This window comes from Cebidichthys violaceus, unplaced genomic scaffold, assembly GCF_023349555.1.
Source record: "Cebidichthys violaceus isolate CVI_PGR_0920_01 unplaced genomic scaffold, fCebVio1.0.p SCAF_44, whole genome shotgun sequence".
NCBI lineage: Eukaryota > Metazoa > Chordata > Actinopteri > Perciformes > Stichaeidae > Cebidichthys > Cebidichthys violaceus.
This window is the reverse complement of record NW_027176639.1, coordinates 529,065-601,153: the sequence shown is the minus strand read 5'-3', so window position 1 is coordinate 601,153 and position 72,089 is coordinate 529,065. Positions and strand designations below refer to the sequence as shown.

The window sequence follows — 72,089 nt, the reverse complement described above, 5'->3', positions numbered from 1 at the left end:
GGGACGGACAGTATTTCCGGGGGGTTCCCGGTGTGGTCAGCAGAAATCCGGTTAGCGGACATCCAGGCCAAGACTTCCTCTTGTGTGTCATGTAGCAATTTGAGACGCGAGAATGGAGTTGGGAGACGACGTCTACGACCGCAAATAGACGAGCTAATAAAAAGCTAAATTGTTTGGAGACGATAGCGGATGGGTTTAGAGATTGCATTTTTGGGCCGACGCCACACGGACTGTTTACACCGCATGCAACCAAAAAGCCTGCTCAAAGGTGATTGGTCAATACTACTTGGAAACCACCAAAGTCTTGTCTCGCTGCCTACAGTTTATTCGTTTACCCCGCCAAATCCATCAAAATGGAAATCTATACAAACTATAGATCATACTCCTAAAACGTGATGATGGTGAAAGGATCTACAGCATTCTACACGATGAAGCTCATCTATACCACCAACTATATGGACCCTGTGTTTTTTTATGTGTGTGTGTGTGTGTGTGTGTGTGTGTGTGTGTGTGTATAGTTGTTTTTGCATATTGTGTATGACCTTTCACAAAACCGATTGATTTAGAGCCGTAATGTTGACTTCTCCCCCACTGAGACAAAAGCAGTCTGTTTGATGGGGAGGTGGTCACACACACACACACACACACACACACACACACACACACACACTGTGCTCCGAGGTCAAATAACTTGCAATATTTCACTTGTCGGGAACATATTCGGTGTTTAGGATTCAGAATCGGTCAACCCCAAAAAACCACACCACACACCCAATGTTATCATATCAGAAGGGGTGAAATATGAATGATTAACTCTTATAGGTTCAGAGGTTTTGAATCTTAATACAATAATCACATGTTCATGGCTGTAGTTGTCCCTCCTGTCTATACTGGCTGTGGACAGTTCAACATAAAGCCATCTCTCTCTGTGGACATGTTGCATATCTCCAGAACTGTTCCTCTGACCTTTTCTGCTCTTGGCGCGGTTGAATCGCTTTAATCGATTATAATTTTTCACGCTTTATTGATGTTATTTCCTAGAAGCTCATGAGCACATGTCTGCGAGACGCAAGATTTAAACTTGTGCTTTGTGTGCAAATCGACTAATCGATTCGCGGACAACACCGCGTGATCGACGGGGACGTTTCTCGGGTCGAGGACACCCCCCCCCCCCCCGAAACTCACTCTTCTTCACTTTCCTGGATCAGACGAGGGGGGGGTGAGCGGTTCTCGACAAGCAATCCGCCTGCTGCAAGATTGCATTCGAACTGTCAGCTAAGGCTAATATGAGGCTTTAGAACTCTGACTCGTGCAAACTGATGGTCACAGTACAACGTTCGTCACACGACTCACGTGATTTGCTTGTCACGCGAGTCGTTAATCGATCGATTCGTAAACCCAGCCCGGTGGTTCTGTTGCCTAAACTTAACTTCAGAAGTTTATTTTGAAAGGACGCCGTGCATGTAACTAGTTGTTATGTGAGAATACTTTAAAACTCTTTCCAAAAGCACTTTTAACGTGACATTCTGATGAGCCGTCGTGTTCCGGTCGGGGTCAGCGTTGACTGGGGGTCGCCCCCCCCCCCCCCTGTCTGTCTAATGCGCTCTCGGTTGTTTATCAGGGGCTGAGTGTGAGTGAGGTGGTGCTTGACCCCGCTGTCCTCACCCCTTGGCCGAGTGGAGGACGGGGGGGGGGGGGGGGGGTGTTGGGGGTGAGCACCTCCAATGTGTGTCACGGCATGTTGAGGAATGCAGTCAAGTCTTCCCCACATGCCGTCTCTCTTTTAAAGAATTGAAATGACGTAGAAGTTTTGTCCTCAGGTCTCACAGGACTGTGTCGATATATAAGTCCAGGAAGTCCTCCTACCCAAACTTCTTTCACATAACTTCTCTGTCTTTCTGTCGCCTCTCAATTGCCCCCCCCCCCCCCACCTCTCCCCAGGATAAATCATTGCTAATCGCTCCCTGCATCCATTTCTCCATGTTTTGCCTCTTTTGCCTCCACCTCCACCCCCTCCTCCACCCGTCATGAACGTCAGTTTGCTCTGCATGCTCCCGATATGCATGTGGCATACTAAGCAGATGACAGAAGAGCAGCGAGGGTAGCGCATTCCACTCGCTGCTGGTTTTATGTGTGGGTGTGTGTTCCTTAATGGCGAGGGGTCTCCCTCTGCAGCCGTGCCTCCGCAGTTGTCTGAGTGTGTATGTGTGTGTGTGTGTGTGTGTGTGTGTGTGTGTGTGTGTGTGTGTGTGTGTGTGTGTGTGTGGGTGTCTCTCAGCCCACAGCAGTGTGGGAGGAATAGAAATGATAGAAGGGTGGGTGGAAGAGCAGAGAAAGAGGAGGGGAGGGAGCAGGGAGGAGGAAGAGGGGGATGACAGAGAGAACGAGTGGGAAGGGAATCTAGCGACGATCTGTAGCGGCTTGGTCGTTTGAAAAGCCGTAAAGCTTTGCCGCTTCGTCTCTCTCTCTCTCTCTCTCTCTGCGCGACACACACACACACACACACACACACACACACACAGACACACACATTCAACAGCTGATGACAATGTGTACTGAAGGAAGCTTTCACATGCAGCGCTGAGGATTACTTGTCTCTTCCTTCATGGAGCAGCAAACTTTGACCGTTGATTCTGAAACGGCCGCTGATCCAGTGAGTAAACGAGCTGTGTGTGCACGTGTGTGTGTGTGTGTGTGTGTGTGTGTGTGTGTGTGTGTTTGCTCTCCTTATATATGATGCAGCCTATATTTGAGTGATGTCTCCCTTGCTTCTGTCACATGTAGCATGCAGGCTGTGTCACACAATCATGACCGAGGAGACGATGTCACATAAAGAACGAACACAAATGGGTTTCTCGTCAGCTCGAATTTGAAATCCTGATCAAACTCTTGCTGCAGATCGTGAAGCGGTTGTATGTGTGAACCTCCGACGACCTCCGCTCAATGCCAACGGTTCTCCTTGTCTGTAGCTTTTGTGTAAAATGTCAATTCGTGCTTATCATTCAGCGCATTCTTATTTACGGATTAAACGAAGTAAATGCTCTAAAAACTTTCGGCGCAAGGCCCTGTCTGTGGAGTGACGGATCATGTGACCCGTGTGGGCCAATCACCTGGGTCTGTTGCTCTGTTGAGTTAAAGGGAAACCTGTTGATTCGTAGGTTCAGTCTAACTGCAGACGCGTATGAGATCGTGTTCTGTGGATCTTTAAGGAGCGTTACGTTAATGGAAATGTTACCATTCCACATAGAGCTCACAGTACACCAAATATGATGTTGTAACAGGTCAGTAGTTGTGTATATGAAAGTGTGTGTGTGTGTGTGTGTGTGTGTGTGTGTGTGTGTGTGTGTGTGTGTGTGTGTGTGTGTGTGTGTGTGTGTGTGTGTGTGTGTGTGTGTGTGTGTGTGCGTGTGTGTATACATATGCTATTAAGAGTGAGGGGTTTTGACACTCGGGTGGAAAGCAGCACAGGACAGTATTTCACTAAACACAGCAGTGAGAAAAGAGCTGCCTGCAAGCTCTCTGAACCCCCCCCCCCCCCCCCCCCCCCCCCTTTCACACACACACACACACACACACACATAACAATTCATTCATATAACCAAAAAAGTGAAAAGCACACAATGAGATGTTCAAAGATAAGAACCTGAACACACATATTTATTCTTCTGTGTGTGTGTGTGTGTGTGTGTGTGTGTGTGTGTGTGTGTGTGTGTGTGTGTGTGTGTGTGTGTGTGTGTGTGTGTGTGTGTGTGTGCGTGCGTGCGTGCGTGCGTGTGCGTGTGTGTGTGTGTGTGCTCCTCGTGATACCCCCTGGGAGCAGAGTGTGTTAGGAGAGGAAAATCAGATGATGAGACAGAATCAACGTTGTTCCTGTACATGAAGCACCTCAGGACGCCGGGATTCACATCAGTCGCTTTCAGATACACACAAGTGCTTCTCTTTTATCTTCATCTGAGTGCCAGATGGGCGCAGTTTACCGCGTCTGCACAATCGGAACGGCGTCATGTGAGAAGTCAGTTGCAGGACTGGGTCAGGACTGGGTAGTAAATTGACTCAAAGGTGTAGGAAGATTTAAGAGGAACCGCTCGCCGGTTTGAGGCTGCAGGTCGCCGTAGCTGTTAATTGAATATCCCGTCTTTCAGTCGGTCTGTTGTAGAAGGTCGACTTGTCCCTCTCTACACTTGCAATGAGCCATCGTGGTTTGTACGATTTTCAGAACCTCTTATACCCTTTTTTTTTTTTTCCCTGCATATATTTAACAGTGTTTTACTCTCCGCCCCTTCAGCTATCGACGCTCTTACGCACAGCGTGGATCGATGATGAGCCTGATCGGCTAACTCATCATCGATTCGCTGTCTCACATTGAACGGCGGCAGTAACAGACATTGATCTAAAGAAGCCTGTGAGCGTCGCTCTGTATGCGGTGCCTCGCCTGCATCGGGACAGAAGAGGGCAGTGTGAGTTTTTGTTGAATTTCTGTGTTCACAGCAGAGAAGCAGAGAAGCAGACGGGTGGTAAACTCCTCTCTGCAGAACAAATGGTTTGACAGTGAGTTAATGCAAGCCCTTCATGTATTGTGGCTCAACTGTAGGTGAAACCATTAAACCAGCTGTACTGTTGCTGTTCCCCGTTTCTCTCGAGCACTTCATTTATGCACTTGAGATATATATATATATATATATACGAACAGTCCCGTCAGTTTCCTTACAAGAAAACCGTCACTTTCACACAGTGGGAGGTGTTTTGCGGTCATCGTTTCAAACTGCAAAATGAGCTACTTTATTTAGTGTGTCAGCATTTTAAAAAGGCATCAACAAAGACAAAGAGCAGTCACAAGTTAGAAATAATAACCAACAAAGATATCACTGTGACAAACAAAGACTGCAGCCTAATATCACCCACTTCAGCCTGCAAACAATAATTCCAACGTATGCTTGTGGGTAGTAAACACATGCATATTTCAGCTGTGTAAATATAAGTGGTCTGCTTTTAAACTTTGTGTGTCTGTTTCTGTGTGCAGCCCTGTCGTGTTACTGTCATCTGCTATCTGCAGAGAGAGAGAGAGAGAGAGAGAGAGAGAGAGAGAGAGAGAGAGAGAGAGAGAGAGAGAGAGAGACGACAAATCTCTCCTCCTTTCTTCTTCTCTCACCTCTTCCTCTCCTCGTCAGGATGTGGATTTAGCCAGTTTAAACTTTGTCTCATCCTGTGTTTCTCTCTCTTCCTCCGCTGACGGATGTGTTTTGGACTGAAGCTGAGCTCAGGTTGCTCCTGTATGCTCTCGTAGTTCTCCCCCGGTTCACTCGCTCTTCAGGTGTACTACGTTTAAGTTGAAAAGTTTTAAAAAGTAGAGGTGCTAGAAGCTCTGGTAATTAGGACTCTGGCAGCCCGAGTGTGTGTGTGTGTGTGTGATGTGTGTGTACAATGTTAGTGGGGGGTGTGTGTTAGTGCTGGAGCCATCCCTGATGTTGCTATGATACCAGGACCGTTGACATTAGCTTCAACAGTACGGCGCTGCGTTTTGACTGTAGTGGACACATAATGTTTACAGAGGGTGCAGCTGAGCCACATGAGGCAAGAAACCCTAAATAAACCTGTGCAAAAAAAAAACCCAACAACAACAACAACCAAAGACAGATTTCAATAAACTGGACCGTTTCATATGCAGTTTAGATTCACTGCAGCTGTAGAGTCTGGCCGTCATACAAGTCCAGTTCACGGAGGGACGACAAGTGCAATCACTGTTTGTTGGAATTCGGTGGTTTGTAAGGACGATGATGCGTATGTTCATGTATAAAACTAATGTTTTAGTTTTCCTCTAAAAACGTACAGACACTGTACAGTTCACACCGGTAAGTCGTCGCAGATGGAGACATCAAAAAGACTGCAGAGGGACAGGAGGAGGTGTATAAGGAACTTAAAACAGGAAATTAGCGGGAGCTAGGTGTAGGCTCAAGGCGTTATTAAGCACAAATTCAATTGCAGCCTTTGTTTGTGTGTGTGTGTGTGTGTGTGTGTGAGAGAGAGAGAGAGAGAGAGAGAGTAGAGAGAGAGAGAGAGAGAGAGAGAGAGAAGAGAGAGAGAGAGAGAGAGAGAGAGAGAGAGAGTGCCTTTGTTTACTCCAGTTGACCTTTTAACAAACCTGCAGAAAATATCCTCCGTTTATTTAAAGCGGAGCGCTAGAAGGTAAACTCTCTTCCTCCTCTTCGCTCTTTGTGCGTCCTCCTCTCCTCTCCTCTCCTCTCCTCTCTGCCTATAACACATGAATCACAGACTATTCATTTCCTAAATCACTAGGAAACATCCAACGCAGTGGAGTTTGACACAAACCTGCCTGAATGTGATTTGTGGAGTGTGGAGAGGTAAGGACTTTGCTGCAGCGTGATTGGCAGTCCGACCTTTTTTCCTCCCTCCCCTTCTTTGCAACGGCTGGCTGATGGGGCGTGTCACTATGGAAACAGAGCCGAGTATGCCTGTGTGTGTGTGTGTGTGTGTGTGTGTGTGTGTGTGTGTGTGTGTGTGTGTGTGTGCGTGTGTGCGTGTGTGCGTGTGTGCGTGTGTGCGCGCGACTAGAATGGAACTTCCTAGTCAGTCTGTCAGCTTAGTGTGTGGAGGAGTGTGTGAGAAAAAGGAGACGTATATGATGGAGTAAGAGAGAAACAGTTTGGTGTGAAGGAGATACATTATATCTACTTAACGCAACTTTAGCAGATAGTTAAGGCTAATTCTTAGGTGTGTGTGTGTGTGTGTGTGTGTGTGTGTGTGTGTGTGTGTGAGACAGATGTGCTGAGGCATGGCTCCATACAAGCCAGCTGTCTGCATGAATTTCCTGCCCTATAGGTAGCCGCCGAAGAAGCTCCGTGCGAGCGTGAGCGCGCCTGTTTCCACGTGTGTGTGTGTGTGTGTGTGTGTGTGTGTGTGGTTCAGACATGTAGATTAGAGCAGTCGGTGGGTTTCCTCCTGTGTGAGAGGAGAGCAGGATGAGCCTGAGGAAGAGGCTCTCCTTCAAGCGAGTCTGGAACTTCAATACAGTGAGTAGTATCCACGCACACACACACACACACACACACACACACACACACTCGCTGTACGAGAGAGAGTGCAGAACTTTTTCTTGGAAGAAGAGACTCACTTACTCATTTATTTACGTCCGTGGAAGCAAACTTTATTCATGCTCGATTCAAAAATATTCAAACGTTTATAAGCCAAAGTTGTTATTAATAACAAACCAAAGGTCTGGCTGTTCTGCTGCCAAAGTGCCACGAGTGGGAAAAAAAAAAAAACAAATCTGTAGTTTCTGCACAGTCGATGACAAAAAAGGAATCGGTGCATACCGGTGTCGTTCTGCTCACTACAAGTGAGAAAGACAAGGAGAGATGGAGGGAAGAGAGGACTGTCGCCTACAGCGAAGGAGATGAAAAGAGGACTCCATTACCTTCAGACCATTTCAGAGGGAAACACGGGGATGGGAGGACAAGTTGAAAGGGATGAAGACAAAGTAGAGGAGAGGACAGGAGCTCCTGGGAAAAGAAACACGACCAAAGTCAAAATGAACAAGTCACCCGGGTCTGGTGACGGACGTGGTGGCAGGCTGGGAAAGTGTGTGTGTGTGTGTGTGTGTGTGTGTGTGTGTGTGTGTGTGTGTGTGTGTGTGTGTGTGTGTGTGTGTGTGTGTAAAGGTAAAGTGAGACAGAAAAGACTTAACGAGAGAAAGCTCCAGGCTGTTTCCTTTCTCTCAAAAGCCAGATGTGTTTTTCGGGCCAGAGCGGGAGATAGAAACGAGGAGGAACAGAAGTGGAGACGGGGCCGGAAGGTTGAGACGAATGGAGGCAAAGGACGACGGCGTAAAAAGACAGACAATGGAAAGGTGTGCTGGCTGATTTCTCGTGAATTCGGCATGTAGACTGGCAGCGTGTGCGTGTCTCCTCAGACGTGGTTGTTTGGTCAGATTGTATTGTGTTAAAAGTCTTGCACCCTCTTCTGTCTGTGTGCACTAAAAGGCAACTGAGCCAAGTCAAACAGACATTTATCACTGGCTCAGCCTCTGAGTCACATCTCCTGTGTGGCTCTATTGTAGGAAAACAAACATGATCCGCATTCCTTCCTTCACAAAGACTGTGGATATTGATTCCCGAATGCATCGCAGGGATTTTCGGGGCTTTATTACAGAATTCCAGAGACGGTCACAGAGGATTTTTGCGCTTTTGAATGAGGAAAGAAGTTGACGTTGATGAGATGGCGATCGCATAGCTTCCATTGATCGCTGTGTGTTTGTGTATTGCGATTTAGACTTCACGCCTGCAAGAGCCTCATTTGACTTCTTTTCGGGATCGTTACCCTAATCGGCTCGTTGTCCTCAGCCCGTCCTCTCCGAGTTAAACTGCGCTGAAGCTAAGCGGTTTCATGGATGCCGGTCCTGGCAGGGGGACTCTGGTCCTCTCAATGGCAGCCACTATTCACCTCATATTCAAAAGTAAACACACAGGCACGCACACATTGAGCCTGCTGGCGCAACAGCTTCCTCCTCAGCTGTGTGTGTCTCTGTGTGTGTGGCTCTGTGTGTGTGTGTGTGTGTGTGTAGGGAAAATCTGTGTGAATTCTAAGTCACCTTTTAAGGACAGCATGTGTGCGTCAGTTGTTCAGTTATAGGTGTGGTCTCCTTGTAGCTGCGCCAGTGTTTACAGGTAGACCAGTAAATGGACGATATGTTCAGCGCCCGGTCCATATTTCAGTCTCTTCGGGCATCTTTCACACACACACACACACACACACACACACACACACACACACACACACACACACACACACACGTAAAGATCTCATTCCTTACCAAAGGGTGGCAGTTGCAGCTCCTGTGTTGGAGCCAGGAGTAGGTTCCTGTGGTACAAACAGTGTTGTCTTTGTGTGTGTGTGTGTGTCTGTGTGTGTGTGTGTGTGTGTGTGTGTGTGTGTGTGTGTGTGTGTGTGTGTGTGTGTGTCTGTGTGTGTGTGTGCATATCTTAACTTTGACAGTTTCTCCCACAGATCTTTAAACTGGCTGCTCTGCGTCTCATCCTGTAAAACAGAACAGTCCTTTTCCAGGAATCACTTATGCACACGCACACTCACACACGCACACACACACACACACACACACACACACACACACACACACACACACACACACAGACGGGGAACGCAAGATTGTTTAAGGAGACTTTATGGCTTTTAACATATTAATATTATGATAAGAAGGAGAATGAACGGCTGTAAATTGTAACTGTGTTTAGCCAGAGTTTGAACCCACCGTCCAGGCTTCATAACAGATGATGTAAGCCACCCTCTCCCACTAGTCACAGCTAATAAAGCACTCGGGACCTGTACGCACAGTGACCAACCACTCCCTGCACACACACACACACACACACACACACACACACACACTTAAAACCAACGATGCAAAAGCCAGGCATGTAGCTACAAGGTGGCATGTTATGTACAGGGAGCTGAAAGCAGGAGGATGTTGGTGCACAAACATGTTGTGACCTGTGGACAAAATAATTATTATAATTATGTTTTTGCACATAATGCATCGGGTCCTTCTAATGCTGCCGATCAACAAAGTCATAATGCAACACTACAAATCCCACCGGCACCGCTGCTATCAGCAGCAGCGATGAAGGGGAAATAGGCCGTGTGTGTGTGTGTGTGTGTGTGTGTGTGTGTGTGTGTGTGTGTGTGTGTGTGTGTGTGTGTGTGTTGTGAAGACATGTGATATTCAGCCGTCTTATCTTTTGTTGAAGTGGCTGTGAGAGTGTGTTCATTGTATAACCGTCCACAACACTTCCACTGTATCGCTGTTCCGAGCACAGCGCTTCTCAGTGCGACAAACTATTCTCGTGAAGTTATTTTTATTTATTTTTTTTTATTTTTTATTCCGAGATTCAAAGATAAGTTACTGGACCAGTTATTAGGGCGGTGGATACGATGTTACCAACACGTGTCGACTACACTTTGGTCTATTTACATATTGATTAATACCAACTATTAATGATCCGATGTTTAAGTCATTAAACAAAGAAAAAAGGCATTTCGTGGTTCTCTCAAATATGACAGTTTGATCGACTAAACTAGTTATTGATGAATCAAAAATAATCCGATTATTTGATACCTAAAAATATGTGTTACTTGCTGTCATATTTTCAAGGATCTGTTTAAATGTCAAACAAATAATTGATTACAGGGGTCTTCAACATTTTTCAAAATTGTCTAATCAACCAAAGATTTCGTGGACCCCCTGCAGTACCTCCACGGACCCCCTGGGGGTCGCGGACCCCCCCCCCCCCCGTTGAAGACCTCCGACTGATTAGAAGAAACCAGTCGCTACGGCTCGGCCACCGCGCGGCGCATCCTTGAGGTTTCTGCTCGCCACATGTGTGGAAACCGCAATCGGTCTTGTGGTGCTGCGTCACTTTGTTTTTCTGCTGATCTTAACAGCTGCATGATATATGGGACATAACATCCCATTAATATCTGCAAACAATCAGCATCAGCAGGAGACAACCGCAGGCGATCTTCAATCCCTGCTGCCAGTAACGCTGAAATAATGTAGAGCTCAGAAAGTTTGAAAGCAATGGAGGCTAAAAGACACTTGGTGACATACTGAGGGGGTGTATGCAGTGTTTTATATCACCATTGTCTATTGTCAAGCCATTCCTCCAGCTTCTCTATGGATAGGGGCTTGGGGAGAGACGCTTCAGGAGGAAAAGTCTGGAAAACCCAGTCTCTCCCTGTGGGCTGTCAGGAATGACCAGGATCTGCCAGGAGAGGAGGGGGAGCACCACTGGAATGACTGAGGAGGGGATGAAGGAGGGAGAGAGGCTGTTATGGGGGACAAAGGAAGAAAGAGAGGGGGGGGGGGGGGGCGGGGGAGACTGGATGGGAGGAAAAGAACAAACAAAAGGAGGAAGTTTGAAATGGGTTAGAGGTGCGGGGTGGAAAAGAGAGGAGAGGGGACACGGGGCCTCGGTGAGGGGCCGAACCACTCCACCGCAGAGTGGGTCTGGAAGTGATCACATTGGAGCTCAATGGGGATGGGGGGGATGAACACGCACACACACACACACACACACACACACACACACGTGCACACACACGTGCACACGCATGCACGAATGCAGAAGAATGCACCCTACATACAGGAGACAGCTCCAACAGATGTCGACCACATGCATACATAGCCTACACCCATATAAAATACGAAGCACGTCTTAACACACACACACACACACACACACACACACACACACACACACACACACACACACACATCAGAGTCAGAATTTCAGACGCTGTTGAAACGCGGGTTAGGGTGAAATGTGTGGGAGTCTAATCAGCGGGAGTATCGGGTGACCAGTTTCCACTGGTGAGGTTTCTCCGTCACTCGTTTTTTCCCTCCTGTCCTGTGCGATGGTTTCACCCACAATCAACCGCCATAAAGTCACATCGAATCTGTTTTCACACGCCAGCGCCAACCTCAACTCTTCCAAGGACGGTTTGAAATAGCTAATCCCGGTGATTACGTCGGCTGCGCCATCTGGTGAGGACAAGGTTGGCGCGAGCGAGCGAGCGGATGAATCGAACCGAGGGCATATGCTGCACCAAGCGGGTCAACTCCATCGGATTTGATTAGTTAGGTTCTAGTGGCAAAATCCGAGAGCCCATTTGCATACACTGTGGTAACCTGGTAACTGAAAAAAAATCTGCATATTTATGAACCACGGATGGATGGTTCTTGGTGTCTTATCACTACTCTCCCTCACTCAACTCTTCATGCATGTGTTCTTGTAGAAACTGCATTAGAAGTACTCAGTATATATATACTGATGTACAGTGTATATATATATACGCACACATTGCAGAGAATTTGAGTTTTTCCAGCCCTAACCCTAATTAATCAGGTTACTGCAGTAAGCCCACAGTAACCGCCAGCTTACTTTCATGTAAATTCTGTGAGTGACGTATCTACCGCTATGGTTGATACTGAAGGGATTTACTCAAGGTATTAGTTTTAATCCCTCTGTATTAATCTGATTTCAGTGAAATAAATAGTGAGCCGTGTGGACACACATTTCTAACTGATGACCTGAAGATAACCTCGTAGAAACATCAAGTCATGCAGGAGACTCCCATGAGTCTGTGCTGAGCAATCATGAGATCATTGAAGCTTCCAAATGCAAATGTGATGAGGTTGTATAAAAACCTACCAAGGCTTAGAATGTAGGTTTGGGGACCATTTCAGATTTCTACAGGTGAATTAAGGAAGAGGCTGAGTTTGTATAACTGCTCCCGAATCACCAGCCAGGAAACAACTTGACCAGTTCTCAATAGACGAGACCAAGATAATTCAGAGTCTAACAAGGCCCGAGATCAAGACCATTCAGAGTCTAACAAGGCACAAGACCAAGACAATTCAGAGTCTAACAAGGCCCGAGATCAAGACAATGAGACCAAGACCATTCAGAGTCTAACAAGGCCCGAGACCAAGACGATTCAGACTCTAGCAAGACCCGAGACCAAGACGATTCAGAGTCTAACAAGACCCGAGACCAAGACGATTCAGAGTCTAACATGGCACGTTTACTGGCCTACATTATTACAATATATTGTAGAATATTGAATCGTGACATCTGTATCATATGTATTGTATGGCCAGGTTCTAGCCGGCACGCAGCCCGATAATGTACAGTATAAATAATGCATGAGCACGATTAGTGGACAGATTAACAGCATCAACCGCTTCTTACAGATTATTTACCCAGAGAGCTCAGGGAGATCGAGACAGAACACTTCCTGCCTTTGCTTCTCACCCTTTACTTCTGTCTCTCTGTTGTCTTTTCCTCTCCGTTTGCTCTTTCTGAGTCACAACGAGTCTCAACTATGTTCCAGAGTTAGCTACTTTACTGATGTCTCTGTCGGATGACCTCATCACCGCTCAGCATGTCTGTAAGAAAGAAAAAAAAAACACTTTATTGTGTGCGGTGTGTTTTTCTGATGTGACTCTGAAGCGAGTTTAAGCTGAAAATGTGATTTTGGATATGCAAGCAAACATCACACTTCACCGTGAATTTGGGGGCAGGTAGGCCTAAAGTTCACCTTTACACACACTTACACACATACACACACACACACACACACACACACAGTAAGCCCCACCTCTCTGAGGAGGCTTTCTTGCAAAGCAAGCACAGCCAGTTCACAGATGATTCCACCCACGCAGGAGACAATGAGTGTGTGGGTGCGCCGCTAACCCGACTGTGTCATGATTTTTGAAAGCGTGCGATAATGAGCCAGGTCCTGTGAGAAACACTGTCAGTCTGTGTCTGCATGCGGCCCCGGAGTGCTGCGTGTTCGGACAGCTGCCTTTTGGCGCTCCTGAGCTGCGTGGGGCTTGTTTGAACATGTCTCCTCCGTGTGATGACGGAATCTCCTAATCCATGTCTCTCTGTGCTTCTTTACAGTCCACTGCAGTCTCCGATGGAGGTGAGTAGATACGTCTCTGCAGCATCTGACACTCTCAATACCTGTTGTCACAATCTACGACTTCTCTAATTGGCTCATCTGATTGGTTTCCCCCTCATCCTTAAGTTGTTGTGATCTACTTTAAGTAGCATTTAATGGGATGAGCTAAAAGGCTTTTTTTTGTGTTGGGCCAGTTGTCCTGTTCTAAAGTGAAGCGATACGACCACGTTCACAGCGATCGGCTCATTAATATCCGATCGCTTTTACTAAATTCGCAGAAACGACACGCGGTCCGGTTGGACCTGATCAACGTCTGCCCCGCCTCCTGCGCCGCAGAGTTTGACAGTTTGCGATCTAAACATAGTCCCATGTTTAAAAAAAAAAAAAAAAGCTGCACAACAACAACGACTTTGTGGCAAATCACTGACTTGAGATACAACAACATGGTGCTGTTCAGTTGGTAACAAAACAATCTATATTCTGATGAATTCTGTAGGGTCAGTGGTGTTCGTTAGGCGCTGCTGTGTTGGACCTGGTTCGAGGTAAACTGTAACAAAAGGTCTCCCATGTAGGAGACTTCTATTGGCGCTTCAGCGCCTCACAAATGCACACGGAAGACTCAATTTATGGCAGATGGGAGATGAGAGGGAGGGAGAGGAGGCGAGAAACAAGACCGGAGAGGCGTCGAACGCATGGCGGACATGTTTCCAGCCAGCTCCGGTGTGGGAAGTGTTTACGGTTTCGAAAGAGAGGATGTGTTGTTCGTGCTCTCAGGCATGTGATGTTCAGGAGCCTGATGGTAAAGGGACCAGTGGTCGTTAAGTAAGTTAAGCACAATACCAGGATGCTCCGAGCTTTAGCTCAGTATCTCATAATCAAAGATGAACTCTCTTATACCGTGTGAGAGGGAGCTGATCGCTGTATCGGCTACGCATCACTAATTATATTACAGTTTATATATATATATATATATATTATTTTAACAGTGAGTCATTCTGAATAAGGAGTACTTTTCGTACCTCAAGTATGTTGTGGTGCTATTTGTTTCAGCAGGACTTTTGCTTGCGTTGCTGCTCCAGCTCCAGTAAAAGGTCTTGACTACTTCCGGCCTCACAGTGAAAGTCCTCTGATGCCGCTGACATTTACTGCGCCGCTTCACTTTGACCCTCTCCAATCGCTGTTGTTTGGATCGTCATGAATACGAGCTCTTCTGAAGCTCGTGTCCCACAATGGTAGAGCTGCACACCGTCTTTTAACACAGCTGGGGATGCACCAGTCCGATATTGATATCGGATATCAGGGCAGTAGTGACTCGCGTCGATGTGTCTGTGACATTAGGGCCGATCTATTCAATTGAATTCTATGTTTACGTCTCGTTAGACGCAGTCATGCGTCAGCGGCAGACAGCGTAGCAGGACAACAAACGTGTCAGCTGGTTACAGGTGTTTACTGTGACTCCAGGAAACTGCTCACAATAGTACGCTGTGTGTTTTCAGTGAAAACAAATGAATAAATACAAAAGACTCAAATAATAATAACTTCAAAAGCATTATAAGCCCTATTTTAACATTTTTGCGTTGTGCCTTTCTGCAAAACCAATATCAGAAATTGATTGGTTCTGATTGGTTTCATAAAAAGTCAAGAAAATAATAAAATAGGTTGACAGTCAGTTTTTGTGTGTGTGTGTGTGTGTGTGTGTGTGTGTGTGTGTGTGTGTGTGTGTGTAGCTGCATGAGGCCTGCAGGTCTCATTAGTCTCAGTAGTGGCCCTCCTTTAACAAGCTCCTCATCAATACTGCAATGTGTGTGTGTGTGTGTGTGTGCGCGTGTGTGCGTGTGTGTGTGCACACATAATTGCACTTGTGCTCTGCCGTTTTTTAGTTCCGTCCTCCCTCGGCTCTGAATTATTTATCATCTGAAGGCCTGTGTGTGCTTGGATCACTTACCTACCTGGAAGCTCACAGCGGAGTGTGTGTGTGTGTGTGTGTGTGTGTGTGTGTGTGTGTGTGTGTGTGTGTGTGTGTGTGTGTCTCCGTCGTGACCTGACTCTCTCTGTGGTCTATCAGGTTGCTCGTCACCACCTACAGCCTCTCTCTCTCTTTCCTTCTTCTCTCCGTTTCCCCTCTCTCTCTCTCTCTCTCTCTCTCTCTCTCTCTCTCTCTCTCTCTCTCTCTCTCTCGCTTCCTTCCTTCCTTGTGATGTTGTCGGCTGTGCATCTGTGTGTGTGTGTGTGTGTGTGTGTGTGTGTGTGTGCGTGTTCCCCGTCTCGGACCGTGCGTTCAACCTGGCGTGTCGCTTGACGTTTGGGAGGGGCCCCCGATAGTGTAGAGTATGGATGGAGGGGCTTGGTTACCCCTCAGGAATCGCTACCTGCCCCGCTGGCACCACACTGGCTCCTACCAGCTCTACCCAGGTGAGGATTCAGCTTCCAGCGCTTCTCCTGCGACCAAAGAACACATCGAATTTCAGGCGCGAGAAGCGAAGAAATTAAGCGTATTTGAGGCTTTGATGTTGTGTATCAGTTAGTTTAGTTACTGAACATTTGATTGAAGGATTGCCAATCACAGCGGCAACACGACGCAGAACTGTTTCATTCGAACGACCAGCTGCAGGGTTCACCTGTCTGGTCCTGATGGTGTCAAGTATTGTACCTTTGCTCTGCTGTTTACTTTCTCCATGAAGTAACTGTGATTCACACAGGGATAGCATTTTGCTTAGCAAAGTATACCATGAAATATAGATAGAAAACGATCTTAAGTATTCACTTATCTTTACTTAAAGCCCCATAAACAGTGGTTTCAAATCTTAAGTATGTCTCTATAACATTAAATATGAATGTTTTCAAGTTTCCAGGGCCTTTAAAATCTTACTAAAGAACATATGTATTTAATTGCAGTAATGAAAGTGGCAGAAATGTTCATTTCTTACAGTGAAAATGTACATTTCTGTTTTGAAGAGGAAGATTTAGGGACGTTTCAACTCTTGGCCGTGATGTGAAATGGTGTCTGACACGACCTTCCTGTTCTTACTGGATTATAGACATATATATATATATATATATATATATATATATATATATATATATATATATATATATACTTATAGACATGAGTGATTCAAAGAGTGGAGCGATGTATTTCTGTCTCCCGCTCACAGCAGCAGATTAGTCCTAGGAGCTTGTTTACGAGCCGTTTGAATGGGAGTGAATGAGCCCAACAGTATGAAAACTGTCATTGATACCTTTTTTTATCTCTTTTTTTTATTTTTTTTTATAAAAATTAAAAATGGTACAAAAGCGGCTATCACACGGGGAATTATGTATTAATAGCCAAGTTATGTTTGAAATCACACAGCAGGACTAGCCGTGAGCAGCGTACTGGTCTCTCAGTTTATTTACAAGATGCGCGTCGCCTCGGCCCACCTGACCCGTGACGCCTTCCCTCTGGCTGTTCTTGTTTTCGTTTTTTATCTCAACTGAGCGACCCACTTCCACTTCTTCAGGCCTGCAGCTCTGGTATTCTGCTTATTCTCAGCTTCGCTCTGTGCCTTCTGCTTCAGAAGTCCGTCTAAACATTAGAAACACAGACGCACTGAGGTCTTATGGTGGGGGGAAAAAAATAATCAATTCTTCCATGGATTAAACACCCATGCGTTAATATTAGTTTTTTTGACTTTCTACGTATTTGTATTGTGATGTCGTGTTGTTTGACACTACTCTCTTTTCCACAGCTACACTTTATGTGATTTTGTGTGTATTTCTTTATATGAGATGCATCGAAAAACAAGTTTTGTAATCGTTACACCCTGAATCAAATCAAACTGGGAGCTCCCCGGAAGTCGCCTCTACAACCTTTTTTTTTTTCGTGTCGTGTGTGTGTGTGTGTGTGTGTGTGTGTGTGTGTGTGTGTGTGTGTGTGTGTGTGTGTGTGTGTGTGTGTGTGTGTTGCACAGAACTCAACAGCGTGGAGCTGCAGGGCTGCAGCAGCGACAACAGCCTGAACAGCAATGCCAGCCTGCCCAGCGTTCAGAGTCACCGGCGCCACACTGAGAGGAGGGTGGCCAGCTGGGCCGTCTGCTTCGAGAGGCTGCTGCAGGACCCCGTGGGAGTCCGCTACTTCTCGGTACTATCGCAGCGCAACAGGCTTTGGTGCTCGTGCATCCGCATGACTGGTATTTTTGTAAGCGATGTCTAATTTGTCGATCCGCATTTTAACGCTTGCGATGCAGGAGTTCCTAAAGAAAGAGTTCAGCGAGGAGAATATCCTGTTCTGGCAGGCTTGTGAGTTCTTCAGCCACGTCCCTGAGAATGACAAGAAGCAGGTAACGGACACGCAAGGCGTTGTTTGATCGCACACACGCCTTCATTTACACCCCAATAATGAGGGGAGATGTCATGTGTTCATCCTCCTTCTGCAGCTCTCTCAGCGTGCCAGAGAGATCTACAACAGCTTCCTGTCCAGCAAGGCCACAACACCGGTCAACATAGACAGTCAAGCCCAGCTCGCCGACGACATACTCAACGCCCCCCGACCTGACATGTTTAAGGAGCAGCAACTGCAGGTAGAGCATCCGCCAAACGCAAACTCAAGGAACTCGTTTATTGAAAATCTGGAGGCGATTAGCGGCCGACGCCGACCTCCGATCTTCCTCGTGAAGAGGAAAGTGAGACTTTCCCTAAAGTCAAATGTATTATTACTCATAGAACTGAATCCAAACAGGCCTCTATTGAAAACACAGCATAAGCTTGACTAGTCATCAGTCATCTTTGCCTGCCTTCTGGCACCATTCATGTGAATGGCTTCTTACACGTGCGTGGAGGGGGTTGACAAGCTCTATCAATTTCAGCAGCTCAGCTCAGATGTGTACACACACACACACACACACACACACACACACACACACACACACACACACACACACACACACACACACACACACACACAAACACAGACTCGTACATCAAAGCCAGAAGATGAGATTTTCCACAATGCCCTTGGATTCATCAAGATCCTGTGCCACCATTGAAGAAGCACATAAATTCTCCCCAGAGGACACGACTCATTTTTGTAACCTCGGGGATTTTAGGACTTGCCGTGATCGTGAACAACCTCAAGGGGCTGCTGGTGGGATATGAGACCTTTACTTCATTTCCTTCCTGCGTGTTCCCTTGCCCACTGATTACTCCTTTCCTTTCCCTTTTCGCCCCCCCGCCCCCCTTTTTCTAGATCTTCAACCTGATGAAGTTCGACAGCTACACGCGGTTCCTCAAGTCTCTGCTGTACCAGGAGTGCATGCTGGCAGAAGTGGAGGGGAGGCCCCTGCCCGACCCTTACCACGTCCCCAGCAGCCCCACCTCCAAACACAGCACCACCGGCTCCGACCGCTCCAACCTCTCCACACCCAAGAAGGTAACGCAACACGGAGACTTCCTCTTGGCCGCATCTGGTCTCGGTTTAATGTGGGGATGCACTGAAATATTGGGATCTACATAGAAACATCTATAATCTCACATATATGAGGGTGAAGATCACAGAACTGCTTTTTAGATGTTTTACAGTTCTGTGAAGTGACCCATCTAAAACCAATAACCCAAGCTAAGCTGTTTCTGTGTGTGTTCTTTAATGGGGTTGCATTCAGCCCCTCTTCACTGACTTTGTGTGTGTCTTATAGGAGGACAAAAAAACCAAGTCGGGCAAGTCTTTGAATGAGGACAGCCGGGATGATTCAGGAGACCGGAGGAAAGGCATCTTCTTCTCCTGGTCCCGCAACAGGAGCTTCGGCAAAGGCCCGAAGAAACGAGAGCTGACCGACTTCAACTACAGTCAGTAGCTGAAGATGTTGTTGATTTAAAAGCGGTTGTGTTCTAATCAGTAGACACTACTGATGAGCGTGTCTTTTTTTTTTTTTCAGATTTCTCTGGCAGCAATGGTCGCCGTGAGTCCCAGGGTTCGCTGTCTTCGGGAGCCAGTCTGGAGCTGGGGACGTCGGGGTTAGGGAGGAACGAGGTCGGTCGGGTGAAGAACTAGTTCAGACGTTGCATTAGTGTCACACCGTCTGTTGTGTTTCCTCCTCTCACCCTCCCTGCACCGTGTCGCTGCTTGCTTGCTTCAGGGTGACGTTTCCCGCGGCGCGGTGTCAGCGTCGACAGAGAGCGGAGGGGGCAGCGCCCCCTTGAGGCAGTGTAACATAAGTTTGCCGGACGGCTCGTGTTGCTCCGTGCCTCTGAGGGCCGGAGTGTCCATCAGGGACCTGCTGCTGGGCCTCTGTGAGAAGCTCTGCATCAACCTGGCAGCTATAGACCTCTTCCTGGTCGGAGGGGAGAAGGTACAACACAAGTGGATGTGGGGCTGTCCTGAATACCTGTTATTGTGGGCTTCAAAGCTCTTTATACAAATGATCAAAACCCACAACAAAGCACACTAAACAGCACCAATCAATATCTTTACATAAGCAATAGAGGACTATATGTTCTGTAGTGATGAACCCACAGAATTAAACGGACTCTGTAGTTCTACGGAGTGCCTTTGCATCCTTTAGATGAGTTTTATGGCCCACAAATGTACCGTTTTCATTCGGCCTCATTGCTCGAAAGGCAATAGATTCATAATATGTTAGTCATATCAACTTTATAAGGTCACAATGTGACAAACGTCTTTGATGGACCAGGCCCAAAAAATAATATTAAAGCAGTTTTAAACTACCCAAGACAGAGAGAGAGCAGAGAGATGTTTCGTTGTTTTATTTATCGGTCAGTAATCATATTTTAGGGTTTGTCAAGTAGCTGCACATCTTTCACGATGACTCTCTCTTTATCGTCTGTCTCACTCCTCTCTCAGCCACTTGTTTTAGACCAAGACTGTATGACATTGTGCTCCCGGGACCTCCGACTAGAAAAACGCACTCTCTTCAGGTACAGTAATAAGAAGCACACATCACAAGCTTTCAAACGTGTCAAACCAGTAAAAATGAGAGCAAGTCTTGAAACCATCGCTACCATTTACGCTGCTGCTACAGCATCCTACAGAAAACCTGAATTTCGTTGTTTTTTTTTCTTTCCAGGCTCGACTTGGTCCCTATTAACCGCTCGGTGGGCCTAAAAGCAAAGCCCACCAAGCCGGTGACCGAGGTCCTCAGGCCTGTGGTGGCCAAATACGGCCTGCACCTCGCTGACCTGGTGGCACGCATTGTAAGTCAGCAAACGGAAAGAAATAAACAGACAAGACGGCGTGTGTGTGAAGGCGTCAAACTCATATCACGTGTGTGTGTGTGTGTGTGTGTGTGTGTGTGTGTGTGTGTGTGTGTGTGTGTGTGTGTGTGTGATGCAGAGTGGGGAGTTGGAGCCGTTAGATCTAGGTCTTCCTATATCTAACCTGGATGGGCTGCGAGTGGTATTAGATATTGCAGACAACACACCTGGAAAGGGTAAGTAACACACACACACACACACACACACACAGTTGCTGTGGATAAATAATTGAGTCTCTCATCGACAGCGTTCTGAAGATACAGTTCAGTATAGTGCCGTCTCAATGGTGCCTCCTGTATGCTTCCCTTTCTCCTCCTTCCTTCAGCAGACAAACAGAAAGCAGCTCCCTCTAAGGGCCTCGCCCCGGCCTCCACGAGCAGAAACCAATCGACAACAGTAAGATCTCCTCCAGCGTCTTCTTTTCCCCATTTTCTTCCCGCTCTGGAATGTTCCATAACCAAACCAGAATGTCTCCACCTCCTGGTTGATGATGTCACGCTACTAAGTGTCTCTCTCTTCGCTGTCCACAATCCACCCATTGTCTTGTTTGCAACGTTTGTTTAAAAAAAAAAAAAAAGTGTGCGCAGGTGTATGATGTGTGTGTGTGTGTGTGTGTGTCTCTGTCCGCGTTGGGGCTGGATTCATGTGCGCTGTTGCCCCCGTCACACCCTCTCAAAGTTGCTAATGTTCCGTCGTTGTGGTCTGCCTGTGGCCGAGTGCATCCGTCAACCTTTCTCTCTGGTTTGCTGGTTCTCTTCCTTCCTTAACAAACCCGGTGGACAGGTGATAGCAGCCCAACCCCCTTTTTTTGGCGGAGCGTTTTGCCGGATCTCACGACCTCAAAGACTCCCTCCCTCTCTCTCTCTCTCTCTCTCTCTCTCTCTCTCTCTCTCTCTCTCTCTCTCTCTCTCTCTCTCTCGCTCGCTCGCTCTCTCTCTCTCTCTCTCTCTCTCTCTCTCTCTCTCTCTCGCTCTCTCTCTCGCTCTCTCTCTCTCTCTCTCTCTCTCTCTCTCTCTCTCTCTCTCTCTCGCTCTCTCTCTCTCTCTGTGTGTGCGCGGCTGCAAAGGACCTAGTTGGTGGTGGCATTAGCACTTCAGAATGCATTGTGGGTTTTTCTTCAACCTGATCGATAACCACCTGTGATTCTCGGTTAAAGGATCTTTCGTTTCCCGCTTGAAGGGCAGTAGTGTGGCTTTGCGTCGTAGAACGTTGGTCCCTTTGGTGTTCCGGTGTGTTCTGCTGTTACCCCTACATGCTGGCAATGCTTAGCGCACACACGAGTGCTAAGCATTGTGGTTGTCTGAATGGAACATCCCACCTGTCTGTAGATTAGACGTTTTCATAGATGTCTGTTTCACTAGAAGTACACTTTGTCATTGATTGATTTATTACATAAAACCAAACAAACCTCATCATTACTGTCATCCTACTCCCCCCCCCCCCCCCCCCCCCCCATCAAATTCTCATTTTACACCCATTTGTCACCCTCCTCGCCATCAGTGGCGCTGGTCCCCCCTCCCCCCACGTGTTGTCGTTGCTTGTGCCCATACTTGCACCGTGATGACTTAACAGGGCTCCGCTCTCATTGTGGTTCCCCCAGGGGGAGAACAGGCCGTCAGGGAAAGCCGGTTCAGCCCACCCCCACGGGGAAAACGGCAAGACTGGGCCAAGCCCTGACACGAGCAGCAAGCCCTTACCCAACCACTCTGTCTCTCTCCATAAGGCACCGGAGAAACGAACGCAGAAAAAGATTAATATAGACGAAGCTGAAGGTAAAGACTGAACGACCTCCCTCTTCTCTTGTCTTGTGTTTCTGTAGCTTGGTTGCTGTGATCACACTAACCCTTTGGCCTGTCTGCAGTATTGCAGAAGCGGCACCAAATGCTTTCAAAGCTAGCTAGCTACATGTAGCACAGTCACCTCTGCTCACACTGAATGTAGCTTTGACTGATTAATACAAACCCTCTGCTGCATGTTTCTGACTTACAACGGACGACTTTTACTGTTCTTTTTCATGATGCTACTTTGGTGATTATTCATTTATATGTGTGTGTGTGTGTGTGTGTGTGTATGTGCACATGCGTGTACACCTGTCTCTGTTGTGTGTGTGTGTGTGTGTGTGTGTCTGCAGAGTTCTTCGACCTAATATCCAAAGCTCAGAGCAACCGAGCAGATGACCAGCGAGGTCTGCTAAACAAAAGCGAACTGCAGCTCCCGGACTTTCTGCGCCTGTCGCCAGCGGCCACCAACCGGGCCGGACCTCCTCCCCACGTCTCTGAGCCCAGCTGCTCCACGCCGTATTCCCGAAACCCCAACAACGGCAGCTTGCCTAGCAGCGGTCACCGGGGCAATAAGGTGAACGTCAACGACAGGGGAGGCGCCCACTTGCTCAATGCCAGCCGTCAGTCCCAGAGCTTGGACTCTGCACTGGGAACTGAGAGTGGAGGGGGCAGGAAAGCCAGACCCCCTCCTCCGTTTCCTGGCACCATCTCCCCCATCCACCCGTCCCAGGGTGCACAGCGTGGTCTCCTCCAGGACTCTTGCAGGGGAGAATCGGTCCAGATGCTGGAGGAGGACACGCTGTCTGATCTGACTCTTGTGGGAGAGGGGGACATCGACAGCCCCAGCCTCAACTACGTCACTCCCTCAGCCCTACAGTGCAAAGCCCACCCCCACCCCCGACCCCAACAACAAGCACAGGGCGGTCAGCCTAGCTCAGGTACTCCCCCCCCCGGTGTGAACTCTAAAAACTGTTGAACTTTCACCTCTTCCTTCACCTGACCGTAAGCAGGACTGGAGTTCCCAATAAAGTCAGTTTTGAAGTTCATTGTCGGTCACAGAATGCATCCAGATCTCCTCCCTTTATTCCATGACTTACTTTCCTGCCGTCTAATCAAAACGACAGAGCACTTAATTCCAGAATTGGAAAAACACAGTAAGAAAGGCGAAAGATTGTGAAGAGTTTTTAAATTTAGTCACAGAGTGGAACACGGCCTTGACGTTAACCAGGTCTCACACACATGAAGAGAGGACGTCCATGGATGCATTAGGCTTGAACAGAACTTGTCCAGACATTTCCCTGCGTGGTTTGAATCTGTGTGAAACTTTTGAGCGCAGTGTAAATTACTTTCTAGAGACTTCAGCTCGATGACCAGTGCCAACACCCCCCCCCCCCTCTCCCCCCATCCAGTGTACAGAATCTAACAAAGCACTTTAGCCAATTACAAACAAGACTTGACACATCTTTACAGATTTTTAAAAATCATTTTCTTCCTGCCTTTTTTTTCTTCTTCATATCACTTTCAAAATGTCCGTTTCGCGCTGCAGGTGGTTGAGGTTCATTTACGTATTTGCCGTCAATCACCAGCTGTTCTGCTGCACTTCTAAATGACCCATATATATATATATATATATATGTATATATATATTGTTTCCAACGTGTATGACGTGCTTTTTGAACACACTGCGTGCCGAAATACGTCGGGCCAGACCCCCGTGAATACAAACATACGCCGCGGCACCGTTGAAAGCACACGTTTGCTCAGCTGTTTCTCTATCGACTGCAGCACAGTGCGCTCTGTGTTTCCACCGCCGCTTCTCTCGCCTCAGGCATTTCTCGTGTCGCTCATGAAGGCAGACTGCAGAGCCGGCCGGCGCTCACACATGCAAACTCGCTCTCTAATCCGGAAAACGTCCTCGCTGACTGTTTCCCCCCTTTTTTTTTTTTTTCCGTCTTTGCACTACATCCCACGGCAGCACCGGGTTTTATTGTTCTTTATGTTCTTTCCACAGTCAAGCAACTCAACAGTGTTCTGAACCGTCTTTCCCCGCAAGGTTTTAGCTGGAAAAATTGGACTAACAAGTCAAACCGTCTCTGTCCTACTTTATCCTGTAGTATATCGTCAAGAAGACACTAACTTATCCCTCGTCCTCTTCATTTTTACAACCTTATCAGTTAAAAGTATTAATTTGTATATAGTCAACGTTGTGAAACCACCGTATTGCTGTAGTCATTGTTGAATTGCAACGCAGCCATGCTGTTCCTTCAGTTGTGTCACCATAGAAATCCATTCTCCTCTCTGTACTGTCTGTAAATAGATCAAATAAATGTTTTAAAGATTGAATTATCTTCTGTTGAGCCTCATGTGAGCAGCCTCCTCCTCCTCCTCCTCCTCCTTCTTCTTTCTCTCCTTAGACTTTCAAAAGTATCTGATTTATTCTATTCTCCTCACTTAAGTTGTGCAACCTCTCTTCTATTTATCTTACTTGATATTCCTCTCCTCTCTCTTTTGCCTCTTTTGTGTGTGTGTGTGTGTGTGTGTGTGTGTGTGTGTGTGTCTCTCCCCAGAACAGAGCTTTTGTTTCGGGGTACAAAGACTTTTTTTGGGGGGGACCGGGCTATTAGCTATGCATGGGTTCTCCTCTGCTCAACGCCTTGTTAGGCAAGCTTTGTCATGCTGGTCTCTTTGGTAGCCCACAAACAAAACTAGCTTCTGTTTCTTCCTTGTCCTCACACACACACACACACACACACACACACACACACACACACACACACACACACACACACACACACACACACACACACATACATCTGTAGCAGTTTTCATAACAATGTGTGTGTTTTCCTCCTGAACTGACACGTTACAACAGCAGCAGTTGTATTTCATATAGTCCATAGAATTGTGCAGTAACAGCGGGAGAGAGAGGAAATATCTTTGCCTGTCCTACTTTCACTCCTCACTTACACACACACACACACACACACACACACACACACACACACACACACACACACACACACACACACACACAAGTGTCTGTCTGACTGTGATATACGAGTGTGTGGGATTCACCAGAAGAGACTACGTCCGGGACAATGGATAGGAATAGGAAAGGACATGAAAAAAAAAAAACAAGGACCTGTATCTAAATGGACAGTGGATTCAGGAGTTTCCTGTCTGGTGTCAAAAAAAAGAACTTTATGGAGACCATAAAAAAGAATTTGGTCAAAATACAAAACAGATTTAAAATCCTTACTGGAACACCATGGCAGCGCTGAGATTGTTTTCCAATCTGTAATTCTCGTCTTCATGCTACAGGACCCATTGAGTTATCTGGTTGCTGCAGTAATTGCATGGGAAAAACCCCTCGTGTTCACAGACGCTGTTGTATGAATACAATTTGGGCTTTGGTGCTTTAATTCACAGGCTCTTGTTTGGGACCGTTGTCCACTGGCCAACGAAATAATTACCTCCTAAGTGCACCGGCACAGTTTGACTTCTCGTCTCAAATGGCTCCATCTGCTGGTGAGAGAAGGAATAATAAAAAAAAAAAATGGTGGACAGAGAGAATAGCAGACAGAGAGGGAAAGGAAACAGCTGAGCTGAGTATAGTCAATCAACTAACAGGCCTACGCCCACACAGTCCTGAGGAGGAGGAGCCTAACCTCACAGTCTACATCCATGCAGTGGAAACACCTGTAGACATGTGTGTGTTCTTATCGCACGTAATCATACTTGCAGTTGTTTAGTAGGTCGGCCTCGTGCTTACATACTGTAACGCTGGTTAACTTACTGTAACGGAGTCTAAAGTTACGCGAACGGCTCTGTGAGGCACAGCGATGCTTCGAGCTAAATGCTAACGTCACCACGCTAACAGGCTGATGTTTAGTTAGCAGGTATACAGCGGTTACCTATAACCCATAACATTAACTCTGGCTGAGTCTCCATCGTTAATAACACCAGTGCTTTCCCTCCCAGCAATAACGTGTCAAATGTCTATTGTTTGTTGTTTGTTGTTTCATTTTGTCCGCTGGCATCTTGTGAAACAACACAAAACATTTTAAAAAGAAAGTTAAACGAGACAACTACCCCCCCCCCCAAAATGAGAGAATACATCCCTCTTTCTCTCAGCCAGTAGATGGCAGCATGCTGTATTAAGATGGAGACACAGTCTCTTTTCATTTACGGACACACACACACACACACACACACACACACACACACACACACACACACACACACACACACACACACACACACTGAGGTCCATCTACCCCTCTTTCCCATGATGTCATAGCCAAGAGCCAGCATGGGAATATCTGTCACATCCACTTAGTTTCCTGCTGCCTCCCAGCTGTGTGTGTGTGTGTGTGTGTGTGTGTGTGTGTGTGTGTGTGTATCCTTGATGTTGCAACAGGCTGGTCATGTCTGTCAGAGTGCGATAGTTCACTGATTTTGACAGAATGTGAATAATAATCTTAATTTCTACTTCACACACAAACATACAGCATCATATGTTCCTGTTTTTTTTTCTTCTTCATTTTACAGATTTTTTACTTCTTTTGTGTTATCTGCGAGTGTTCCTTGCATGTGGATGGTTTGCAGTGTCGGCGAGTGCTTTGTCGTTTCTTTTTGTCTCCTCTGTCTGTCTCTCTCTCTTTTTTTTTTTAAAGCAGCCTCTTCTTCCTCAGGTAAAGACGGAAACAGATGGAAAGACAGGGAAAGAGGAGGAAGAGGAGGAGGAGGAGGTTTCAAAATGCAAAGCAGGAGAACAACGTCATCCAACCCCATCCCTCCTTCTCCTCCTCCTCCTCCTCTTCCTCCACCACGGCCTCCTCTTCGCTCACGTCGCAAATCCAAGTCGCCTTCGTCCCGCTCCAGCCACCCGACCCCAAAACGAGCCTTGGATTTAGACAAAATTGGGTCCAGCCTTGACACGGAAGACAGAACACAAACCCGCAGGGGGTCCCGAGACCTCAGGGGCTCCCAGGGTTCAGAGCTGGACAGGAAGTGGGAGGGCGTGGCCTTAGAGCTGCGATGCCGTGGCGGCAGGATGAGGTCAGCGGTATACCAGACTTCAGAATTGCCCTCCATGGTCAAAGCCAAGCGGAAGTCGGAGCAGAGTGGGGGCAAAGGGCAGGTTGACCGCAGCAAATTGAAAGCGACCTTTGTTTGAGGAGCCGACGGTTTAACCGACTCGCAGACCGTCTGGCCTGCTGATGGAGTCCGTGTGACTCTGACCTCACTGACGATGTCTCCCGCGGCTGAAACATCGGCTAAGCTTTCAAGCTGAGGCAAAGGGCTCAGTGTCAACGACTGTGCAGCTGTTCTCAGACTCCATACCGAAGGCTGCTATTAGAAGATGACAGCCTGCGATTAACCAAATGCTGCGTCCCAATTCATTCTCAGTGTGTACTAACGCAGTGGTGCAAAGTAAAGTATGTGTACTGAAGAGAGACTTGTACTTCACTGGAGTATTTCCATTAAATACTACTTGTACTCTCGCTCTGTTACAAGATAGAACTGCATTAATCCAGAGGGGAATTCTTGACTGTTTGATTCTCAGGCTGTGGATCAGCTAGATGAAGTATATCTATTCCAAACGAGAGGATGCTTGAAACACCCGTAGCTCTTTGGTTCTGTATTTTTTGACATGAATCTCTAAATGAAGGGCCACTCCAGCAATGTCGTATTGCTCTTCCGCAACATTGGAACACTGGAATACTTGATAACCGGCAAACTCCGAGCAACAGAGGCTGAACTGTTCGTTAAAAATGTTGGGTCCTCCTCCTCTTATCATGCAACTTCACGGCATGTTTTCATTAACCCCCGACATCTTTCTCTCTCCACAAAGTTTGCATCGGAGACTTTCTGTTCAGAATGCGCCAAAACTCCTCCAGAGCCTCGGAAAAAACATACGGCTGTGTTCTTGAACTGAGTAGCACTAAACATGGCTAGTAGTAGTGAAATCATCTTCATGTGTAAAGTCTGTAGAGTGCCCTTTTTAAAAGGGTTATTAAAGTCAGTTGAAGCTCTATTTTCACACGTCAACCACCTGAATCAGAATGAATACAAACATTTCCAAAAGAGTGACCCGAGTCATTGTCAGCCGTCTGCATTTTTAGGATACTCTATGCATGAACGTGCATTGGCCCAACTCTGTTGTAGGAGAAGTGTTCCTGGCACCAGTCATAGTTCAATAACTTCAACTGTCTTTCCAGGAATCAATGGCCCTGAACTTACAGAGGAAGTAATACCATCCCCACACACCGAGTGGCTCCGTGAAGACAGTGGGCACGTGGACATGTTCACATAATAAAGTGTTTTTCTTGACGAGTAATCCTGTATAATGATTTATTTACTGTTGCAGATTTTGGAGCTAATTTGCTCATTTTACATCTCTTAATTGGCATTAGACTCTCGAGCCAGTTTTGACATATTAAACCGGCTCGAGCTCGAGGCTCAACTGATTAGCAGTAAGGCAACACGAAAATCCCCGGCTAACACCCGGATCAGAGCCAGCTTCGCCAGCTAAGTGGAAGGTGTGCAAGTTATGCACTTTTAATCAAATGAGCTCCATTGTAAACACAATAAGCGTTTGACGCAGGATGACAACTGTACCAACTTTGCAGGACCCCCGCGGGGGGGGGGGGCTGCTGTCACTCCCCACCTCGTTGGTCTGAATGACGGGGAGAGAGAGTGCTGTCTGCCGGCGGGGCTCGCACTGTAAGCGCTATTTTGAAAAGTGCCCTCCCCTCTCCCTCTCCCTCTCCCTCCCTCTCTCTGTGGACTAGGGGAGAGGCAACACACACACACACACACACACACACACACACACACACACACACACACACACACACATACACACTCAGCTGCTCGGAACCATGACAGAAGATGACGGATACAGTTGTCGCGGAGGGACAAGTCAAGTTTAGAGATGGAAAAAAGGTTATTTCCGCCACTATTCCTCTTGTTTTTGAGCTTTTAAAATGTCTTTCCATACTTAAGGGCCATCTGCAGGAATTCACTTTTGTCGTTTATTGATTCTTTACAAACTTGTCCACAGTGGAAGACTCGCTGCGTCGTCCTTAGGAAGCCCTCTCCGGTCGCAGGTATGTCAGACCACTTTTATTTTTTTTGTTACTATCATCATATTATTAGCGACAGACAGTTGAGTTCATTCATCTGTGTCATTCGGCACTAATCCCGCGTGCTTTTCTGCAGTTTAAACTAATCACAACTTGTCAATTGGTGTCTTGGCTGTGCGCCACTGGAGCGCATAACGCACCGAGTCCAACATGTGGGGATGTCTTCTGTGGCAATAATAAACCAGCTGCAATGAAATATTTAATTTAATGCCTGTGTCCTTCAAGTTAAGTGTGAGTATTAAAACGTTCCAGTTAAACGCGTACACTGTGACTCTTCCACACAGCGTCACCGTGTAACGGTCTCCAGGCTTGGCAGGGACAGAAAGCAGCGTGTGTGAAAACAGAATCGGGTTTCACTTGAGATGCTGTGAGGACAGACACCGCGCCTCTAGACATACGTACACATGTGGCCATAGCCTACTGCTGTGCCCTTGAAGACAGTGGGTGTAATGTAGGCTGTGTGTGTGTGTGTGTGTGTGTCTGTATGTTCATGCGTGTGTATTTATGTCTTTGCTTTCATCACCAGCTGTGCCAGTGGATCACTTCATTGTTTTAGGGTTCGTTATCACAGCTGTGCCATAAACACAGACAGGCATGCAGCAGAGATTACTAAATGTTTTTTTGTTTTCTGTTAATCCATATTCTGCTATTAAGCACACAATTGTCTTTTAAGCCTGTCTGTCCGTAAAGCTCCTCACTCCTGTTTCTGCTCCAGACTGTCTGTCTCTGCTGGTGTATAAGGAGAAGAAGAAAGGGAAGGAGAAGGGCAGCGGCCACAAGGAGAGGCTCAATGTAACGCTGGAGGTACGTGAAGCTGCAGCGGACCACAGGCTCGCTGCTTTCTGATCTCGAGTGCATGGTGAAACACAGTGGTGGGGCAGCTGCAACCACAGCTCTGCAGTGCTGGTGCAGCACACGCTTTCTACTGCATGAGGGGTAGCCGCTAAATGCAGAATGTACGAAAAACAATGATAGAAATCCATTCACTCTGCTCCCTCAGGGGATCTGTGGCGTGGAGCCCGGGCCTGGGTACGACGGGGTTTCCTACAGCCTCTCCATCCTCTGTCTGGCTCACACGCTGGTGCTGGGCTTCAACAGCCGAGACGCCCTGCTGAGCTGGGATGCCCACGTCCGCTACAGCCTGGGAGAAGGTCAGCGGTTTTGGCCCTGTAGTGTGTGTGTGTGGATGTCACAGTCCTGGGTCCTCGTTCAAAGGGTGTGATGTGCAAACGATGCAGTGAAGCGCAGTTGAATGGCACCCGTGAACAGATTCAGCTAGTTTGTTCTGTATCAGGCGACACCAGATGCTCCATGGCACAGTTATTATCTGCATGTGCTCACATTCACAGTAGGAATACGTATACTGTGTCTGTGACTGTTGGGATGTTACGTTATCCACTCCACTGGGTGTCTCCTGCACATGAAGAAGTTTGCAAGAAGAGTACAAAAGTCCACCTTATTATCTGCTGTTAAAAGCTCTTTTAGGCTTTCAATCATAAGTTTGCAGTGGTGCACCTAAATATTATAACTTGGACCCTTCACAAGTAACTTTCTCTGTCCAAACTTTCCTTTTTTTTTTTTTTAAACTTGTGTCATTGAGAAATGTCCTCTCTATTATCATGATATTTTAATAACATATTCAAATAACTGCAGCCTGATTTTTAGCTGTACTTCACATCCAGTTTAATTTACATTTTTGTGCAGTAATGTCAGCACTTATTATATTCATAATCGTCTTTCTAAACGGGTCATTTTCCTTCCTCCTCTTTCCAAAATGTCCCCAGCAAGATATTTTTTCGCGGCTCCACAGTACTCCTTAATAATACTACGTGTTTTATCTCACAAACTTCTGTTTTTACAGCTTAATAATAACAGCAAATCTGTTCCTTCCTGACTTCTTGTCTGTTAAAATACATTCCACGTTTAATATTTTATCTTCCGATGTAAGAATCACAACTTGCCTATTAAAACACAGGGTGTGCTTTCTGTCGCTGATCGTAGTTTTAAACACACGCCTGCAGTTTGTCCACAGTGCTGCCGGCCAAATGTCGGAAAACCAAATTACCTCAATTTACCCGTCTTGCAAGCTGTTAACGCTTTCCAAAGCACACTGATTCACATACCTTGAAGGCAGCATTTGGTTTTACATAATTGCATTATGCTAAAAAAAACCTAAAAAAAACCCTTGCTTGAGATCATCAATCTACACACCGGCAGGATGTTGCTCTCAGCTACGTCTTTGAATGAGGTGCTGGTGCAGAGCTCTTCAGTCTGAACTCTATTAAGTTCAACTCAAGTTTATATGAAAGTGCTTTCTGTAAATATTTGTACATTTTTAAATTCTAATTAAACAGATTGTTTGGAAACCACAGACACTGAACTCTTACCAACCCTCTCCTCTCCTCTCTCCTCCTCCTCCTTCAGTCCACAGGTTCAGTGTCAACGTGGAGCCAGGTACCAAGCTCGAAAGCGGCCCCGCCTCCCTCCACCTGTGCAACAACCTGTTGGTCCTGACCAGAGGCGTCCCGCCCGTCGTCGTCGGCCACTGGAAGCTGTCTGCGCTGCGTCGGTACGGCGCGGTGCCAAACGGCTTCGTGTTCGAGGGCGGGACTCGCTGCGGATTCTGTGAGTATAGTTCCTGGACTGAGGAGGTTTCACTGCAGCGGGAATTCAGACAACGTGGAAAAAAAAATCACTGGTTAATATCATATTTTAATGGCAGTATTTAAGAATCAAAGAGCTTCTTTCTGTGTTCCCATTTTACACCGATCCATCATTGACAGCAGCAGTGATGAGACTCGCTGCAGGTTGCATCATCACTGTGACTTGAGCCTCCTAAACACTGCTGCTCCTCTCACATGCAGGATATATTTTGACTCATCTTGGGAAGCATACAAATGGAAACTTATGGATTTCTGAGAGGAACACAACTATATTTTCTCTTTGAGAGTTTAGTGGCTCTTTTCTCATATAAATGGACAGTTTTACCTTTTTAATAGACACCCTGAAATATTGAGAACTGAACCGGTAACTTAGTCAATGTGATAAACTACCAATGCAGCACAGTTGTCTAATTCCACTTTTTAAACGGCGTCCCTGTGATAAATAAATGCAGCTTTTCATTCCTCACAGGTTGAGAGATCTGCCATTAGACTTTAATAGAAAAAAAACAGATTTATTACAGGTCTTTATATAGTAACTTTATCCACATACGAATATACAAAAAAATAAAATACCTACTATACATGAACCCACCACACTATACGCCCGACTGCCTAATAATGCGGTGTGTGTGTTTGTGTCGTTTGCAGGGTTTAGGTATCGTCTGAATGTCCTGTTGACATGGACGTGAATGTGAAGAATGAGAGGCAGTTTTATGTTTTTGGGTTGGGATGTGTGTGTGTGTGTGTGTGTGTGTGTGTGTGTGTGTGTGTGTGAGTGAGTGAGACACATGGACAGCAAGATAAGTGTCTAATGGTGTTTAAAGTGTTCATTGTGGGAACACTTAACTTTCCAACAGCTGCTGTTTCCCTGATTTTATTAAGACCCCTGAAAATGTTCTAGCTCTGTTGTATAGTGAGACCTCCTCACTGACCTTAGTGGTGTGTTACTGTTAAGAGAAAGTTTCTGCACTTAGTGAGGTGTGTGTGTGTGTGCGTGTGTGTGTGTGTGCGTGTGCGTGTGTGTGTGTGTGCGTGCGCAAACCGTCTCATGGATCCTACAGGAATAACCCCGAGGGCCAAAGGGTCTGGTTTCAGTGTTTTCATGGGCAACATCTATAAATACCACCCTCCCCATGTAGCGGTCACTCAGCCAATCACATAGCACCTGCCAGCTGGACCGCTAATCACAGGTTTTCTCATCTACATATTACCCAGCAGCCCCAGAGGCAGTAGAGATAGAGAGAGAGAGGCCCTCTTGGCTCGGTGCAGAAATAGAGTGACAGAAAGAGAAAGATGTGGGAGTGAAATCGACGAGTGACATTCCTGGCGTGAGTGCTGAGTGTTAGCTTACATTGGTACATGTTTATTTGTATTTGGAGAGTACATGGGAGACATACCAGCGCTCTGCGGTGATTCTGTGGAGTGTTGTTTGAGTTCACCCAAAAGCAGACTTTACTGTGGGTAATAAAACAGTCAGGTAAGACTCGTGTCTATTCGCACATTATATACATTACCCAAAAATCATTGCAAACATGTTTCACTCGTTGCAAATGCAGAGCAGCATGGCTGATATGCTGCATCAGCCTCTGCTCTGTTGGACCACGTAAAGCTGCTGTTGTGCTCATTTATTATGTATTTACAGGAGAGAATCAGACCGTGATCATCGCAAAGATGTGCAAACGGTCCAGCACAATTACCGTATAATATTAGGTTGCACTTTTTTTTTGGCAACTGTACTTTGAACCGAAAGCTCCTTTACCCTCTCAGCTCCCTAATTTCCCTCAGGGCCTCGAGCAACATCAGAAAAGCCGGTTTGTTGGTCGTCCGATGCTGCTGCATAAACACATTCCACCCTTGACTGCCACCGCTGCACTTTGAAAGTCAGCTGTGCGTCGGACGATGCGATTTCCGGCTGCAGAGTTGTAGACGTGCACCGCGGTCGCGCAAAGACGTTTACCAGGCACTAATCGGTTCAGCCGGTGTGTCGCATGCACACACTGTACCGGTGTGACTCGGTGTGACTCGTAATGCAGTGACGAGGAAACCACGGTGTTCTGGAATCGATGGTGCTTTGGGTCAGAGCGGAGAGTTTTAGCTAGACGGATATTTTCTGGCTTATCTATCAGGTCCACACGTATTTCTGTTGACCCTGTGTCACACCCACACACACACACACACACACACACACACACACACACACACACACACACACACACACACACACACACACACACACACATGGCTTCAGAGCGCCCATGCAGACACAGTAATCACTGGTCCTTTGCAGAGGCCGGATGACCGTCAAGCCTTGTGATCTTGATGAAAACAACTTTAAGCTGACTTGCTATGTCAGTAATCTTTCCATGTCCCTCAGCAGGCACACACACACACACACACACACACACACACACACACACACCTCATATTGCAGTACAGTATCATATCAATGCACTTGTGAGGTCGTTTTTCTGGTGTAGAGATTATTACATGTTATAAAGTGCTACGCAGCAACCTCTTTGCCTTCGTCTCATTACTCTCCTACAGTATATGACGTTATAATTACTGTAGAAAATTGCACTATGTAGAGAAATAAGATGAACATTGGTCCGAAGCAGGCAGAGGATTTGGTTTGCCTGTTAAAGTGTGACAGAAAAAAGCTGCTTCTTCCTCTATTTAGTATGATTTATTACCGCTGCGATATGAAAATAAGATCTGCTTCTTTCACCATGAGCTGCCATGCAGCTGAACTCAGCGTGTTTGTGAGAAATGAACGAGGACCAGGTTCAACAAGGCTTCTTGGTGTTCATAACAGATAAAACAGAAATAATTGCCCGTCAGTGAAATAATTTAAATTAAATTGATTTCATCCCTACAAATCCTAATGATTTTCTCTCCAATGATAGAATATACCTCCTTCTGTTTAAAGGGTTGTATTGATATTGCCCTATAAAGGTAAAAAAAAGAAAAAAGAAAAGGCTTCTCAAGGCCTCTGAAGCAGGTTTTTTTTCCCCTCGCTAACCGAAATATTGTCAAACTACGCAGAAAACCATTTCTTAGCAAAGAGCAGGATTTATAGCGAACAAACGTATGGAAGAAGTGAGCTTTTTAGCCATATCTGGTGCCATAAATTGTCCCCGATCAACAAACAATGAACTCTTTTGTTGTCGCGAAGTTTGTGTCTGAGTGGCTGAAGGTGTGCAGGAGGGCTTCTGACACACTTCACAAAAATAGCTTCTCAAAAGTCTGTCCGTCAGCTCAGATGAATCATTCGGATTGAAAAGCCGAGCGTCTTTGTATTAGTTACAGTTCTTGTGAGTTCTATTCCCACAGCTTTCGCACGAGCATCATCTCAGCTCGCAGCCTTGCTTGTGATTATTATCCGTGATGGTGTTTTCATACAGCATCTGCTCCCGTTGGGGAAAGTCTGATGGAGCTATAAAACACACAACGGCTGCTGAAGCGGAGAGTTTTTCCATTACGTTTAACGACGAGTCAAAAGGGGAACTCTTCACGTATTCAGTCTGAAGAACTCAACGGATTTGGTCTTTAGGACTGACTCAGCTGCTCTTGGTTTTCAACAATGTTCTGCTTTACTTTCTCAGCATTTATTATTTCTATATTTTTTTATTATTAGCTGCAAACTAAGTTCCATAATAACAGACACCAGATACAACAGATGTGAGGGCTTACTCGGCGGCTGTCTTTTTTAATATCTCGGCGATGTGAGATTGTGACGTTGCATGACTTTTTTTTTTTTTTTTTTGCAGACTCACGGCTCTGTGTGGGTTTGACAGCAGAGTCGGGGGCTAAATTGAGAGTTGTGTGTGACCTTCATAAGAGGCTTGTTGCTGATTCAAACATCACTTCACAAATGCTTTCTGGCTCAAAAGATGACTTTGCTCTATATCTCATAATTTACCACGCTTCATGCTGTTTGCTAATATAATGCTTTTTTTCCCCTCATCCATCAGAGGAGGCGTACGTCTCTCATTTATGATGACGTTCGTCTCTCTCCCCATCTGTCTTCCAGGGGCCGGTGTTTTCTTTTTGTCCTGTCCCGAAGGAGAGCAGATCAGTTTCCTGTTTGACTGCGTTGTCCGGGGCATCACCTCCAGCAGGAGGCCTCATGGCCTGCGACCCGCCCTGCCAGGTGGGCATGCACTCACGCCAGCATGCAGCGTGCACGCATGCAACAACGCAATATGCCTTCAAACGCAAATACCCACAGTAATATTAGCAAAAAGAGACTCGCTGTCCTGAACTCAAACAATCCGTCACATCGGTATGTGACTTTGTGACCTCCGTTATGAAGGTTTACCGCCTGTTTAGCGTGCATGTTTAGCATTTTGTGCCAGGCGCCACGCTAACAGAAACATGTTTAACACATGCTTAAAGGGTTCCCGTGTGGATTGAGGGGGTCATGCCTTTGTGTGTGACTTGTGTGCTTTTGTAACGGCCTGCTAATTTCACAGGCATGTCTGAGACCGTAAATATGGAGACAGAGGGTTTAATGACAGTGGGAAAGAGAAAAGGACACTTGTCAAGGATCTGACAACTAAAACACACACACACACACACACACACACACACACACACACACACACACACACACACACACACACACACACTCACACACGTCTCAAGATCTGGTTTTTGGATATATGCCCTGTTTTTGTAACTCCTTTTGGCTTTTTATTGTTTCATACTGTACAAAAGGGACCAGAATAGACCTTCTAATCTCTTTTTCAGACATTAACCACTGACAGTATTAAACACCTCTTAACACTTTTGCAGTCAGTCATCATTTAAAAGTATAAAACTGCCTACTTTGACCCGGACACAGCTTTTTAAATCTATTTCCTGCATACTGATAGATTTCCTGTCAGTAAGTAGCACTAGAATAATTCACATCTTGCTTGTCAGGGAGCAGAAGGTCTCAACCCTGAAGCTTGTTTTCTTTAACATACAGATCACTCACTCTGTAGTCCAGAGCCTAATGATCAAGGCTTTAGGAGACATGTTGGTTACCTCCTCTGCGTTTTTTATGCCTCCGTGCCGCCGATAGCCATGGCGCCCGGAGGCGTTATGTTTTCGGGTTGTTCTTCCGTGTGTCTGTCCGTCTGTCTCAGGATCATCTCAGGAACACCTGGAAGGAGTTTATTCAAATTTGACTAAAACAAAAAGGACAAACTGATTAGAATTTGGTGATCAAGTAGAAGTAAAATCTCTGAATCTGACTACTGAGAATATAAGATATAGTGTGAATATATAAATGCATATGCACATGTTGCACGGTCAACATTTAAAACGTCCCGAGGAAAACTCCAGCCTCCCTGCAACATGTGTTCTAGCGTCAGGCTGCTCTGAGGCCCACTGTAACCCTTCGACATTCAGTGCTGTGAAGCGGCTATAATTAGCGCAGACTAGCTACGTTAGAAATGTTAGCTGACAACCTCACGCAGCGTAGTGAAGAGACTCGGCATCTGCACGTTAGCATTAACTGCTGCGCTCCAGAGGCAGAGATCCAGGGGTTAGGTTGTTCACACCTATACACACAAACACCTTGACCCATTGCAACTTACACACACACACGCACACACACACACACACACACACACACACACACACACACACACACACACACACACACTCTGTGTATATATAGCAGGCATTAAGTGTGTAATTGGCTGGGTTTTACACTAAATTGATGTTCAAACAGATAGCCGAGGCGCGTGTGACCTCCTGGGAGAGGTTCAATTTACAAGTCGCACACGGCAAACCTCTTACAGAAGAGGCTGAAGCTTACAGTAGCAACTTAACGACGTCTGCCTTAATATTTACACTTGCATTATTAAGTTACAGAAGAGTTTTCTGGTCTGGTTCCATGTGTGGTTCTGAAAGGCATTCTAAGACGCTAATGTATGTTTTCACACTTAATGACAAATTACAGATAATGGATGGATGGAAAAACTCAACTTGAACTCGCCCCCCTTTTACTTTATGGACAGTGGAAATTGGTTTTGATGTCATCAGCTGTGTGCATGCAACTGGGTCGTCTTGTCTTCGTCCTCTTCGCTCACACACTCTGAAGGTTGTGTGTTGTTGTGCTCTTTTTTTTTTTTGTGTGTGTGTGTGTGTGTCTGTGTGTGTGTGTGTTTCTGCATGCCTGTGCGTACCGCAGATCCCAACGCTGATCCGGTGTCAGCCGAGGAACGTATCAGCCAGGAGGCGTCAGAGCTGGAGAAGAGACTCAGCGTGTTGTCTCAAAGCAGCCTAGCCAGCAGCACAGGTGCAGTACACCGTTCCCTTCACTTTAGGATATATATATCGAATAGCATGCATCACTTTAGGGCCTTCAGATACTTTTTGGGATTTCTTAATCATCATCATTGCTCTTGTATGCGTCTGTCATCGCAAAGGATTAATCCCTGGTCTATATTTATGAGGACCTTCTGTCATAATAATGTTTGAATGAGTCAGAATTGTGAACTGACTTCTGTGTTCCTGTGTTATTCATTTTTGCCGTCTAACTTTAAAGCTCAGACAGAGTTTGGGAAAAAAACAAGAAACAAGATTTCTGACTTCACTGCATAGAAAGGTCTGCAAAAGATATGAACCGTTTAATTCAAAACCTGATTTCACAGGGTCATAACATCTTGTATCTAGAGCCTAAATCAAGACATGATTTCTGTATGAGTCATTACATGTTCTTTGTGGTTGTTGTGTTTGTGCTTAGAGTAGTTCATAAATCACTTCGTCAGGATCTAATAACCTTCTCGCCCTCTACAGCTTCCACTTACAGCTGTAGCACGTCTGTGGCCGGGGACGACCACAGCAGCATCTCCAGCTCCTCCTCCAGTCAGTCGGAAGCGAGCTACGGAAGCCGACTTCCATTTTGGGTGGAGCCGCTAGCTAGACCGCACCTCCCTAACGAGGCGGCCTCGAGCTCGTCCACGCTGAATGCTTTGAGCGGTTCAGATGACCGGCTTTACGCCGCCGTGATGGGAGGCTCGGGGACTCGTCCGTCCTCCGCCCAGCTGCGTCCTCGAGGGCTCCATGACAGCGGGCGGCAGAGCTCATTAGACAGTGGGATTGGGATAGCGACAGGCAGTCACTCATCTTACTCAGGGAGCTTCTCCTCATATACTGGGAGTCTGGACATGGCCAGCCAGGGAGGTGACGGGGAGTTTGGCTCTGTGGCCAGCCTACCTGCTCCGCCGCCTCCTCCTGCTGTTCCTCCCCCCACTCCTCCTCCTCCTTCTCCTTTTCAGTCCACACTCGCCCCAGAGCACAGTTCTCCGACCCCCTCTTCCTGCCCTTGTGTCTCCAGATCTTGCTCTCGTGAGTCCCAGAGGAACAGTGACGAGTATCAAATCCCCAGCCTGCTAAGACTGCGGTACGACACCCCTAGGAGTCTGCTCAAGACCCTGTCCCTGGGGGAACCATCCATCCACGAAGGCCCCCCTGAGCTGGGCGGGTACAGCAGGAGCAGTGGGGACGCATGGGGTAGTCAGGGACAAAGGTTAAGCAACACCCCCACAGGACCCGGGGCTCAGCGTCAGGCCGCGATGCAACGCTCGCACTCGTGGGGCAGCGACGGGACGCCCTCTGTGGACAAGGGGACGCCCTCTGTGGACAGCGAGGGGAGGTCCACACCTAGACACCTTCTGGTCCCTGGAGGCTTGGTTAGTGGAGAAACACAGGTAATGCTATTCTCACCAAGAAAACAGATTATCTTCAGCTCTAGTTGTGCCTCAGCGCCATAGAGGAATTATCAGACTCTTAAGTTCTCTTTGGAAGTTGTGTTTCTGTAACATTTGCATTAAGTAAGTTTCTTAATGAAAGAAAATGTCACTTACTCCAGCCTTTGGGTTTACGCTCAAAGATACTAATTTCCCCTTTATGTCTCTGCTTCTTAACTCCCAGGGACCTGTGGTACTCTGTTTGTTTTAGAATGTTACATCTGTTTGATCCTGGGCAGATTTCTACCTTTAATATGGAATCAAGAGCCTCTGCACATTTCGGTCCAGTCTTGGGTATTTCCATGTCAAGCTTTAGGCCACTAGACCTTCATCCCTGCAAATCAACTACCAATATTTCACCAAACACTGAGGTTATGGGATAATATTAGTCCCGTGCAAAAATCAGCATCTCTGTGATTTGGGGTGGTTAAAAAGCACGTTTTTTTGGTTTTATCCGCTTCTCTTTTTTTTGGCCTCTTTCCTGCTTTAGAATGACGGAGGCTGCGTTGACAATCATAAATGGAAGTCTTGACAGCATTTTTGTTCACCCCACACAGTGATTAAACTTGTCCAATGCTTGTTTTTCTTCTTAGCAGCTTGAGGGAGGAGGAGATTTCTAAATTACATGAGGTCCCCTGGTAGTACTAGTCCCAGTGCTGAAGTGTCTTTTAGTCAGTCTCGGTGAGGGTCTGCTTCTCTAGAGTTTTCATCTGTTTGGCCTTTTTGTAATTTCAACTTTTGCTCTTGCCGTATTACATCATTTTGCAGTGTTTATGCACCAACAGTTCAAGCAGCAATTCTCTGCTCTCTTCACATACACACTGCTACTTGCAATTCAACCTAAAAATTCAGATTTCTGTAATTTGTATTTATAGCCAATGCCTTCAAAGGCTCATTGGGAAGATAAAAAAAACAATGCAAAATGTTAAGCTGTGCTTTCCACTGCAGCAGAAAAAAGGATGCATCAACATCATATCTGTATAGAATAGACTTGCTATTCTTTGGTCCAAACTGGGGGTCAGTAGCATCGTAAACCTTTACTGCCACACTTTTTAAGACCACACAGCGGCTCATACTGCACTAAAGTTTAATATGGTCACTGCTAGCCCACATCACATGCCTCCTCCGTTTCTTGGGCAGTTTTAGCCTCCAGTCCAAGTGACTTGCCATGTCTTTGGTGAGAGGATTCAAATACCAAACAGAAGTGACTGTGAATCCAAGTCAGGTCCTTCTCGTCGTGAGGCGACGGTGGCACCCGCTGAGGCACTGAACCGCCAATGTAAAAAAAAAAAAGAAAACTGTCAAAAATGAGCCGTTAGTTTCCATCTAAAACCTGTCTGGTGCCGGTGTTGTTTTTCCTATGATAGGTTTGCCTGAAACCTCAAAAGCCCTCGGAGGAGACCTCTCCACATTATGTCTAATTAATTTTCTGAGGGGTTGTGAAAAGCACTTCCCTCTTGTAGCGAGTAAATTGTCATCAGAGCAGGAGAGGAAGCAGCATGTCTTGTGATTTCTGACAGCTTGTGTAGGAGTGTGTGTGTTCATTATACATCATGTTTATACTAGAGAGAGAGAGAGAGAGAGAGAGAGAGAGAGAGCAAAAGGTGCCAAAGAAAGTTAATGAGTAGTGATGAAACCCGACAGAAACCCTGAGAGGAGAATCCTGTTGTATGAAACAGAAATTACTTTTCTTTATTCATCATTCCTCGACTCTGAAATGTCGGCGGTTCAATGTGGCAAAAACTACACATCCTTCATGTCGGATAATGAGACAGTGCCCGAGTCCACAAGTTGTATTATGCACCTTGAAACAAACCGTGTGACAAATAATGTTCCTTATGCTTGAGCTTGCTGCGTTATTAGTTGCTGTGGGCAAGAGAAAAATGGTAAATTGGGACACATTGTCCAGGTTCCTCATCTCTGAGCCAGCCACCCTTTTGTCCCTTGTCAACCACCTCTAAAAAGTTCACCTCTGTCCTTTCGGCTCTATATCAACATTATTTTTTTTTTTCATCTCATGCCCTCACACTTCCCCAATTTACTTCTTTCTCCTGATCAATCCTTTTCAAAGCCTCTCTGTCCTGCTGCTTGCAATATCTCCCCTCTCCAAAACTAATTTGCAACCAGTTTGAGCAGTCGTAGTTGTTTCCCTTGTAGCCAGTAACAACGGTGAATGTTGCAGTAAAAACACTTAACCCTTCCTCGACAATAACTTCTCTTGTCTCTCCAGTGCAGTCATGGTTTGGACAACTACGTAACACCGGAGCAGTGGCGGTCGGCGAGGAACAGATGTTTGACTCAGGTATACGATTTTTTTTGCCTATTAGTTCCAGGTGTGGAGCCATAAAAAAGCTTTTGTTTGTTGAAGCGGTTGGTAGGAGTTGTGTTCGAAAGGTCATCGGTGCCTGTCGTGGTGGTAACCTAAGAGGTGAAGGAGTTCGTCAAGCTGAAGGAGGCCGTTGGGGCTTTGCTGGCCCAAGGGTCTCTGGAAGACAGCAAACAGGTTGGCCAGAAGGGCTGCAGTGGTTTCCAAAGCAATAACCCGGGTGTGGGAGGACGTCAGGTATAGACTGTGGAGACGGACTTTTGGTTTGCCTCAAGGAAGTTATGGACGTTTGAAGACTTGGGGAATTCCACTGAGGTGGTAAAGATAGCTCCTTGGCAGCAAGGTACAAGAAGTGGATGAGATTCGCCCTGAGATTCAGAAGGCTCTGGACCTAGGCTGTCTTACCTGACATGCCTGTGGAGTGGCAGACCGGGGTGGTGGTTCCCATTTGAGTGTGCTCAAATGAATGGGGTATCAACCTGCTCAGCCTCCCCAAGATAGTTTATTCAAGGGTGCTGGAAACGGTAGATCCAACCGATTGTCAAACCTCAGATGCAGGAGGAGGGATGCGGGTTCTGTCCTGGTCATGGAACAGTGGTCCAGCTCTTTACCATTGCAGGTCTTTTTAAGGGGTCAAAGGAGTTTGCACATCCAGTCTTCATGTGTGTTGTGGACTTGGAGAAGGCTTACAACCGTAAGTCCTGAGGGAACACTGGGTACCGGAGTTGTTGCTACAAGCCAAGTCAAACACGTTTCCAGTGGGTGTTGGTCTCCGCCAGGGTTGTTGTGCCTTGTCACCGATCCAGTTTGTGATTCTCGTGGACAGGATGTCATGGTGCAGCCGAGGGAAATGAGAGTTTCCGGTTTGGGGACCTCAAAATTGTGTCTTAATGATGTGTCTCTGTAGGCACCTTCAAACCGTGACCTCCAGCACACAGTGGGTCTGTTTGCAGCAGAGTGTGAAGTGATTAGGATGACAGTTGAGTGTGGGAGTGAGTCACTGACCCAAGCGAAGGAGCTCAAGTCTTATTCACGAGTGAGGGTAAAATGGAGCAAGAGATGGAAGGCAAAGCTCTAAATTTAGCAGTCCATCCACGTTGCGTCCCTCACCTACGGTCACGATCTTTGGGTAGTGACCGAAAGGATGAGATTCGCCGATACAAGCGGCCCAAATAATCTTCCTTAGTACGGTGGCTGGACTGCTCCCTTTAGAGGTTTTCCGGGCATGTCCAACTGTTTTGAGGCCCCTGGGGAGACCCTGGGAAGGATTATATACCTCTTCTGGCCTGGGAACGCTTCAGTTCGGTTCCGCAGAAAGAGCTGGAAAGCGTTGCCGGGAAGAGGGACATCTGGAAAACCCTGCTAAGCCTACTGGCCTCGCAACCCGGCCCCAGATAAGCGCAAAGATGATGTATAGTGGATGGAGTTTGAATAGTAATATAATTCAATACATTTCTAAACATCATGATTAATATATAGTTGTTTGAGGCCCTTTTATTTGGGCCCCCAGGCCTATGTTGCCTACCTTGCCCAACGGTAAAGTCTGCCCCTGTTGTTTTTACCGTGAACCGGACTATAGGCCTAATTACTGGTGTTTCTGATTGTGAGTTGCCACGACTTAAGTGTGTGACGCAACTATGTCATGGCAGGTGTACAGCTGAGGAACCAAGGAAGCGCAGTTCCTTACACTACTTTCTTGCATGTCACAGATAAAGATGATGCTGTAATTAAATCAACTGACTAAAGAGAAAGTCCGTGACTGAGTGAGTGTGCATCTCTACTGCAGCAAACTGCATCATTTTGGGTTCCCCAGTTACGGATGCATGCTTAAGGACCTCTCTCAGAAGTTATATAATAGAACATGACAAAGTTTGCTTCTTAAAACTAATACTCTGTAAATAAGTTCTTCAAGACACAATCTGGAATAATGTTTTTGTCGTTTGTTTTCTAGGTTGCCAACTCTCCATCGGAACTGTCACCTTCTGCAGATACACACGGTATGTTTGTATGTTTGTATGAACAATTAATGTTTTCCTGTAATGTTCACGTTGTTTTATTGTAATGATCTGAACACTTTGCTCCCAGATGGTTTTCTCTGTGTGAGAGAGGAGCAGGATGAAGCTGGTGATAAGTTAGTGGGTCTGAAGAAGTCGATGCTCTCTTTGCCACCCTCTGCCCCTCCTCCTCTGCCCATTGCCCTGAGCACGCATAGGCCAACATCAGCCTGTGGTAAGACAATCACAGAGTGTCTGATGTGTCTTGACTCATTTGTCTTGGTGCTCTTATGCCTCCTTTGACCTTTTTTAGGACATTTTTGTTGCTGTTTTTATGAAATACTATTGACGACTATATCATGAGCATTTTTTTAAATTATTTTTCAGGAAAATTTATACTATGACTCTTAATGGCCTGCTACATTATGTCATGCTATGCTTTGACTTTATGTTACATACTATAGTAGGACTTTTACATTGTTTTATGAAATACTTTACTATAGCTCTATTAACAGACTATGACTTTTTATGACATACTATACTATGACTTTTTTTCGACATGCTATACTATGATTTTTTTCTGACTTTTTTTTTGACATGCTATACTATGACTTTTTTTCCACATGCTATACTATGACTTTTTTTCCACATGCTATACTATGACTTTTTTTCCACATGCTATACTATGACTTTTTTTCGGACTTTTTTTCCACATACTATACTATGACTTTTTTTCGACATGCTATACTATGACTTTTTTTCCACATACTATACTATGACTTTTTTTCAACATGCTATACTATGACTTTTTTTTCAACATAGTATACTATGACTTTTTTCAACATGCTATACTATGACTTTTTTTCGACACGCTATACTATGACTTTTTTTCAATATGCTATACTATGACTTTTTTTCGACACGCTATACTATGACTTTTTTTCAACATGCTATACTATGACTTTTTTCAACATGCTATACTATGACTTTTTTCAACATGCTATACTATGACTTTTTTATGACTTTTTTCAACATGCTATACTATGACTTTTTTATGACTTTTTTCGACATGCTATACTATGACTTTTTTCGACATGCTATACTATGACTTTTTTCAACATGCTATACTATGACTTTTTTCAACATGCTATACTATGACTTTTTTATGACTTTTTTCAACATGCTATACTATGACTTTTTTTCGACATGCTATACTATGACTTTTTTCAACATGCTATACTATGACTTTTTCGACATGCTATACTATGACTTTTTTATGACTTTTTTCGACATGCTATACTATGACTTTTTTCAACATGCTATACTATGACTTTTTTCAACATGCTATACTATGACTTTTTTTCGACATACTATACTATGACTTTTTTATGACTTTTTTCGACATGCTATACTATGACTTTTTTCTGACTTTTTTCGACATGCTATACTATGACTTTTTTATGACTTTTTTCGACATACTATACTATGACTTTTTTTCAACATGCTATACTATGACTTTTTTTTCAACATGCTATACTATGACTTTTTTTTCGACACGCTATACTATGACTTTTTTTCAACATGCTATACTATGACTTTTTTATGACTTTTTTCGACATACTATACTATGACTTTTTTTCAACATGCTATACTATGACTTTTTTTTCAACATGCTATACTATGACTTTTTTTTCGACACGCTATACTATGACTTTCTTTCAACATGCTACACTATGACTTTTTTTCGACACGCTATACTATGACTTTTTTCCGACACGCTATACTATGACTTTTTTCAACACGCTATACTATGACTTTTTTCCGACACGCTATACTATGACTTTTTTTCGACATGCTATACTATGACTTTTTTTCGACACGCTATACTATGACTTTTTTTCGACATGCTATACTATGACTTTTTTCGACATGCTATACTATGACTTTTTTTCGACATGCTATACTATGACTTTTTTCAACATGCTATACTATGACTTTTTTCAACATGCTATACTATGACTTTTTTATGACTTTTTTCGACATGCTATACTATGACTTTTTTATGACTTTTTTCGACATGCTATACTATGACTTTTTTCAACATGCTATACTATGACTTTTTTTTCAACATGCTATACTATGACTTTTTTCGACACGCTATACTATGACTTTTTTTCAACACGCTATACTATGACTTTTTTTTGACATGCTATACTATGACTTTTTTATGACTTTTTTCGACATGCTATACTATGACTTTTTTATGACTTTTTTCAACATGCTATACTATGACTTTTTTATGACTTTTTTCGACATGCTATACTATGACTTTTTTCTGACTTTTTTCAACATGCTATACTATGACTTTTTTCTGACTTTTTTTCGACATGCTATACTATGACTTTTTTCTGACTTTTTTCGACATGCTATACTATGACTTTTTTATGACTTTTTTCGACATGCTATACTATGACTTTTTTTTCAACATGCTATACTATGACTTTTTTTCAACATGCTACACTATAACTTTTTTTCGACACGCTATACTATGACTTTTTTTCGACACGCTATACTATGACTTTTTTTCGACATGCTATACTATGACTTTTTTTCGACACGCTATACTATGACTTTTTTTCGACATGCTATACTATGACTTTTTTCGACATGCTATACTATGACTTTTTTTAGACATGCTATACTATGACTTTTTTATGACTTTTTTTTCAACATACTATACTATGACTTTTTTTCAACATGCTATACTATGACTTTTTTTCAACATGCTATACTATGACTTTTTTTCAACATGCTATACTATGACTTTTTTTCGACATGCTATACTATGACTTTTTTTCAACACGCTATACTATGACTTTTTTTCAACATGCTATACTATGACTTTTTGTCAACATGCTATACTATGACTTTTTTCTGACTTTTTTTCGACATGCTATACTATGACTTTTTTATGACTTTTTTCGACATGCTATACTATGACTTTTTTATGACTTTTTTTCAACATGCTATACTATGACTTTTTTATGACTTTTTTTCAACATGCTATACTATGACTTTTTTTTTACTTTTTTCGACATGCTATACTATGACTTTTTTCTGACTTTTTTCGACATACTATACTATGACTTTTTTCTGACTTTTTTCGACATGCTATACTATGACTTTTTTCGACATGCAATACTATGACTTTTTTATGACTTTTTTCGACATGCTATACTATGACTTTTTTATGACTTTTTTTTGACACGCTATACTATGACTTTTTTTCGACATGCTATACTATGACTTTTTTTTCAACATACTATACTATGACTTTTTTTCAACATGCTACACTATGACTTTTTTCGACATGCTATACTATGACTTTTTTTCAACATGCTACACTATGACTTTTTTCGACATGCTATACTATGACTTTTTTTCAACATGCTATACTATGACTTTTTTCAACATGCTATACTATGACTTTTTTTCGACACGCTATACTATGACTTTTTTTCAACATGCTATACTATGACTTTTTTTTGACATGCTGTACTATGACTTTTTGTCAACATGCTATACTATGACTTTTTTATGACTTTTTTTTGACATGCTACACTATGACTTTTTTTCGACATGCTATACTATGACTTTTTTTCGACATGCTATACTATGACATGTTATGGCTTTTTTCAGTCTTTTTTAAATATTTTTCATGACTAAATTATGGCATACTTTTTTTGATGCTTTTCTATTCCTTTTTCATGACACACTTAATGCCTTTTTTTGCCTTATAATAAAATTACCTTTTAAGATATTTTAATGGTATTTTTATGATGGACTATAATATGTTTATCACTTTCTTTAGGACATAATATACCAGTTTTTTATGACATAAATGATGACTTTTTACATTTCTTATGACACAGTACAGTATGTCTTTTTTATGACTAGTCCTATCAAGAGTATCACTGCTTACATCTGGTGTGGAATCAAAAGGGCAACCAGCGTAACGGCTAACCTTTTGGGATTTTTCTTTAGGTCTTTTCCAGTCTGCCCACGAAGCTCCCCCGTCTGTAGCCCTGGACACTCGGCTCCATCGGGACAGCCTGGTTAATTATGTTAACATCCCCATTAGAGCCCCACCAGCTACAACTCACGGAGAGCTTCTCAACACAGAGCTGGACCTGCAGGAGCCCATCTCAGCATCAGCTTCCAGTGTGTACAGTGCTTTCAGAGGTAACACTATGCAGCTCTGCAGACCCAGTAACAACTGCAATATGGCTAAAATGGCATCCGATTCAGTGGCTAAGAAATAGATGACAGGACACTAACGCACAGCTACTTTTTCTTTCTTATATATATATGCTTTATTTGCAGATGTGAGGAGACAGTAAACTAAATGAATGGGGAGAAAGACTTTATTCATGAAAAACAAACATCAGTGACATTTTTAGATTATGAAAATGGTACAATTTACATAGTTTAAACATTAAAATTCTAAGCTGTGAATTTGCAAAATAAAGTAGTTTAACACATTTCCATTTAATGAATGGTTAAGAGTTCTATTCCAGCACTACCAATGAAGTTAATACGGGGTCAAAGTAACTGAACAATGCATGCGACAATTTTAGGTTACCGATCACGTAACGCAAACGTCTTTCCTTCTCCACCCCCCACCCCCCACCCCCCCCTTTGCCGCCGATCTCCCGACCAGAAGAGGTCTCCATCAAGTACGCCCACCTCGACATCACTGCCATGGAAACGGCTCAGAGAGTGGGGGCGGAGCATGTTCGGGGCAGCGAGGACAGGCTGACTCAGCTGGAGGAGCAGGCGATGAGGGCCACCAAACAGACACTTCAAAATAGTTTCCATCGCTGATTCTTTCCATCTCCTCCGTAAATAAGCTTAAGTGCTTAATTGCAGTTGATCATTGCAATCATTGTTGTACTTAAAAACACAAAAGTTATGCCAGTGTACACAATTCCCCACCAACAGTCCATCCCACTATAAATAACAATAAAAAGCCTGCCTCTGCCTCTTTTAAGGATCACTCAGGTGATTGTTATAAATAGCCTTAATTATAAGGGAATGGCACTCAATACTAATGTTAACCACTGATAATAAAGGTATGAGAAAAGGATTGACAACAGCTGTACTTGAAAAGGTGGACTTTACAAATAAATGTACTTTCTTCAGACTGAGATCAGGCCCCCCCCCCCCCTTGTTGCACCGACACCTCGACTGTTAAGACGAGCAAACCGGGTCGCTCCGTCGCTCCACATCTGAGCTTAAAAGCACTCAATTGAAATGAGCATCTCAGCTATACTTCAGGTTCAAATTACAGGAATCCAGACCCATGTGTCCCAGGCAGGACATGACCGAGTAACCAGCCAGCCAGGAACATTATTCATCACGATAATCAATGACACTGCTTCTGGTCGGAATTAATGAATAGGAAAGCACAGCGCGTACGTAACCAGAAATAAGCACTACAGGATTTGTAAATATGAACTGTTTTTATCTGTGCCAAGACAATGAGAGTGATGTTTAACTATATATATATATATATATATATATATATATATATATATATATATATATATATATATATATATATATATATATATATATATATATATATATATATATATATATATATATATATATATATATATATATATATATATATATATATATTTTTTTTTTAAATATTACCGTTTGTATGTTGTTGGCACCTGTATCTTACACATTAAAGATTGCCATTTATCTTTTCAGGTTTCCTTGCTTTCGTTTTAAATTGATTAGACAGCAGACTGAGGTACAAGTTACTACAGTAGAAACACCCGATCTAGAAGGGTGTGGACAATGTGGAGTACTAGCGCAGGCGGTCGGCTGTTCCTCAGGACCATCAACCGTCCGCTCAGCGACTGAACTCCTTCACGTGATTAAGAGTGACTCAACTTCCGTTCCCCGTCACTCACCAGCCACCCCCACCAAATGTCGCCGTTTTGGGATTACGGCCACATTTTCAGCCAGACATTTCTTCTACACCTGCACAAAATAAAATGTAGTACCAGACTAGTACGCATATTATGTACAAACAACCCACGATTCATCGACGCCTAAACAAAATAAATCAATGTCAAATAACACTAGAAAAGTAGAAAAGTGATTTTTTTTTTTTTCCAGTCGTGGTGATTGAAGAGGGAATATTATTTCAGTTCAGTCACGGTCCTCATGATCCGAGCCTCTCAAAGCTCATTGTGCTGGAGTCCCTCCTGGGAGATCTTGTTGGACAAGTCCTGCATGTGTTTCTTCATCTGAAATCAAACACAACACATGATTGTGATATACTTAAACATGACCTTGTATACCAATAAATAAATACACGGTGCCAGTGTTTAAACACATCAATTAACATGCCTGCTTTATCCTATCCATTGTTTTCCTGATGACCACAATGATGCGACACACTTTTCTCGTGAGGTTTGATTCCCTTTGAAGTTCTTGAACACTTTGCAACCTTTAGTTTTACGACCAGAAACAGTCGAGTTGCAAGTCTATAAATAAGACTCTGCTTTCCTACAAGGGGACCAACATTAAGAGTTCTTAACCCGTGTCCCTTATTTCTTTGTAACTGCTTTTTTTTCCCCAGCACTATGCAATGTTTTATTCATGCCCATTTTGCAACGTTATTAGTTTCTACAGCAGGCGAGCATTGGACGGTAGCTTTGTGCCGTTTGATGGCAAAATATAGAGTCAAGAGCTAACGGAGGAACTTCATGTCCCTCCTTACCTTGTAACCCATCTCCCTGGTTTTCTCAGCGAGCGTCTCGTACTTCTCCTGGTTCCTTCTGATGTGCTCTTTGTCTCCTAAAGACTCCACGTGTCGCAACTTCTGGTGGGAAAGTGCCAGCTGCTCCTGGTAGTGGCTGTGCTTCTCTACCTTGGTCTCAAAGTGACGCAGCTCCTCCTAAGTGAACAAGGAAAGGAGGGAGGTGAACACCAGAGGGGCTTTAAGTTCAGCTACCCTTCAGCTACATGCAAAATAATACTCCAGATGCAAATCAGTTGTGACTGGAGAGGAAACGTTACCCTTTGACGCAACTGATCTTAAAGCCAGATATACTTAAACAGGGTGGACATTTCAATTGGTTTCTTCACAGTTGATTTGGGACAAAGGGTGAAAGGGGCACAGAGAGAGATGGGAGTGCACTCCATGCACAAGTAGCACTTATTGTTGTGATAAAACAAAAACGCGGTGAAGCAGACCTGTCCAAAAGAGGGTCAACGCACGAGCTACCTTGAGAGAGTCCAACTCGTCCTCGCTGAGGTTCGTCCTCTTGGCAGCCTCCCACAGCTCAATCACACGGGGCTCCCGGAACTCTGCAGAGGAGGAACCAACAGAACCCTGAGATTAGGAGACGAACACTCCGAGCAGACGGTCTGGAGCGTTACCAATACAGGAGCAGTCCAAAGGGAGCTCTGAAGAGGAGCAGTCACAGCAGACGCGTTACAAGAAACAAGCCTAGAGGCTCAGCAATTTGGATCAGACACAAAATGTAAAAGATTGCATTAAAATCTGTGACACAGAAACTGAACCATGTCTTTTTTTCAACATGCTATACTATGACTTTTTTTCAACATGCTATACTATGATTTTTTTCAACATGCTATACTATGACTTTTTTCAACATGCTATACTATGACTTTTTTTCAACATGCTATACTATGATTTTTTTTCGACATGCTATACTATGATTTTTTTTCGACATGCTATACTATGATTTTTTTTCGACATGCTATACTATGATTTTTTTTCGACATGCTATACTATGATTTTTTTTCAACATGCTATACTATGACTTTTTCCGACATACTATACTATGACTTTTTTTCGACATGCTATATTATGACTTTTTCAACATGCTATACTATGACTTTTTTTCGACATACTATACTATGACTTTTTTCGACATACTATACTATGACTTTTTCAACATGCTATACTATGACTTTTTTCAACATACTATACTATGATTTTTTTCGACATACTATACTATGACTTTTTTCAACATGCTATACTATGACTTTTTTCGACATACTATACTATGACTTTTTTCGCCATACTATACTATGACTTTTTTTCAACATGCTATACTATGATTTTTTTTCGACATGCTATACTATGATTTTTTTTCGACATGCTATACTATGATTTTTTTTCGACATGCTATACTATGATTTTTTTTCGACATGCTATACTATGATTTTTTCCGACATACTATACTATGACTTTTTTTCGACATACTATACTATGACTTTTTTCCGACATGCTATACTATGACTTTTTTCAACATGCTATACTATGACTTTTTTCAACATGCTATACTATGACTTTTTCCGACATACTATACTATGACTTTTTTTCAACATGCTATACTATGACTTTTTCAACATGCTATACTATGACTTTTTTTCGACATACTATACTATGACTTTTTTCGACATACTATACTATGACTTTTTCAACATACTATACTATGACTTTTCAACATGCTATACTATGACTTTTTTCAACATACTATACTATGACTTTTTCCGACATACTATACTATGACTTTTTTTCAACATGCTATACTATGATTTTTTTCGACATACTATACTATGACTTTTTCAACATGCTATACTATGATTTTTCAACATGCTATACTATGACTTTTTTCAACATGCTATACTATGACTTTTTTCAACATGCTATACTATGACTTTTCAACATGCTATACTATGACTTTTTTCGCCATACTATGACTTTTTTCAACATGCTATACTATGACTTTTTTCGCCATACTATACTATGACTTTTTTTCAACATGCTATACTATGATTTTTTTCGACATGCTATACTATGACTTTTTCGCCATACTATACTATGACTTTTTCGCCATACTATACTATGACTTTTTCGCCATACTATACTATGACTTTTTTTCAACATACTATACTATGACTTTTCAACATGCTATACTATGACTTTTTTCAACATACTATACTATGACTTTTCAACATACTATACTATGACTTTTTTTCAACATACTATACTATGACTTTTTTCGACATACTATACTATGACTTTTTTCAACATACTATACTATGACTTTTCAACATGCTATACTATGACTTTTTTCAACATACTATACTATGACTTTTCAACATACTATACTATGACTTTTTTTCGACATACTATACTATGACTTTTTTTCGACATACTATACTATGACTTTTTCCGACATACTATACTATGACTTTTTTTCAACATGCTATACTATGATTTTTTCCGACATACTATACTATGACTTTTTTCAACATGCTATACTATGACTTTTTTCAACATACTATACTATGACTTTTCAACATGCTATACTATGACTTTTCAACATGCTATACTATGACTTTTTTCGCCATACTATACTATGACTTTTTTCAACATACTATACTATGACTTTTTCCGACATACTATACTATGACTTTTTTTCAACATGCTATACTATGACTTTTTTCGCCATACTATACTATGACTTTTTTTCAACATGCTATACTATGACTTTTTTCGCCATACTATACTATGACTTTTTTTCAACATGCTATACTATGATTTTTTTTCGACATGCTATACTATGATTTTTTTTCGACATGCTATACTATGACTTTTTCGCCATACTATACTATGACTTTTTTTCGACATGCTATACTATGATTTTTTTTCGACATGCTATACTATGATTTTTTTTCGACATGCTATACTATGATTTTTTCCGACATACTATACTATGACTTTTTTCGACATACTATACTATGACTTTTTTCAACATACTATACTATGACTTTTCAACATGCTATACTATGACTTTTTTCAACATACTATACTATGACTTTTACCGACATACTATACTATGACTTTTTTTCAACATGCTATACTATGATTTTTTTCGACATACTATACTATGACTTTTTTCAACATGCTATACTATGACTTTTCTCAACATACTATACTATGACTTTTTTCGCCATACTATACTATGACTTTTTTCAACATGCTATACTATGACTTTTTTCGCCATACTATACTATGACTTTTTTTCAACATGCTATACTATGATTTTTTTTCGACATGCTATACTATGACTTTTTTCGACATACTATACTATGACTTTTTTCGACATACTATACTATGACTTTTTTTCGACATACTATACTATGACTTTTTTTCGACATACTATACTATGACTTTTTTCAACATGCTATACTATGACTTTTTTCAACATGCTATACTATGACTTTTTTCAACATGCTATACTATGACTTTTTCCGACATACTATACTATGATTTTTTTCGACATGCTATACTATGACTTTTTTTCAACATGCTATACTATGACTTTTTTCGACATACTATACTATGACTTTTTTCGCCATACTATACTATGACTTTTTTTCAACATGCTATACTATGATTTTTTTTCAACATGCTATACTATGATTTTTTTTCGACATGCTATACTATGATTTTTTTTCGACATGCTATACTATGATTTTTTTTCGACATGCTATACTATGATTTTTTTTCGACATGCTATACTATGATTTTTTCCGACATACTATACTATGACTTTTTTTCGACATACTATACTATGACTTTTTTCCGACATGCTATACTATGACTTTTTTCAACATGCTATACTATGACTTTTTTCAACATGCTATACTATGACTTTTTCCGACATACTATACTATGACTTTTTTTCAACATGCTATACTATGACTTTTTCAACATGCTATACTATGACTTTTTTTCGACATACTATACTATGACTTTTTTCGACATACTATACTATGACTTTTTCAACATACTATACTATGACTTTTCAACATGCTATACTATGACTTTTTTCAACATACTATACTATGACTTTTTCCGACATACTATACTATGACTTTTTTTCAACATGCTATACTATGATTTTTTTCGACATACTATACTATGACTTTTTCAACATGCTATACTATGACTTTTTTCAACATGCTATACTATGACTTTTCAACATGCTATACTATGACTTTTTTCGCCATACTATGACTTTTTTCAACATGCTATACTATGACTTTTTTCGCCATACTATACTATGACTTTTTTTCAACATGCTATACTATGATTTTTTTTCGACATGCTATACTATGACTTTTTTCAACATGCTATACTATGACTTTTTTCAACATACTATACTATGACTTTTCAACATGCTATACTATGACTTTTCAACATGCTATACTATGACTTTTTTCGCCATACTATACTATGACTTTTTTCAACATGCTATACTATGACTTTTTTCGACATACTATACTATGACTTTTTTCAACATGCTATACTATGACTTTTTTCAACATACTATACTATGACTTTTCAACATGCTATACTATGACTTTTTTCAACATGCTATACTATGACTTTTTTCGCCATACTATACTATGACTTTTTTCAACATACTATACTATGATTTTTTTTCAACATGCTATACTATGATTTTTTTTCGACATGCTATACTATGATTTTTTTTCGCCATACTATACTATGACTTTTTTCAACATACTATACTATGATTTTTTTTCGACATGCTATACTATGATTTTTTTTCGACATGCTATACTATGACTTTTTTTCGACATGCTATACTATACTATGATTTTTTTTCGACATGCTATACTATGATTTTTTTTCGACATGCTATACTATGATTTTTTTTCCACATGCTATACTATGATTTTTTTTCCACATGCTATACTATGACTTTTTTCAACATGCTATACTATGACTTTTTTCAACATGCTATACTATGACTTTTTCGCCATACTATACTATGACTTTTTCCGACATACTATACTATGACTTTTTTTCAACATGCTATACTATGACTTTTTTTCAACATGCTATACTATGACTTTTTTCAACATGCTATACTATGACTTTTTTTCAACATGCTATACTATGATTTTTTTTCAACATGCTATACTATGATTTTTTTTCAACATGCTATACTATGATTTGTTTTATGGAACGCTATACTGCGACCGTTTCATGACATCATGGACATTTTTACTATGACATGATTTTTTTTTTCGGTCATAATATACCGTGACTATTTTATGACATACTATGACATTTTCTTGACATATTAGGATGAATGTTTTCCCCAATTTAAACAACACAATGATGAGCTGATTTACATCCCCGAATGGATGCAGCGATGTGAACCAAAAGCACCAAAACACTTAAATTAAGCTGTAGCATGTCAACCTTTGCCAACTGTGATATGGTGTGTGTGTGTGTGTGTGTGTGTGTGTGTGTGTGTGTGTGTGTGTGTGTGTGTGTGTGTGTGTGTTCTCTCTCACCACTGTCTTCAGTGAAGCCCTCGTGGCTGAGTTTGCGGAGGCGCTCAAAGCCCTGGTTGAGGTCTCTCATCTTCTGCTTCAGGTCCGTGTGCTTCTGGTGCAGAACGTGCTCTTTGGCGTCGCCCTCCAGGGACGATATCACGTTCTTGTGTATTTCTATAGAAGCGAACAGGCGGAGAGAGAACGACGGGAGGAGAAAAACAAAAGAATCCATGAAGAACAGAGAGAAGAAGAGAAGGGGGAGGAAATTAAAGCAATAAATGGGACAAAGAAGAACAGCATTTAATAAGGAGAGGTTAGTGGTAGCTATAAAACCTGTAAACAGTTTCTAACATTTCACTGGACGGGCTTTTTCATCATATATATCACATTTATCTTTCCATACCAAACCTTGAGTAGCGTATGAGTCTAATCTCATCGGTTGATACCACAGTGTGTGGTTATACAATACCTGTCTCACCGTAGGACAAGGTGAGGAGGCAAAAAGCCAACAAAGGCCATTTGGCACAATAGTTGACATTTGGATCAAAAGAAAAAAAAAAAAACAAGGCAAAATAAAGACTAACGTGTGTGTGTGTGTGTGTGTGTGTGTGTGTGTGTGTGTGTGTGTGTGTGTGTGTGTGTGGTCGAAGGTGCACGGACACTCCTCTCAAGGCACCTTGTGATCGGTTCGATCTTTAAATGCATCAGACAAGCAGAAAAACACCGCTGGCTTGGAACGCTAGCAGCACAACGAAAACCGCTGCAAAGTTCAGCCACGTCTCCAACGGAGGAGACCTGCCTTTCCTTCCCGCGTCTATCTGAAACACAGTGTGGGCGGGGCTTGTCGGCTCGGCTCAAAAGTCACAGCTCGATGGGACGTGACTAACGCCGATGGAGCGCGGCCGACACCTTCCACCTACGTACGTGACCACCACCGTGGATGGCAAAGAGGAGCAGAGGGCTTAAAGGTGGTGTGACACCTCAGCTCAGCAGCAAAGCAGATATGGGAGCGATTGACGAAGCCCACCTTCGGTCCTGCTGACCGTGTCCATGAGGATGTTGTACTCGTGGGTCTTGTCCTTGTGATGCTGGAACTCCCTCTTCAGACTCAGCAGCTCCTCGTTGGAGAACTTCCCTGAGCTCTCGGCCTGATGGGGGAACAGTCGTTGTAGAAGGCAGTGTTAATCGCATGACCGTAACGGAAACGTTATGTACAATTGTGATGATTTATTTCAGATTTCTGACTGTTTTTTTTTTTCTTCCAGATGAGTAATTGTCAAATAATCCATTTACTTGTTTTTGTCCAAACATCTTCAATAACAAAATTAAACGTTTGATGAATAAAGCTGCTTCGTTCCTCGGCTCTCATGTGTTTTTATGTTTCATCGTTAACCCTTTAATGCAGGGGTCACTAATAGGCAGACCGCGGTCCGGATCCGGACCCAGACGCCGTTGTATCCGGACTAACGTCAAATCACAAATTGTCTCATGCATGAGATTTTGAAGGGCTTTAATTGTGAAATGCTACATCAGAATGTCCTGGTTCTCTCTGAGTGACACCTTGAAGTGTTCTGCCATCAACCTGAGGTGAAAATAAAAATGAAAATTTGAATTGAATACCCCTGCTTTAATGTTTCAGCGTAAACTTAATGTGTCAGGCTGAACACCAATGAGCCGTCCTCTTTGTTTACCGTTTTCTTCTTACGTCTCCGGCTTCCTTTGGTAACCCCGTGTATAACGTCACATTGCTATGAATTGTGGGTAATTCCCTGAGACAAAGTCTGCAGAAAGCGCTAATAAAAAAAGGGCTCAAAATGTGTGTGTGCGAGAGCCCTAAACCCTCCTGGACTTTGCAGGAGAGGGCATCAAAGTGTGTGAGTGCGGACATTTGATTTGGGCCAAGCTTCTGAAAATAATGTTTTAGGCACAAGAGTGCAGTTACTGTGCCAAATGCAAAAGCTCCATCAAAGCACTACTGGTGCTGCTGGGTCAGAACCTTTTCAGGGCATTTAGTTCTATAAAATCAGGACACACCTTGTTCCACAGTTTGTCCAGCCGAGGATCGTCAAACGCGTCTCCCTCGTTGGTGTCGTGGTCCTTCAGGTGGTTGCTCTCCAGTGGTCGGGTGTCTCTTTTCCCATCCATTCCATATTTGGCCAGGATCACTACATAACAAACAGACTTTTTATTAAAAAAAAAAAAAAAAAAAAAGCTTACAACTGCTGCGATAAATGATGCTAACATGAGCCTGTAAGGAGGAACAACTGAGGCCGTCGTGAGAGGAAACAGTTTGACAGGTGAGGAAATCTAAAGTGACTACGACACAAATATATTCATCATTTAAGAAAGACGCTAAAACATTTCACATCAAATATTACCCAGAGGCCCACAACCCTTGACAGCATCTCATTAATATCAAAGCCACAATACACATTTATTTATTTAAAAACAGCAAAGGGAGCAGCATCTCTGCTGAAAATAAGCAGCGAAGGCCAAGAAACGAGCTTCAGAGTCGAGGAATCTAACAAGAGCTCATCGAAAAACAAACTAACGTCACTTTTCCCGTTGACGCGAGTAGCACAGAGTCGGTGACTTCCACGTGTCGTTTGTCACGCTGCTCTTAACCCGATAAAAACTGATAACGATGAGAGCGATCTGCATCCAAAAACTGTCAGGGCACAAACTCAAACATACTTGTTGTCCAGGACGGAGTGAGTGAGCGTCTCAACATGTTAGACCGCTACAGGACAATACAAAGTTGGACTTCGCTCTGAAGAAGCTCTGTCCTCATTATTCTGCTGTAGTAAACCGTTATTGCAGCCGCTGATTCAGCATCACCTCAAACGGTTGGTAACCCATCAGCGTCACTCATTAACTACATATATTTCATCAGGTGAGCGTCCACGTGCGAGGATGCAAGAACTCGTAGACAATCTCTGCGGAACCGTTGCTTCACGTTTCACGGGTTCAGCAGAGTTTCGTGACCCGAGCGATCTGCAACGTGCGCAAATCATTCCCAGACCACCCAATTAACAACAAGCAAGGTGTCAGCCGGCGTCTCGAGGCGTAGAGAGCCGAGAGACTCGAGAAAAGTGCGATGAAAAGAAAAGAAAAAACAGGGAAAGCTAGAAACGACTTTTGAGCCCAATTAAAACGACTCAAGGACTCGATTCAGTGGGGATGAGGTGACTTGAGGTCCTCCTCGAAAGTGTTTGTATTAAGCTACAAGAGGAGAGTCACTCTGCTGGTTCGGCCTACAGCTGGAAGGTCACTTCAACCGCTGGGGAGCGAGGAAATAGAGGAGCTGGGTGCAGCTCGGGTTGCTAAATGGGGGGGGGGGAAGTGTCGACCGGCTGATCGTGGCAGAGCGCTAAACAGACGACTCCATCTGGATGGTTCATTGCCTGCAGGTACTGAGGTGTACACACACACACACACACACACACACACACACACACACACACACACACACACACAACCCCCCCCCCCCCCCCCGGATTTAATCAGGACTGGATTAAGGATTTGATTGTCAAAATATGCCGGTCCTGCATGCAATTTAGTATCAATAATGCAACATGCACAGCATACTCTCACGTCAGGTTTGTAAAACTGAAGGTCCTCCAGACCGAAAGCTCAGATAAAGTGTGCACGGTCTAGATCCAAGCACGTTTATCAGCTGGTTTGCAAAACTAAAAACATATTTTATTATAAAATGAATATATACACATCTGGATCTGTTAATCCCACTTCATTCCCCATCATAATGAACCTAAAATTAGCTTCCTACACGACCAGTAGGAGCAAAGAATTGTGGGATGTTTTCATCCTCTAATGACGGCGAGCTCCATAATCACATATGAATATTTATTTATACAAATGTTTCATGCACACTCGTACCTTTTGCACGCTAAATTCATAGGCTAAGACTTTTAGTATGGAGTGTGGATAAAAGCCGTAATAATGGATAATTTGCCAAGAGCGGTTTGGCAACAGTCCTCGATCGGGACCAAGAGTTCTACTTCATTCTTGGCTGATGCAGCACAAAGTGCCGCTTTAGTTATTCTACAAGCCAAAAAAAGGGCAAAGTACACCACATTAACTACGGTGTGAACATTTTAGCCGTCTCACCGTTGAAGCTTCGTCGCAGCTGGGCCTCCTTCTCCCCGCCTTCATCCAGCCCCTCCACTTTCACCTTCTTCCACTGCAGCTCATCTTTCTCCTGGATCTTCAGGTCGCTGTGCAGCTCAGCCTGCCGCACCGGGGACAACTGCAGCTACCAACAACAAACCAAAAAAAACACGTTAGTTCAGACAGAAGGTGGTGCGTACTTCATACGGTGCATGACAGCTGCAAAGAAGTGACACTTTTAGGTTATTTTATTCATGCAAATGAAACACATGCTGCACAGGTAAAAGGCCAAATCTAATCCCCATCTGCTCTGTGTGGTCCGAGTGAGCCGTCAACATTTGGGACATGCCACTCTGATTCAGCCATCTTGTCTTATTAATCACTTTGGTGAATTAATCATGGCGCGCCGGAGAAGAGTTGTGCAACTTGACTTTACTTGATGGTGATGCATTGAAGTTCACTCTGGTCTGCACCTGTCTGTCCACATTTACCAACAAAATGTTCTTACTGATTGATGTATTATTATTATTATAATTATAACTTCAGTTAGCAGACTACAACATCTAGCAACACTCCGGTACCAGGCTTTACTCCACAGCTTCTTTGCTGTAAAACAATGCACAGAGAAATGTGCAGTATAGCAGTACAGCAGTGCATCCTCTGCTCCTATCTAATTTAACCTGCGTGCATCAAGGCTGCATCTTCAACGAGGCTTACTATGATCACACCTGTAAGCAGCTGAGCAAGACTAAGACTGCTGTAGCGTTAGCTTTGTTTTGCTAACGCTACAGGCTAACAGGTCACCAGCTCGTCTCGTGTAGACCTACCCTCTTCGCCTTCTCCCACACCTGGTTCAATTTAGCTATCCTGAATTCCACCGGGTGCCCATCACTGCCGCCGCCGCCGTCGCTCGGCTTGGGCTCGTTAAGCTCACGAGTGTATTTCCCGGCCAGTGCACCAACACCGAAGCACAGCGCGACGAGTAAACACCGCAGCTTCATCCTCAAGACAACCACACAAAGACACGAGAGCTAGCTTGGTAACAACCGGGGACAACACTACGCAAACGCCTCTGTTGTGGTAAGCTGGTTGTACCCCCCAAAGTCATGTGCCGGGCACTTCCGTAAACCGTGCATTCTGGGATATGTAGTTTCCTGTCTCGGCCCCTCATGTGTGGATGCGAGCTTTTTGAACTACAATTCCTGAAAAGGTCGCTTTACAACGAAGGCTGCAAAAAAAACCGACTGTGAGCAAATAGAAAGGCTCCACGGCTTCTACACACACACACACACACACACACACACACACACACACACACACACACACACACACACACACACACACACACACACACACTTGATTAAGGGCTTCTTAACAGATGTTCCTGTAAGTCTCAATCAGCAAAATGTACTGACTTCTCTGATATTTGTGTATTTTGCCTCGCAGAAAAAAGTGGATATTTGTGATATATGTTCGCCTACATAAATGGTAAAAAAAAAAATCGTATTAATTACAACATGCTGTATTCACAAGCACAATTAAATTTATTTAATATTACGTTTTTTTCTAAATCCCACTATGTATTTTGTTTATTTGTTGTAATATACATATAAACCTGCATTGCTGTTTTGTTTTCTCTGTTATTTAATTTGTGCTCAATTAAGATGATAAAAGACAATTGGCTTTCCAGTGGACAAGCGTGAACTTTTCATTTTCTATTTTTATTTATCTAATATATTGTTTTGTTTTATTATATGCTAATTAATACATGAGAGGCAAAACAAAGGGAATAAATCATAGAGCCTTGTTTTACTACTTCCAGCTATCAGACTATATTTGTGTTATTCTAGGTGTTCGTATTACTGTGGTAAGAATGTCTGAACATTTGTTGTGTTTGAGACAAAAGAATTCAAAAGAGTTGAAGACACACACACACCCACAGTATGAGTTAGCGATTGATATTGTTCATCTCATATTTATACCAGCCAAGCTAATATAATGTACAGTATATGAGACAGAATGAGGGCAATCATTGCTTTATTATTATTGATCTATTTATCTATTTTATGATTGAACTGTTTCCGCTTGACACAATAGTTTGCACAACATCGATGCCAATACATCGCAATAACCGCACTGAATTCAGTTAAACTATATTAAACCGTGAGGAAGAGAGGGTGAAGTGAGACGGATGCACAAACCGGACGGAAAGACATTACATTGTACTCCCTTGCCTCGACAATATTGTTTTAGAACTTTAATGTTGATAAATCTCAGTCAGCTGAAAGTGAATTCAATTGAAGTGAGAGAGAGAGAGATGGAGGGGATACATATTGGAGCGAAACAAAGCAGAATAGTTTTAAAACTGAAAATAGTCACAAACATCCTTCATTATTTACCTGACAATAGAAATACTGTTGAATATTAGCAATCATAAGTGCATTTAATCATCTGAAAATGAATGGATTTTATTTGGAAACTATGAGATTTGGAGGATATAGTGTAGTCCGTCCTGAGGCTTGTTGAGATACAATGCCTATTATCTGTCCAGAACAGTCCTTGAAGTGTGAGGGGGACACGCTGTTCACAGGTGTGAGACAGGACACGCTGTTCACAGGTGTGAGACAGGACGTAGGTGTCAGGCTGCTTCCTGCGGCGACACTTCCTTTCACTTCACTGATTTCAGACATTTGTAATTTAACAATACGCAGGAGTTTGTTCTACCAATTAGGTTGTCATTCATTCAGGATGCAACATTGGCAGTGGTTTGACTTTTCAGCTACCTAGCGTGACGTATAATGACTGTGGCGATGGACTAAGCATGGATTCAAAAAATAAGAGGAAAGTTATGAATAAGAGCAGATAATAGGAGGCGTCACTGTGTCCTCATCTAACGGTGATGTTAAAATAGTGCTTGGAAAATACAACACAGAAAATATAGTTCTTGGATTCCTTGAGTTTAATCCTGAACTTTAATGCTACGATCAAAAATCAATTTATGAAAGTAAATTAACACCGTTGGTAGAAAGTAACTGCATATACTCGAGTACTTAGTACTTTCTTTGAGGAATACTTGTACTTTACCTGACAATTTCCATTTCCTGCTTCTTCATACTTTAATACTTTAAGTTACTAGTTACTTCACCGATTTAGATTAATAAAGCAAAACATATAAATGATGATGTATCATTATGTTAAAGGAAGATTAAATAAGACTTTATTGGGGGGGGGGGGCTGATATTTAGTCAGGAATCAATGGGATCTGTCAGCTTGTGACACACCTGCAGCATCTCTGTGTGCACAGTGTTAAAATGTGAGTGAGTGACCTCATCAAACAATAAATACATGTTTGGGAGATGATTAGAAATAAAAAGTACTTTTTCTTTCTTGTCATTCAGTCGGCATGTTTATATGCATCACCTATCGTCATCAGAACACCGTGACTTCAATGCATTCAAACATCACTCAGATAATAAGATGTGTTATACATAACATCATTGCTGTTATGATTAAGTAAAAACTCGTTTTAATGTCTCAGTGAGTTGAACACATTCATGCCTCTCAAATTGCAAAGCCCCGGAAAGTTGACATGCGTGTACTTAAAATAATTCAATTGTCATATAGATCACGGAGACACAGGATAGAGAGTGTTGGTTTGGTTGTGAGATTTGGCGGGAGCTTGCACAAATACCTGCGAATCTGGAGTCAACAAGGAGAGAGAGAGAGAGAGAGAGAGAGAGAGAGAGAGAGAGAGAGACGTCAAGCCAGTGGGAGACTGCGGCGCGGCAAACAGCTCACAGTCCCACGACGGTTACATAAACTATGTTTGATGACGGCATCATTTCGTCTCCCTTTGGCTTCCATTAGGTGGAAAGAGAGAAGTTGACTGAGGTGCGTTATGAGAGCAGTTGAGACACAGAGCAAAGACACAGTGGAAGAAAGCGAGAAAGAAAAAGAAATGAGCGAACAGAGAGAGAGAGAGAGAGAGAGAGAGAGAGAGAGAGAGAGAGAGAGAGAGAGAGAGAGAGAGAGGTTGAAGTAGCAGGTGTTTTGTCAGCAGGTTCTGTTGCCCTGTGGGTGTTAGGGAGAGTCATAATGAAATAAAAGATATATTCAATCACTGACCACGAACAAACACAGTTATTAAGACCAAGTGATTGCAATAAGTAGGCTTTGATAATCTTATTACTTGTGCTAATTTAACTGCAGGGAACAACAGAAGCAGACATCACATTAGAGTCCAGCTGGGCACGAATGAGCTCCTCACTAATAAAACTTTCAGCATTTCCAAATCTTCTAAAGAGCTATTTCATTTTTCTTTCAACGGTGCTGGGAATAGTTTCTGCACGCCTGTTGTTCAAATAGCAGTATGTCTACACTTTTTGCAGTAAGCTCAGTAAATGCATATTTAATGACTGCAGATATAACTAAATGTTTGCTGATAACGGACTGCAGATTATGGCCGAGTGTACGAGAGATGGACGTTATATACTAATATATATATATATATATATATATATATATATATATATATATATATATATATATATATATATATATATATATATATATATATTACTGCAGTGGTGGGAAAACATCATTGCAACTTAAATATACTCCGTAAGTAAAAGTCTTGCATTCGAAAAAAAACAACTGGGGTAAAAGTACAGAAGTATTAATCAGCTAAATGTACTTTAAGTTAAATTGTTCAGCTCACATGTTTTATATTGTATAATTAACAATATGAATAAGGAACCGTGGATATACGAAAACGCTTACTTCTAGCCTTTTTCTCTCAGCGGAAATTAAAACAGTGCATTTGGTAAATCATGGCACTTTAAATGCTTAAAAAATATATTGGATTCATTTTGGAATAACCCATCAACAACTATTCAAAACTACACAGGATGTGGATAAACTGTTGAATTCAGAAATATTAACCAGAAATTACTACTTTAATCTCAGGAACTAAAATAAGAATTAAAAGACTTTGAGTGTCGACTAATGGAGGGGAATTTCTTGAGAAAATTCGTGATGGTTTTTGGGGGTATATGGTGTTATAGCCTATTATATGACAAGCAGATTTATATATGCATTTTAATGTCAGCATCTGTCTCTTCCTTGCCTCTTTCATCTGTGTCTCTCTCTCTGTAGCAGCTCGACACAGGTCTTTGAAAAAGATGAGGAAGACGTCCCAGAAGTCTCCCAAAAGAGGGAGGAAGAAACCCTCATCCCGGTTGACTCTTTCTGCAGCTATAGTGTCCGTTCTATGAGCCACATCTAGTCTTAATGTGCCAGATGTCCAGGTCCTGGACTGGGCTCATCCTGTCTGAGCCGGGCTCGTGTTCGACACGTCGACACGTTGTTGTTGTTGGACTGACCGCCTCTGCTTCATCAGCACAGCTCAGTGGGGGCCAGAGCCCTCCATCATTTGATGTAGAGCCAGGAGCCATATCATATTCATATCATAGGGATTCTGTGCACTTGTACTATATATATATATATACATATATATATATATGTATGTAGTTGCTGTCCAGCTGTATTTTCAACAAAGCTGACTTCCAAATTCTATCCGCTTCCATTGATGCCTATAATCATTACAAAACAGCAATGCATAAGGTGGTAATGTGCTTATTGTAGAGGTTTGAAAACAAAATAATTTCTATGTTTGCATCCCTGCAGCGAGGAGTTTGTCTTGAGTGCCGGTTGGCTCGTCCTTAATTGTGAGCATTTCAAAGTGATCAGTTCCTTTGCATTTCCTTTGCTGGCTGTCAGCAGTGGAGACTTTCAACCTTGGAAAAACCTTCGATGCAGCTTCCAATCTGAAATTTCAGCGTGAAATTGAGTTGTTTGCCAAAAGGCAAATGGTATTATGTTGTCAATTTCTTGAGCACTTAAAACAATTCAGTCAAGGAAGTACACGACATAAAACCTGAATGTCTCATCTTAAGAAAGAAATGAAATCAAAACGTTTAAGTACACCTGACATCAAACTTCAGCACATAATACATTACTTTGCTATTTTGTAGTCATCCCAATGCAATGTGCCTTTGCAAATAATGGACTGTTAGTTCAGCTATGCTAGACAACTAGTTACTCTTTTTAACCAGCAAGTAGTTTTGTTCTTTTAAAGTCGGTGACTTAGATTCACTCTAACTTCTCCTTTTCACATTTCCCCTGACGACTCGATCTTTACATTCTTCCAGCTGTTCTTAATACTATCTCACTATTCACACTTAAAGCCCAGCAGCCCATCAACCAAAATCCTGCTTTGCATCAGGGATTAGTTGCTTGTAATGAATGAATAAGAGACAGCTGCCCCGCCTGGCTCAGTGTGGCGTTGCAGTTAGTCCTGAATGGTGCTTAACCCAGTGCACACTAACCGCAAACCCTGCTGTGCAAAACAGTGTAGTGCGGAAGATGCAGACAGACAGGGAACATGTTTTCTGTTTTCTGTGACTGTCTGTTATTCATTTACCATATTTAGTTTTATCTATCTATTGTTCCATATGTTCACACACCAAATGTTGCTTCCTCAGTACTGCATTTAGCGTACATTGAGTCAGCGAATCCAAATGTTTCTTTTTTGACCGTTTGAATACGGCAATCCAGTTTTATTGCCGTCGACAAAGACAATATGACGACTACGTTTCTCACGAATGGATTCCGAGACAATGATGCTGATCAGATCAAGAGGTTTCATGTTAACTTAAGGTAATCACTTAAAGTGGAATAAGATTTAATCATGAAAATGTAAGGTGATGGGAGATAACGTCATTTAGTAAAGGTCACGGTAACGTTTTAGTCAAACATTTGAAATAAGACGGATATGGAGGTCTTCTGTTTCATCGTGCTATTTAAATGTCAAAGCATGGCCTGTTTGTAGTCATGTCTCCTCCTCTCAATGCATTCAGCTTCTGACTGTGTTGCTCACTGCGCAGCGTTACTTTCAAGGGCTTTGGGACAGAATGGGAATGAAATCATTGACCCATCAGAGGTCCTGTGTCTGTCGAGTGTCTGCGATTATTACATTTATTAAGTTATGACAGTGACTCTATGTCACCTCGGAAAAGGCCAATCATATCATGCAATCAAAAATCATAACATGATTTGTGTTGTTCCATTGACACAAGATCCAAAACCAATCAGATCACAGAGAAACAGATGAATAGTTTATCAATTAAAACTGCAATACTTTAATATATTATCACCTTTTAGGGTTATAAAGCACACAAGTCAGCAAACAATTGTCAATTTACACTCCACCATGCTCCACCATGCTCCACCATGCTCCACCATGTTTACCAGCGAGTTGCTTAACTTCGTCTGTCTGCCGCTTGGTGCTGAGCGGGAAGTGAACTGTGGATTTGTAGAGCTATATAGAGCTTTAAAGCTGGCAAACCCACATAAAATAAAACAGCAATGCATTGTAATGTCTCAAAAGAAAAAAAAAAATCAATAACTCCACTCTCTCCTGCACTTCAACAAGAGTTGTAATTATACAACTTTTGGGGCTTTTTTTTTTTTTTATCCGTCCATCCAATCCCAGTGGAAACATTGTGTAAGTACATATCTTTATTGATATTACTATTGCTTTTGTGTATACAGAACATCTTCAAAAAAACACCCGTGGCATTCAGGGAATTTCTTCTGATTAAAACATCTGTCGTCTTGCCTGTGTGTGTGTGTGTGTGTGTGTGTGTGTGAGAGAGAGAGAGAGAGAGAGAGAGTGGTGTTGGATTCAATATTCATTAAATGTTCTCAGTCTGCTGACCTTTTCCCTCCTTCCTCCCTGAGTCCATGCTCCATTTGATTCAATAAGAAGCGTTCATTTTCAAAAGCAAACCTCCACTTACAGATTTATTCTCTGAAGGTATTGCTTTGTCTCTAGACAGGAGAGGAGAGGAAAAGAAGGGATGGTACAGATGAGCTGAGCTGAGACGGATTACAGGAGAACGGGGAGATAGAGACAAAAGGGGCGGCACAATAACCTGTTCATTGCAGCGGGACCATCTTGTCATTTTGAGAGTGGGAGAAGGATCGTTATACAAGACCCTATGCACAGTATGCAGTCAGACTGGTGTTTACTGGCAGCAATGATTCACCATGTTGACAGTTGTTTTAGTTCTCTTCCATACATCAATATCAGACTTCAATGCACTAAGCAATTTGTCATGAAATGCTGAATGGTGGGAGACCTTTACGGACAACCTGACAAAAAAACTGTTTTGAAAGCATTTAACAAATGTGGATTTTGGTCCAAGAGTGCGTTGCAGGGTACGTTTTCGAAGGAGAAAATGAGGCTTTGTGCTGTGTGTGTGTGTGTGTGTGTGTGTGTGTGTGTGTGTGTGTGTGTGTGTGTAGTTTGCTCATAACGAAAGGCTGAGATGCCCACTGACCAGAGCCAAATGTCTGGACTGCCGTGGGTAAGCGGGCCGCATTCAGAGCTGCCACAACAAAGACAGCAGGAACAAAGAAAGCGTGACTGTTTCCCCAAAAAGTGCATCTTTGTCCACAAAGATCTATTCGTCAAAGGCCGGCTGAGGCCCGGGGGCTGACTCCACAGACACAACAGTGAAAACCTGGATTCTCTTGTTGCCTCGCAGACCCCGCTGCTCGTGTTGACCTGAAAACCAGCAGGAAGGCAGGCAGCCGGGACCGCTCCTGTTGACCAGCGAGTACCTGTTGCAGACAGCATGCAGACTCTACATCACATCCAGTGCACCACACAGTGTTCACTTTTTCATACAGTTACATACATGTGGTGGATATCAAACACATTCACGCAATCCAATACAACAGATGCAACAAATACTATGAGGCTCATAAATACTGCTTTGGTGTAAGTCGACATGGACGAGGACACTGTTCATGATCTTTTTCTTATTTTTTAGAGAGTAGAAGAGATGTGTTTTAAAAAAAAGATGGTTTTTGAGGGTGTAGTTTATGTGGTGCTTTACGGTTATTTCGTTTTGGAGAAACAAACTTAAGACATCAAGCTGTCTCTATAACTTCAATAAGCATTACGTGTCCCTACATCCAACAACTTGGCAAAACACTTAACAACATATATTGCATTGGACAGGTGTTATTATATAGGACATATATATATATATATATATATATATATATATGTGCTCACACTGTTGAAAGCATGACCTCTCTTTTGCTAAAGATGCCACTAGTTAATTCAGGTGCAACCACATTTTTGCAAAACTAAACTCTTGATGATTGCTAATAAAAAAGGCAGATATTTGCAACACGATTTTTGAATAAAAAATTGGCCTTCTGAGATTTACCTGGGACTTTTGCAGCACGTCTCATTAATTAATAATTACTCGTAGCCTTGAGTCAACAAGACGCATAATTTGGCCAAAACATGTTTTCCCTTTAGAACGTCTAAATGTTACCTTTCACTACTTAAAGCATTGAAAAAAAAAAAGCCAATTATGAACTATAATGATAATGAACATTGAACATGCTCTTCTTAAGCTGCAGGCAACCTGTGAGATGTTTTTCTAATGACATAATCAGCGTCAATAGGAGCCTTGTAGAACATAAAAATATCAATTTGATGTGAAATGTGGTGACAACAACATCTCTGGAATCTGGAGTTTTCTGTCAGAGAAATGATGAGGCTAGAAAACTATATATATATATATATATATATATATATATATGCAGTATGTAGTGTTCTCTTAATCACAGTTGTCATCTGATCCCCATCATGGTGCCACCACAACATAGCTTTCCTTTTTCTGACAGTAAAAGCCTCAGAGGCATACGACGACTCTATTTACCTAAGTAACGCATGTGAAGGAGTGCAGCCCTGGCATACGTACGCCTGCCCTTCGCATTAAAAAAAAGGGGAGGATAAAGAAGGAAAGCTCCTGGGTCCTGGTTAGCAGCCAGCTACCGGATACAAAGAGGACAGAAGCTGTGAAGTGTTTCTCTGGGGACTCTGTCACCAGGAACCAAAGTCTAGCTATTCGAGCCGCAAAGTCTTTCCTACAGAAAATTGGGGGGAAAAAAATGGAAGAAACCAGCTTTATACTACCTCACAAAACATACTGCATCTTCCATACAGCTGCAGGACATGGAATATTCGGGTATTAAGAATGGTCGGTATTTTATTTGAAATCAATCTCTTGATAGATGAATAGGGGGAGGAGATTGTACGAGACCATTTGCTTCTCTTTCTGCACATTAATCATAAAATGCTTGTTGAGTTATGGCACAAGGCGGGGGAGAAGCAAAGGCACGGTTGAAAGAGATGGAAACAGCAGGAGAGAGAGAGAGAGAGAGAGAGAGAGAGAGAGAGAGAGAGAGAGAGAGAGAGAGAGAGAGAGAGAGAGAGAGAGAGAGAGAGAGCTGTGTGTTTGGAAAGAATCCAATTCGTTCACAGGCCTCAGTCTGAACACCGATCTTATTTAAAAAAAACTTCAAGTTCAAAATATTCATCTTCCTCAGGGGTAGGCAACCTTAGCCAGCATTGGCACACAGCAGCTTACGCAACGGCACACGAGCAATAAGTGTGCAAGAGAGTTTTTTGGAAATGTTAAAGTGTCCTCTCAACCGCACACCTTTTTCACAGCCCTTTGGTAGATGTGTGGCCTGTTATTTACAGTAGTCTGATTACTTTATTTCTTTCACCTCTGATGGCTAGTACTAGTTTTCTTTGCAGAACTTAATTTTAGCGCTGATGAACAAGAGTGGTGGAAGGTTTGTATGGTATTTTACCCCCCCCCCCCAAATGAATAAAGTAATAGCGGTGCTTGATCAGTGACAAGATTTGTGATCACTGTTTTTGTGACAATACAAACACACATTTCAGACTGAAAGGGGCATTTACATATTTAACAAGACAATATTCCACCCGCAGCATGCGTCCGTAATCATTTGTTCGTTCTTTCTTGTCAAATGTCGATAATTGTACTTAATTGCAGAGCGACTCTGTTCTGTAATGTAGCCGTACGTTGGCCCCGAAGCTACGAACAGCCTTCTGTGAATTACATAAAAGCACACAGTTAGGTTCTGCCTCATTGCATTGGCAAACTGATGCGTTAAACAATAAAAGCAGACAAAGCACACCCATCCTTCAGCTTCCCCTGTAATGCCTTG

At 43.2% G+C, this 72,089-nt stretch overlaps 3 protein-coding genes across 8 annotated transcripts in view; 2 read left to right on the top strand and 1 right to left on the bottom strand.

Moving 5' to 3' along the window:
* Positions 1-24,866, top strand: part of rgs12b (regulator of G protein signaling 12b) — a 35,776-nt gene extending 10,910 nt beyond the window's left edge. For 2 of the 4 annotated variants that reach the window (XM_068728874.1, XM_068728873.1), the window contains 14 exons: positions 13,497-13,518; positions 17,448-17,617; positions 17,724-17,816; positions 17,913-18,056; positions 18,722-18,904; positions 19,167-19,317; positions 19,407-19,501; positions 19,608-19,820; positions 20,333-20,406; positions 20,556-20,682; positions 20,822-20,918; positions 21,068-21,138; positions 22,343-22,514; positions 22,874-24,866. In XM_068728874.1, coding sequence (XP_068584975.1) covers positions 13,497-13,518; positions 17,448-17,617; positions 17,724-17,816; positions 17,913-18,056; positions 18,722-18,904; positions 19,167-19,317; positions 19,407-19,501; positions 19,608-19,820; positions 20,333-20,406; positions 20,556-20,682; positions 20,822-20,918; positions 21,068-21,138; positions 22,343-22,514; positions 22,874-23,499 — 2,238 coding nt within the window. In that variant the 3' untranslated portion in view covers positions 23,500-24,866. The remainder of the gene's footprint in view (positions 1-13,496; positions 13,519-17,447; positions 17,618-17,723; positions 17,817-17,912; positions 18,057-18,721; positions 18,905-19,166; positions 19,318-19,406; positions 19,502-19,607; positions 19,821-20,332; positions 20,407-20,555; positions 20,683-20,821; positions 20,919-21,067; positions 21,139-22,342; positions 22,515-22,873) is intronic. The other 2 variants (XM_068728875.1, XM_068728876.1) reach the window with 2 other exon arrangements.
* Positions 24,867-29,334: 4,468 nt separating this feature from the next.
* Positions 29,335-49,973, top strand: LOC137886557 (protein Dok-7-like). 2 transcript variants are annotated; one of them, XM_068729057.1, is made up of 13 exons: positions 29,335-29,474; positions 29,593-29,638; positions 30,390-30,478; positions 30,675-30,825; positions 32,099-32,299; positions 36,368-36,487; positions 38,519-38,626; positions 39,127-40,040; positions 42,310-42,381; positions 44,357-44,402; positions 44,491-44,634; positions 48,444-48,641; positions 49,123-49,973. In XM_068729057.1, exons 1-13 carry the CDS (start codon positions 29,421-29,423, stop codon positions 49,281-49,283), a joined length of 2,304 nt encoding a protein of 767 aa, XP_068585158.1. In that variant the 5' UTR covers positions 29,335-29,420; the 3' UTR covers positions 49,284-49,973. The 2 variants fall into 2 exon arrangements, with proteins under 2 accessions (XP_068585158.1, XP_068585157.1); XM_068729056.1 differs by having other exon boundaries at positions 49,120-49,973.
* Positions 49,974-50,083: 110 nt separating this feature from the next.
* On the bottom strand, positions 50,084-62,072 carry lrpap1 (low density lipoprotein receptor-related protein associated protein 1). 2 transcript variants are annotated; one of them, XM_068729087.1, is made up of 8 exons: positions 61,793-62,072; positions 60,966-61,110; positions 58,872-59,002; positions 57,865-57,985; positions 56,856-57,011; positions 51,709-51,791; positions 51,202-51,378; positions 50,084-50,725 (listed from the first exon to the last, which is right to left on the bottom strand). In XM_068729087.1, the coding sequence occupies exons 1-8, from the start codon at positions 61,964-61,966 to the stop codon at positions 50,657-50,659; spliced, it is 1,056 nt and encodes a 351-aa protein (XP_068585188.1). In that variant the 5' UTR covers positions 61,967-62,072; the 3' UTR covers positions 50,084-50,656. The 2 variants fall into 2 exon arrangements, with proteins under 2 accessions (XP_068585188.1, XP_068585189.1); XM_068729088.1 differs by having other exon boundaries at positions 60,966-61,104.
* Between the last annotated feature and the right edge of the window lie 10,017 nt (positions 62,073-72,089).

Excerpts from the sequence above, each read along its gene's own strand:
- LOC137886557 (XM_068729056.1), top strand. The coding sequence starts at position 29,421 with ATGACGGATACAGTTGTCGCGGAGGGACAAGTCAAGTTTAGAGATGGA. Across the intron at positions 30,479-30,674 it reads GGCTCAATGTAACGCTGGAG|GGGATCTGTGGCGTGGAGCC; the intron begins GTACGTGAAGCT and ends CTGCTCCCTCAG. Across the intron at positions 38,627-39,126 it reads CAGCCTAGCCAGCAGCACAG|CTTCCACTTACAGCTGTAGC; the intron begins GTGCAGTACACC and ends CGCCCTCTACAG.
- lrpap1 (XM_068729087.1), bottom strand. The coding sequence starts at position 61,966 with ATGAAGCTGCGGTGTTTACTCGTCGCGCTGTGCTTCGGTGTTGGTGCA. Across the intron at positions 61,111-61,792 it reads TGTGGGAGAAGGCGAAGAGG|CTGCAGTTGTCCCCGGTGCG; the intron begins GTAGGTCTACAC and ends TGTTGTTGGTAG. Across the intron at positions 57,986-58,871 it reads TGGACAAACTGTGGAACAAG|GCCGAGAGCTCAGGGAAGTT; the intron begins GTGTGTCCTGAT and ends TTCCCCCATCAG.